The sequence below is a fragment of the Alnus glutinosa genome, chromosome 12, assembly GCF_958979055.1.
Source record: "Alnus glutinosa chromosome 12, dhAlnGlut1.1, whole genome shotgun sequence".
NCBI classification, from domain to species: domain Eukaryota; kingdom Viridiplantae; phylum Streptophyta; class Magnoliopsida; order Fagales; family Betulaceae; genus Alnus; species Alnus glutinosa.
This window is the reverse complement of record NC_084897.1, coordinates 10,910,528-10,982,616: the sequence shown is the minus strand read 5'-3', so window position 1 is coordinate 10,982,616 and position 72,089 is coordinate 10,910,528. Positions and strand designations below refer to the sequence as shown.

At 35.2% G+C, this 72,089-nt stretch overlaps 4 protein-coding genes and 1 long non-coding RNA gene across 5 annotated transcripts; 3 read left to right on the top strand and 2 right to left on the bottom strand.

Annotated features, from left to right (window-relative positions):
- Positions 1-4,550: 4,550 nt before the first annotated feature.
- LOC133883137 (uncharacterized) lies at positions 4,551-11,135 on the top strand. Its single transcript, XR_009902820.1, has 3 exons — positions 4,551-4,653; positions 4,831-4,943; positions 11,028-11,135. It is a non-coding gene; the product is annotated as an uncharacterized LOC133883137 (long non-coding RNA).
- Positions 9,130-18,214, bottom strand: LOC133883136 (chromatin assembly factor 1 subunit FAS1). The gene is made up of 12 exons (XM_062322358.1): positions 17,527-18,214; positions 16,350-16,449; positions 15,265-15,412; positions 15,063-15,186; positions 14,381-14,652; positions 13,976-14,296; positions 12,723-12,804; positions 12,468-12,608; positions 10,903-11,316; positions 10,573-10,710; positions 9,593-9,632; positions 9,130-9,503 (listed from the first exon to the last, which is right to left on the bottom strand). The coding sequence occupies exons 1-12, from the start codon at positions 17,980-17,982 to the stop codon at positions 9,349-9,351; spliced, it is 2,391 nt and encodes a 796-aa protein (XP_062178342.1). The 5' UTR covers positions 17,983-18,214; the 3' UTR covers positions 9,130-9,348.
- A 7,699-nt stretch (positions 18,215-25,913) lies between these two features.
- On the bottom strand, positions 25,914-27,246 carry LOC133852551 (zinc finger BED domain-containing protein RICESLEEPER 2-like). The gene is made up of 2 exons (XM_062289317.1): positions 27,067-27,246; positions 25,914-26,930 (listed from the first exon to the last, which is right to left on the bottom strand). Exons 1-2 carry the CDS (start codon positions 27,244-27,246, stop codon positions 25,914-25,916), a joined length of 1,197 nt encoding a protein of 398 aa, XP_062145301.1.
- An 8,848-nt stretch (positions 27,247-36,094) lies between these two features.
- LOC133851764 (stearoyl-[acyl-carrier-protein] 9-desaturase, chloroplastic-like) lies at positions 36,095-42,074 on the top strand. The gene is made up of 3 exons (XM_062288334.1): positions 36,095-36,396; positions 39,042-39,546; positions 41,118-42,074. The coding sequence occupies exons 1-3, from the start codon at positions 36,281-36,283 to the stop codon at positions 41,676-41,678; spliced, it is 1,182 nt and encodes a 393-aa protein (XP_062144318.1). The 5' UTR covers positions 36,095-36,280; the 3' UTR covers positions 41,679-42,074.
- Positions 42,075-43,939: 1,865 nt separating this feature from the next.
- Positions 43,940-44,566, top strand: LOC133852550 (uncharacterized). Its single transcript, XM_062289316.1, has one exon. It carries the CDS (start codon positions 43,940-43,942, stop codon positions 44,564-44,566), a length of 627 nt encoding a protein of 208 aa, XP_062145300.1.
- The last annotated feature ends 27,523 nt before the right edge of the window (positions 44,567-72,089 follow it).

The following is a 72,089-nucleotide window of genomic DNA, read 5'->3' as shown; positions in this document are numbered from 1 at the left end:
TTATCCACCGTGAGCCTGGCTTGATTAAACTGGACTACATAATCCTTCATAGATTCACCTTCCTTCTGACGCACGGCCATCAGCTAGCTGGAGGGCTTCTTCCGCTTGCACCCGACCAGAAACTGGGTTAGGAATTTTAGTCCAAGATCTTCAAAGCTATCGATGGATCTCGAAGGGAGCTTCAAGAACCATTCTCAGGCAAAGCCGAATAGAGTGAGTGGAAAGGCTCTGCTTGCCAATTCCTGCGGTGTCCCCTAAAGATCTACATGCATCTTGCAGCTGTCGAGATGCTCAATTGGATCCTCAATCCCAGTATAAAGCTGAACACTCGGGATTTTGAACTTTTCGGGGAGTTGAACCGACATGATACGCTCGATAAACGGGGAAGATCTGTTCAGGAGATTATCGACTCAGGAACTCCTCCCCTTACCCTTCTGTTGAATCTCCTGTTAGAGTCTGTTGTATTTTTATTCATACTTCTCGTCAAGAGTGGCCATAGCCTTGTTGAGCCTTCTTTCTGCGAACGGAGGATTCACAACACCCTCTAGGGCACAATCCTCGCCTCTACCGGCGAGATGGTTTTCGACACCTCCTGCCTGTCGAGATTGATTATCCGTCCAACTCCTTTCGAGTGCTCTCCAGCTCTCCCTGTCTTCCTCTTCTTGTGTGTTGCTCTCTTCTTCACCATGCCCTTTGGATGCCTCGGGAACTCGTTCATCCGTCAGTCGCCTTTGTAAACAGAGGTTCTGTTGAGTTAGAACCTCCATGTTCCTAGACATTTGAGCTATTCGAGCTTCCATCTCAGCTGCATTCTGATGGGATGGACCTCGTGTCGAGGATTGTTTGCTCCTGAAGCTGTGGCTCTTGTTCACACCATTTCGGATATTTTTTGCGTAGTAAACGAAGCACACTTGCTAGTCGTTTCCCATAGACGAAGCCAATCTATTAGAACAGATCCCGGTTTGGCAACTTGTTAAGCTGCAAGAGCCTGCCTCCTAACCTGTAAAAGAGAAAACTGCGTCGGGGGGGGTGGGACCCGACAATCCCACTCTGATGCTTAAGTCAATATTATCTCAAGTGTATATCTCTTTTGTATGACAGAGAGCAATCAAATTGTACCTGCGTAGTTGTGTGGTATTTATAGACAGAGTGTCGAGAGTAGTCCTGTCTATTCATTGGACCACGTGTCGGGTTTGGAGCATTGTCAACAATCCAGATTGTGGGATCGTGGTACATGCTCCACAATGATCATGCAATCGGTCTTTAACCAGCTGTAGATCGTGGGGCACCTTCCATGATAATTGCTATGGTGCAGGTCGTGGAGTCAGTTTTCAACCGATTCTAGATCGTGGTATGTGCTCCACAATTATCTCCAAGTCGGTTAAATCTGGGGCTCGGTATTATACCGATTCGGGGTAAGATGACCTTGGTAAAATATTATTATGAACTGTTGGGCTTTGCCACTGACGAGCCCAATGGGTCTGGTTCTGGTAATTTGTTGTTGGGCCTGGTTGAGCCAAAGCCCAGCCCATTCGGCAGGGTCAGGATAATTTCCCAACAGCAATGATATGATGACAGTTCTATATGCATAGTCTTATTTATTGGTGCCTTGAAACTTTAACTCGTGATACGGTCTTGATATTTATTGGTACTGTGAGACTCTAACTAATAATACAGTCTTGATATTTATTAGTGCCGTGAGACTCTAACTCGTAATACGGTCTTGATATTTATTGGTGTCGTGGGCCTCTAACCATCTCCGGTCTTGCTTTTATTAGTGTCGTGGCCCTCTAACCCTCGGTCTTGCTTTTTTTCAATTCATTAATCACAACAACATGCATAAAATGCAATGTTCCATTCACACACATACAAATAAATAAACCTGTAAACATGATATTATAGAAATCAGCATCACTCTCAATAAGTAATTTATACTTACAGTCTTTTCCTGCTTCAGAGAATATTCACACAAGTATTCACTGCAATACAGTTTTGTACATGTGATAGTGTGTTAGTACAAATCGCTAAGAATATTATTTTATCATCTTTGTTACTTTTGATTCCTAAACAACTTAACATAGCCTCCTAATATCACTTGGATATTATAACAACCAATAAATTTAGGCTGGTTGCATGACCACAGATTTTCATGTGGGCATTATTACGAGATTTAATTAATTAACGCCTAAAATACCTACAAAGTAAAACAAGCATCACAACAGCATTAGTATGCTAAAAATGTAATATTCTTTTTATGAAAATAAACATAACAATCCCATAAACAACGAGTATATTATTTTTAAAACACATAGGCGGCATAACGGCATAAATATAAATAATCCCTATTTTATCTCTTTATAAAATTTAGGAATAACGTCACAAAAGGGTATCGAATTATACGTCATTTTGAGATAAGGGTACTGAACTAATAAACGTCTCAAACTGGGGTATTCAAGTTTCCAAACGTCTCACTTAAGGGTACTCCGTTAGGATTTGCTGTTAAATCCTAACGGAGTACCCAAAATACCCCTATTTTTTTGAGAAAAAAAAATGCTAGGATCTAGGTGTTAGTCAGAATTTAACAGAATTTGCAAAAATACTCATGCCTGAATCTTTGAAAAAATTTATAATTTTTTTTTTTAAATAAACACATGGGTATTTTGGAAATTTTTGCAGGATTTAACAGCAAATCCTAACGGAGTGCCCTTAAGTGAGACGTTTGGAGACTTGGATACCCCAATTTGAGACGTTTGCTAGTTCAATACCCTTATCTCAAAACGGCGTATAATTCAATACCCTTTTGTAAAGTTATCCCTAAAATTTAATTTGACAAAACAACAACATTAGTGAACTAATACTTAAACATATTTTTATAATTTTGAGCAGCGTAACGGCGCTTTTATAAAATACTTAATTTTACTTGGGCATTATAACAACGTATTTATAAAATAAATACATTATTTTGAAAGTACCCTTTTTTAAGCACAATAAACTTTAAACCTTAAATAACTCAATAACTTTAAAATCATAATAACAAAAAACTAAGGCTTAAAATCGTACCCAAAATATCACCAACAAGGTTGGGATATTTTTAAACCAAGGTAGAGAGAGAGGGAGCTTGCTGAGAACCTTTATTTCTATTCCTCCTAGAGTTGGCCGAGAGAGAGAGAGAGAGAGAGAGAGAGAGAGAGAGAGAGAGAGTGCTGCTCTTTTCCTTTTTCTTTTCTGTCGTTCTGCTAACAAAGAACCGAGAGAAAGTGTTTATGTTTAAGTGAATCAAACTCACTACTACCCTTGAGAGAAATAGAGAGTTTTGAGAGGATTCTTGGCCATGGGTTTCACCACTGGCCGAGAAACACAATGAGGGTGAGAGAAGAGGGTTTCCTTTTTCTTTTTCTATTACAAGCCAAGACTAGAACAGAGAGAAAGAAGAGAGCTTTGCTGGACCTACTACTGCCGAGAGACAACAGAGAGAAGAGAGAGTTTTGGAGCTGCAATGATCGAAAGATAGAAAAAGGGAACTTTTCTTCTTCTTTTTCTTTGATGTGACCGAAATAGAAAAAAGAAGAAACAGAGAAGAGTTTTGAGAGGACTTCTCCTTTCTTGTTTCTTTCTTTGCTTTTGATGCTGCTTACAAAGAAGAGGATGGGCTGCTAGGAATTGAGAGCAACAGTGAAGAAGAAGGATACGTGAACTGAAGGGGGTGCACCCTTCTATTTATAGAAACCGCAAACGGTTTGGATCACTTTAGGAGGAATTTGATCAAGGGCTAGGGAAGCAGTAGCTGGTTGTTGAGTCACTTGTGTAATGAGCTGTTACGATGAGTCATTCATATAATCATGATTCTACAAAAATTAGAGGATAGCTATGCGGCAAAGCTCATCTTCTGCATAAATATGGTGATCGAGCGCCAGGCATTGGCGATCGAGCGTTAGGTAGATCGATCTTCGGGTATCGAGGATCGAGCATCGTGTAAATCGATCGCCCATTTATGAGGATCAATCGTCGTGTGGATCGATCGCCAATCTCCAGATTAATTATTTGTAATATTGTATCTTAAAGTTTAAGGCCCGTTAAACTTATTTAATCAATTTAGAACTATACATGTGCCTCAAATATTACTAAATATTCAATCCTATAAATATTCATATCAAATATCACTATCAAAAAAAAAAAAAAAACTATGAAATTAGTGACGTGTCAACAATAATGTACTTTGACACGTCACTAATTAGTGACGTGTTAAAAAGTAACACCTCACTAAAATAATTAGTGGCGTGTGGAATCTGACATGCCACTAAATTTTGTGACGTGTCTAATTGGCACGCCACAATTTAGTTGGCGTGTCACAAAGACACGCCACAGAAGCCACTATAATTAGGGTGAAGAAATTTCGGTCAATTTAAATGTCCCGCACTTTCTATAATTTTTATTTAAAAAGGCTTTTCATTTCTCTTTTAAGTCTTCTGTACCTTTTCATTTCTCTCTCTTTTAAGGTACAAGAGACATTTTCTTCCTTCTTCTTTTCATCTTTTCCATGGCCACCGATAGTTTTTTTTCTCTCTCTCTCTCTCTCTCTCTCTCTCTGCAGTGCAGTTTCTCTCTGGCCACCACAAGCATCGCCAATTTCCAAGCCCAGAAATGTGTGGGTAGGTAAGGTTCTAGTGATTTCTCTATGGTTATTTAAATTTCTCTGCTCGTTTCTATTTAGTGTCTTGATTGATTTTGGGGTTTGTGGAAGGAGAAGAAGTTCAATGTTCTTGAGGTTAAAGGCATCTACTTTTGCAAAGTTAAAATGTTTTACTTTGTAATTTTTGGTCTTAATTTCAGTGGGTATTGGGTGATTAGTCGAATGCATTTTTTCTCTGTACAAAATCGGTCAAGATGGAGATAGAGAGAATTGAGAGGTGGAGAAGCACATTTTTGGGGCTCACGCATAGCAGGTATAAGGTTTGTTTTCGGTTTGCTTTGTTTTTCATGGTATGGGTTTGATTCCTTGTGTTGGGTTTTCCTTGGGTTGGTTTAATTTCATGGATTTAGAAGACCAACAGATGTACAGCTTCAAGCACTGCCCATTGGAATTGCTTTTGCACTTTGAATCTTTCTTTTCTTTTTTTCTTTTTTGTGAACATGTTATATTTTCTGGGTAAATATAGTTGGTATATATATTTTGGGAATTTTTATTTTATTTTTTTAAATTCATTTAGCGGCACTAAATCCTAAATACTAACCGATTGATTAGTGACCTTCTAAGAAGGTCACTGATGGCAGGCCACTAATGTTTAGTGACCTTTCAACCATCTTGGAAGGCCACTAAAAATCAACCACAAAAAGTCCATATTTTTGTAGTGTATTAACAAATATTTATTCTTGTAAATATTCATATATTCTTTTGTATTATCATAGGTCTTAAATTTCAATTTAAGACGTAATATTTTATGTCTTAAAACCTGGAGCACTACATGATGTATTCACCTTTTGGTTCTGTATTCTTGGTTGATCCTCAAAGAGCTTTCAGGGAATGCTTTAAAATTGCTATTTCTTAGATCTCTCTCTTTTCTTTTTCTTTTCTTTTTCTTTTTCTTTTTTTTTTTTGGGATTTCTGCTCTTGGAAGTATTCCTATTTCTTCTTCTCTTGAATTTCCTGGTTTGTTGCATTTTAGATTGTATGCCTTTAGGAGAACCTGTTTTATGCTCCTATGTACCAATTATGTCAATGTCCCCCCTAAACAAGTAGAAAACTTGTTTCAAATTATCTTTAATAGCCTTGAATTATATTTTGGATGTACCTGTGGTGTTGAGGTTGCTGCAAAGATACATGTGGTGTTGAGGTTGAAGGCATATATTAGTATCTAATAAATTTCAGTTTTACTTTTTTCTTATTTGATAAGTTGTTTGAATTTTGTTTTTATAATTTGTAACATTGTCGTATTTGATAAATTGTTGATTATGTTTTTTTTTTTTTCCACTTAATGTAGACTCAAGTCGTGGATGGTAATTCAACTACGCCTAGTCTATTAGATAGTACTATGCCTCCCGATAGTACTATGCCTCACATTGGTAATGATAATGTTAAATGTGTTGGGGTTGGGTCTATAGCAACTGTTGGCACTCAAAATCCTAGTTCAGTTCTCCCACCAAAACCTTAAAAACCTGAGCAAACATCAAAGGTTTGGGAACATTTTACCAGGTTATAGAAGAGTGATCCCGAGGATCCTAAATCACAATGCAATCATTGTAAGAAATTGTTTAATTGTCACACTAAAAGGCTAGGTACTTCATCCATGCTATTCCATTTGAAGAACAGTTGCAAAAAAAATATTCTGATAGGTTTGATAAGTCTCAATCAAAGCTGAGTTTTGAGGCTAAGAGGGAAGGACAAGTGGCAGAGAGCAAAGGATCAATGGGTAATATTGTGATTGCGAAATATAATGCTAAAAAAATAAGGGTAGCAATTTCTAAGATGATAATTGTGAATGAGTTGCCATTTAGGTTTGTGGAAGGTGAAGGGTTTCAGGAGTTCATGAAGACAGTTGAACCTAGGTTTTCAATTCATTCTCGTTATACTGTGATGAAGGATTGTGTTAAGCTCTTTATGTCTGAGAATGAAAAGTTAAGGGCAATGTTCTTGACAACCGGTACTCGGGTTTGTCTTAATTACATGTGTATCACCACTCATTTTATTAATAGTGATTGGAACTTACACAAAAGAATTTTAAACTTTGTTTAATTCCTAATCACAAAAGTGAGACCATTGGGCAGAAGATTGAGTCATGTATACTTGAGTGGGGTATTGGTAGCATTTTTTCACTATCACAGTTGACAATGCTTCTTCCAATGATACTGCTTTGGATTACTTGAAGAGGAGAACTGCTCATAATATTAGAGAATCAGTTTATGCATGTGAAGTGTCATGCACACATACTAAATCTTATTGTGTCTGGGCGTTTAAAAGAGGTTGATGACTCCATTGTGAAGGTTAGAAGTGCGATGAAATATGTGAAGTATTCTCCTGCAAGATTTGAGAAGTTTAAGTTTTGTATGGAAAGAGAAAAACTTACTTTCAAGGGTTTGTTGTGTTTTGATGTTCCAACTAAATGAAACTCTACATTTAAGATGTTGGAAGGGCGTGTGTTGGATCCTTTTTTAAATTCATTGGCCCCAGGAGTGGTTGAAGCATTGGTATGTGCACAAAGTTGGTTAAGATTAAAATCCCTACTAGGTATTAGTTATGATACAGGAATGGTTAATGATGCTGAAAATTATAAGCTCGATTCATGTAAACTTTCTATTATTCACTTCTTAATTTATTTTGCTATTTACAAATTCTAATTATCGGTTTCAATTAAGATTGTAATTCTTTTTTTTTTCTTCATTCTTTGTAAAAATAACTTTGTAGAATATCAATATTTTATTTGAGGAGGATTAGGGACCTGAAGACGGAAGTTGCATTCTACTAGTATCTTTTATTTTTTTATGTAGCTTAAGTTTTATGTGTGCTACTAGGTTTGTTTGTGTTGTACTACTGGATTTGTTCATCTGTCTGGGTTTGCTTGTTTGGATGGGTTGCTGCACTAGGGGTGCAGGCTATGGAGCTTGCTAGTTGCTGCACTTGTTTTAGATTCCTACTCTCTCTCTCTCTCTCTCTCTCTCTCTCTCTCCTTTTGTTTTAATTTTTTCACACGTGTGTTGTGTTTTTGTATGTTTGATGGGTGCAAGAGTTTCTCTTTGATCATTTGCTTATGTATTTCCCTCTTTCTTCAATTGGTCTTGTATCAGTTACAGAAATGTGGACAATTTTTTAATATTCAGGTTGCATTTAGAGTGAAATACATGGTCTTATCAACATCTAGGGAAGTTGGTTTTGTATAAACTTGCAAATGATACTTATTTTACATGATTAGAGATTTTGGAGATTTCTTCATGCTTTCCATGTAACCTTTGTAATGATTTGTGTAGACTTGTTTATTCGATGATAAGACAATTTTTGTCTTTCAAGATTTTAGTCACTATTTTTAGTCACTAGGCAAGCCATTTTTGTTCTCTGAATACATTAAAATGACAATATATAGTTTTTGACATCTATATGGGGCTTTAAGTTATTGAAATGGTGCCATGATTTTAGCATTAATATTGAAATGGTGCATGATTTAGTTATTAAAATGGGGCTTTTAGTTTTTGACATCTAATCAGGTTTATTTTTACCAAAAAAAAAAAAGTAGTTTTTTTTTAAAAAAAAAAAAAAACAGTATCTTTTATTTTTTTACAAAACAATTCCAAAAAAATTACATAAATGCTATTCACAAAAATAAAAAAAGAAGCAAAAACAACCCACCCTGCCCCAAATCCTCCCCGATACAACACATTTTTAGCCGCCACAGGTAGGGTTTTCCAAACCCGCACCCTGTGGATTCGGGTGCCAAAAATGCAAAAATCCGCCCCGATCCAACCCGTGCACAGGAACAATAGGCATGGCACCTAGTGAGTGCTTAAACTCGCATTCACCCGTGTGAAAGGAGAAAATGTAACGTGTACTGTAACAAGGTAAGAGGGAGAAAATGCGTTGAGATTTGTAAAGAAGGGCGAAAGAGGAAAAAGATAATTGTTTAGGAGCTCACGTGTAAGAAAATAAGAGTGAAAGAATGAGGAAGAAATGGCCGAGCGGCCAAAGGGGGAGAGTGTATAAGGCCCACGATGAGGACCAGTCAATTTTTGCCAGTAGAAAAACCGACCCACCACCAGAGGGAAGGGAGGTCGGGAGGAAGAGAAAGGCAACGACAGTCGGGGAAGGTTCCGTAGTACTGAGAGGCCAAGTTGCGGAAATATGGTGAAGTAGAAGGGAAACCAGATAGGGGAATGAGGGGAAAAGAGAAGGAAGAGGGAAGATGAAGGAGGCCATCGAGCACAACACTTGAATGCTATCAAACAAGGTTCCAGCTTTCTAACCCGTTGAGAATGCGCTTATGATGAAGCATGCAATACTTCTTACAATACACTCTTCTTTTTTCCCTAAAAAAAAAAAAGCACTCTTGTATGCATCTGAGTTATATGTTTTCATGAATCAACTCTAATAGACACTTAAAAGCTTGGTTTTTCTTTTGGTGCAAACAATAGGGGATTCCAACAGTCTATTTTTGAATGAATGTTGATTTGTAAGAAAAAAACTTTTTACATTACAAAAAAAAAAAAAACTAATAACTAGTAATTCAATTCTCTCATCTGAAACAAAAATTGACTTTTAACAATTTAGTATCCAGGAGGATCAGGATGCCATGAAAATGAGCCAGGATGGGAGAGCATTGTGAGAGAAACCAGAGCACTAAACAAAAGCAAGGAGGCTACACATGATTATATGTGCAACTGTGATACCCCCTGGTCAGCAAAACCTGGCTTCAAAGATGGCTGAGGAGAGGTTTCATTGGGGTTGATACTTTTACCAGTAGGCGGCAAGCACCTTTTTGAAAAAAAGGCAGCAATATTTTTTGCCCTCCCGACACCCTTTTCTGGCAATTGAAAAAAGAAAGCTCAATTAGTATCAGAGAAATAAATCCTTCGGATGAAATCAAGGCGATCCAAATTAGTGCACAAGTACCTGGCGACAAGCCAAGCTTGTCCAAAATTTCTTTCTTGACCTGCATCACAAGATAAATCATACGTTCAGCAATTCATAACCAACTCTTTTATTTGAAAGCCGAGAAGCAGTATCTTATTGAATGCTGGTTTTCTCTTCATGGGATTCCTTGAGGACCAAAACTAAATAAGATTCAGGAGGCCTTTCGGGCCCTAGTGTGGGCGAAAACTGATGGAAGTGCTTTATTAGGTAATTGGGTTGCATGCGATTCAATCCTATTCAACCGCCTGCCTCTTTCCCTCTTTCATTTTGTTGGATCAGTTAATGCAACTTGCAAACCCTGACCAATGTCCAATGTGCCACAACAAACTATGCATAGACTGAGCTTAGTCGGAGTCAAAGATATGAAACAAATAATCATACACCAGCAATGCATGTGCATCACACATGCAACTTACATCAAGGGACAAAATCTCCATTATTCCAATGAGAAAAGGAAAGTCATTTTTTTAAGGGTAATTAGAATTATGGGACTTAAAATATCAAGGTGTTTTATCCATTAGTCAGAGATGTAAAAATCTTATAAACATATAATTTATCTTAACTTTGCATTAAAATACAATATCCCAATTTTTATTCATTTAGTAATTTTTGTCCTATAATGTGTTGTGGGAATTTGAAATTAACCAAAGATATTCAGCAGGTAGTAGATTGTTAACTGTCTGTGAGTTGGAAGAGATTTCCAAGGTCAATTTTCATATAAAAGAGAATTAATAAAGAACTCTTTCAGTCTCATGTTCTCTCAGTTTTTTTAGCTTGAGGTCAATTTGTCTTTTTACATGGTGGACACAAAAGTGGGGAATTCACTTTATAGTAGTATGGATATATCAATCCGATCCCTTCGCCAAAAATCTCTATTTTCATAATTATTTCCAGATGCTTGGAAAAATGCATGCACGAGGGTATCCTCGCCCTCACCATGCAGAAAAGGTATCACTGACCTGCCAGCGGTTATCCACAAAATCTGATATCTCACGAACTTTACTTCTTAACAGAGACTTTGAAGCAGCAGGGAACTTCTGCTGCAAAGATTCTACAACCTTACTGATGCCCTGTGGGGATGACTGAATTGCAGACACCTGAGAAATCCCAAGACTACTGTTAGTACCCAAGGATTGCACATCATCAAAATAAAATCAAGGGCAAGAACAAAATATCTAAAATTATCACTATTCCTTCCTGACATTTCTTAGTATCAGTAAGCTGCAGAAAAAATAACATTTTTCTCATCAATGTACGATTTTACATCTTGAATGAAGTGCAGAACTTACAATTGTTGGTAAGTCTGATTCTGTTATAGCATTCACAGTTGAGATTGGTGTGCTGCTGCCCTTGAAACCTGACAGGCAGGCTTCTTGATCCTCGTCTTGGATGTTTTCAATTGATATCTCTACAGGTGGGACATCAGGGAAAACACGCATGCTCAGAGCTTGCAAACACATCTGCTCCAGCTTAGGAGTACCACTAAGATCCTCAGCCATTAACAAAGCAGCCTTCTCATGCATCAAATTTAATATAATCAAGGGCTGGTTTTTCCGAAGAGCATGCTCTGTCAAATTGTTTAGATATTTTTGCTGTCGAAGCAATGAGCAGAACTCATCTCTCTTTGAGTTTTGTTTACAATTAGGTGAGCTTCTGGCCTCCTCAACTGCAACATCGGTTTCCATTCTGTCAACTTGTACTCCCTGCATGCACAAAACAAACAAGTTTTGAAGAAGTATTTTTAAATTGGCTTTGATATTGCAAGAAAGAACAGATCCTAGAGATAATGAGCATTTAGGTGTTCTCAAGGTGATTGAACTTATGGCTAGATCTTAGTCCCTTGGGGTCACATAAACAAACAGTGAATTTCAAGTGACAATCCCATTCTCTACATTCTTCAGTTCCAATTCGTATTTCAAAATTTTGAAGTTGTCACATCTTTATGTCTTTTATTATCCACAAGCATCACTGTGAATCTCAGTGAAGTTGCAGTAAAATAGAATTCAAACATGCAAAGAACTTTTGAGACCCTAACAGAGTAAACTAGACACATTTCAAATATTTCCATGAAGCTAATGCATAAATGTGCTTCAATGAGCTCCCACATTTCATGATTCAAGTATTGAACATCTCATTTCCCCTTCCCCTTCCTCTTCTCCTTGTACTTGCTTAGATAAAAAAAAAAGTATTGAACATCTCACACATTATAGTATCTTCTTGTTACCTCATACTTGATGAAATACCTTATATAGGGTGACTTTTATTTGCAATTTTAATTCATTTTCACTTCTTTCATAATTCTAGAAGGAAAATATTGTTATATTTGATATTATGATATAACAAGATGGATCAAATTTGAAATGCCCATGTAGTTAGAAATTCGAATAAATGTACAAGCAAGAGTTTTCTTAATGTGGTTTTAATCAATGCAAGTAGTCTAGAAACAAAAGTGGACTCCAATATTCAACTTCTCTGAGAAAAAGATAAAGAAAATGTAAAGAAGTAGAAGTTTGTAGCCACTTGATTTAATATCTTCTGCAAGATGTTTTCGCTTGTAGTTAGAACCAATGACACTATATTAACAATGGATAAGGGTAAGAATGACTCTAATAACTTCAAAAATAGCACATGAGGGCACTTTGGGAAATGTGGTTGTCATTCTGCACATCAAAGTACTTTTGCAACCTGGATACTATGTTAACAAAACCACCAAATCAGGGTATGGATCATCCATAAACATATTAACAGTGGACCAATACAAACACGATTCTTTAATCTTTTTTGGAAGGGGAAGTAGGATGAAGAGGAAGTATGTTGCACATTAAAATGCAGCATCTCAACTGTCAGCTCATACCTCATTTTCTGAGAGATACCCATCAGGTACAAAAAATCCATCTTCACTGTCGTCTTCTTCGTCAGCTCTTGAACATCCTTCCTCTAAACTTTCCTCTTCTTCATCTTTATCGCAATCTGAAAGACTTTCACCAGGATCCTCCTGGACAATTAGGATATCAGTTTTGCACATAATCTTTAGAATATTGATTAATTTAAATAACTTCATAGAAAGAAAGACAAGGATTTAATTCCATTAACAAAACTTTGACAGTACCTCTTCCCATTCCTCATCACTATCTTCATCATAATCCACATCTGGGTCCTTCTTAAAAGGATGGCGTGGGCCAACAACATGACTGAAAAGATAGATTAAAACACAGAAAATCAATCCCAAATTCAACCCCATAGCATTCTATGGGTCTAAGCAACACCCTAGGCGAGGCATCTCTGTTAAACCTTACAAGAGTACTTGTATATCAATTGTACCTTCTTGAGACAATACATTTTCAAAGACATGTCAAGAAAAGTGCAAGCTAGACTACAGGCACTCATATAATGTTAAAATTCAATTTCCAACTCTCACATCAAAGGCAGAAATAAAAAATCTAACTTTAAAATGACTCAGAAGAGCATATGCAATATGTTTCTAACAAAAATACACCAAATTTCAGAAGAGCATACATACATACGCTTATTCATCATCTTTTTCATTTATATGTTGTACCTGCATATACTGAAAACAAAGAATGGGAGGCTAGGACTTGAATGTCCCAACTGAATGATTAATTTAAGTCCCAACCACATCTTATATAACCACCAGAGGGATAGGCTTGGTGGTAAGGGACTCACTCCCATGTGGACATGGATTTGAGTCTCCATGATCCGTCTTGAAAGAGCACCTATGGATCCCCCACATTGTTGCCCCAGCGAGTAACGTGCTACTATGAATAGGAAGTTCAAGCTTCTGGTTACCCCCTTTTACCCTTTTGCTTAAAAAACACATGCACATATCTTATATATTCTCGTTTAATAGTTCAAAAGGCATACTTCAGAATTTATACAGTAAAAACTCATTGAAACATCTGTGATTGCTTTTTATAATCTTATTATTGAGCACCTCATCACTTTTTGGATATAATGTTGCAGAAGCTCCACATGTCCAATAGAAGTACAAAAGGACACCCACACAGACGACAAAAACATATAAAGCACTGAAGAGCAATTACTTTTCTGCTTCTCCTTGCTCATCATTACCCAGGGAATTCAAGCAGAGACATGCACACAAATAGATGAGAAATGCCCACCTATATTTACCTATCAAAACTTAACCCACTAATCAATTATTTGAAACAGAATACATTTGAAATTAAGCATGGCAAGCAGACAAGTAATCAGATTGTTAGATTCTACAAGAAAGCTTTTGTTAGAAAATTCTACTTTTATCCACACGATGTAAATATTCTACTAAGATCTATCTTAGTCTCACACAACAGAAGACAACGTCAAACTAATAGAACAGGAGCCTACCTTTTTTTACGCCAAATACCATAAAATGCAGGTCTATAGCTCTTATCAAACTGCAACAACTGCTTCCCCCGGTAACACTTATTGACATTGCAAAGAGAACTATCTGCATTAGCATGCAATGATCTTTCATCAGAAGTCTGTTCTCCCCATCCACATACAAGCTTATCTATGCCCAAGTCGTCATCATGAGCCAATCCTCTACTAGTTGAGAGCTTAAGCTCCTTAAATAGCTTAGTCTTAGGCTTCCAACGTATGCCCCAATGCTTCTTTCTGTTTGAACAGATAGAATGACCTAAGTGGCGCCAAGAAGACAAGTGTAACCTGCATAGTATATCAAACTTTAGTTCCAAGATTTTCAAGAATAACATGGCTCACAAAGTTAAATAGTATGATAAGGAAACACACTTGCGGATTTCGTCACCATTGATGACATCATTTGATGATAGGGCAGAGTCCATTGATAGAGTGACTGCATCAGGCATATTTCCACACTTTTTACTTGATGAATCAGATGTGATTGCTTTGGCAGAAGATTGGTCATTCTTGCATGATGGGCTAGTTTTGCTCCTTTTAAGAAAACGTTCCATGATTGAAGCCTGCTTTTGTATGGAAAGTTGCTTTTTCAGTTCAGCTTCTTCCTTTTCTCGACGCCTTTGATCCTTCTCAGCTTCCTCTTGCTGCTTCGAAGAAATACAAGTAAGACGCAGAAAAACAACTAAGCAGAAAGAGTTAGCAAAAGTTAAGTCAGCAATATATACCCTAATGGGCATGATACCAGTATATTAGGAATAGGATAAACTTCTCTATTTAGATCCATATCAAATATTTCAGCTCATTTTCATGACAGAACATTAATCCACAAGCTCTCTGCAAACAAATGAAAAGCTTGTTCTGTACAAAAAACATTTGCACCTATGGGAGACTTCTTTTTTTGTTTCTTTGTTTTTAACTATTGTAACCTTGCAGATAATTATGATCTACAAACTCAAGCAACATATCTTGTCACAGTAAAGATCTACAAAGAAAGCAGCTGACACCATAACTAAATCCCATAAAAAAAAAAAATAAAAAAAAAAACTGCACTTACAGTTTGCCCTTTCTCCTTTTGAAGTTCACGTTCCATTCTTTTCTTCTCTTTTTCAGCTTCTCTTTTATTTCTCTCCAATTCTTTAATTAGCAATTTCTCTTCTCGTTTTGCTTCCTTTTCAGCCCTACACAGCAAATTCAGGGAAAAATATTAAAAAATAAATTAAAGCACCAAAACTTATAGATCCACTGCAGATACATACATGTCTACCCCATTTTTCTGTAACAGCTTATCCATATATGAACGTATTTCTGCTTCATTATGCACCTTAACAAGCTTTTCCAATGCCTTTTCCAGGTTGTGCTCATAATTCTTATCAGTCTCTGACTTTTGTAATGCTGTCATCATTCCTGAAATATGCCACAAACTCTATTAGAGCGTAATACCTAAGTGTGGATAGAGAAGTAATCAACAGGAGTTTAAGGAATTACAAAAGTTTTACTATACACCTAAATATATAGATATAAAACTCTTGCTTTAACCACTCTATAAGCCCCTCTCTTCCATTTGTATGGAGATTTAAAACTGTTGCATTTACCTTTTGTCCAATAAATGAGGGATCACCATTTCTCTTGCTTGTGGCTTGTCAATTCCCAAAATGTTTGAAAATATACAAAACTTCAAATCTTCAACTATTGTGATGATCATCACATGCAAGAATCGAGCCTCCCAAAGAGGAAGCATTCTTAAGACTGTCCGAAAATCCAACCCCAATAATAAAAATATAGACCAAGTGCAGATGAAAGTTCAACATGGCAAGGCAGCAATTTTTTGTTCTCCAAAAATCTCTACACACTCTTTATATCATTATTCCATTCATTTTCTCTCTTGCCTCGTTTGAAGAACATGGAATGCTTTTCTCCATCCACAATCACCCCTCCCCCCTTTTTCTTGCACATTTCTTCCTTTAATTTTTCAAGAAAAAATATTCTATTCAATCAAAAAATTCTATTCAAGGTCACTCACTATAATACGCAACATATAAATGCCCCACAACCCAAGGCATATTACCAATCTCAAACCCCCTTTACTCTGCTTTAAAAATTCTACACCAATTTTCAACATAACTCGATTATAGTTTTTGACAAACAAGAGACTTTTACCATTGCACATAAGTACAAGCCAATCCTTCTTATGGCTACCACCTTCATAAACTTCAACCACAAGCAATGAATAAGAATAAACAGGACAAAAGATAACCTCACGTTTCTCCATTCTGAATATGTAATGTACTCAAAGCATATTGAATAAACAAATGAAGCCATATATTTAAGGACTCAGACTTACCAGAAACTGTGACAATCCTCTCATGGATCTTTTTGCGGCATGTGCGCCTAAAATTCAAGGTTACACGCATAGATTTTGGAACCAACTTCATATCCCTTGTCTATAAAATAATCAAAAAAATCAATTAGTGCACCAGCAGAGAGTAGATACACCAAATAAACACAAAGATTGGCAGTCAACAAAGTTACATGTGCTACATAGGCATTGAAAGCAGGTGAACAGTGAGCAATGCAATCTCCCATAAGATTTGCTAAAAGGTGACAACAAATAAGAATGGTGGAACACAAGAAATAATACTGAGTACACCCAACAAACTCAGGACATTGCAAAACAAGTAAATTCTAGTGTTATCCAATACTCTGCAAGTCAAAGGACAACAAAGATCAAAAGAGCTTGATAAACAGTAGAGTGAAAAAAGAAAAAGAAAAAGAAAAAAAAATTATATCAAATCTCCAATAGAAGCTACAGAACTTATTATTACCCATTTGACACTTTGATAAAGAACAAGAAAGACAAACACATACAAAGAATAAAAATAAATTAATGAAACTATTCACCTCCCAACCCAATTACATATATCCACATTTCAGGCATACCAATTAACAGGACAATCTCAAAAAGATTTACATAGACATCAAAATTAAAGCAGAGACGAAGTCGATTGCCTCCCTACACCAGATTATATCCGACCAATAAGCATACTACCCCGCGAACAAGCAAAGTTTGAGACTATCACAGACCCATAGTAAAGAAAAATGACGAGACATCCAGAAATAAACAAGAAAATTAACAGAAATTAAGGACACAGAACGAAAAATAACAAAAATTAAGCCGCGAGACACAGAATGAAAAATAAAACAAACCCGTTAAGACATAAGCAAGCAAGAAACTGTTCAGGCCATCATCTCCCAACAGAAAATTAAACATACCCAATTGCAAACCGCCAGAATCCAAAAAAAAAAAAAAAACCAGCAAGCAAAAATGTCAAAAATCCATAACCAAGCAAGAAAGTTCAAAAACCAACAATACATCAGACATGCAGAACAATCAACAAATCAACCAAGAAACTTCCATCCCAACACCAAATCAAACACAATGCACGGCATACACCCAAAGGGTGGAACAAACCCATTACGCAAAAACAAACGAAAAACGAAGAGAAGACCCAAACTATCACCTCCCAACACCAAAGGCACGCCTCGGACTCGTCCTCCAGCACATCCGCCTCCGCATTGGGCACCCCGTACATCACCCTCTGCCCCACAAATAGCACACTGCTCTTCACCGACGCCACCGTGACCCCACTCCCCTTCGCCTTCTCGTGAATCTCTTCCACGAGCTTTGACAATGGAAGCTCGCTCTCCTCCATCAACGCCACCACCACCGCATTGACCGAACTGCACAGACCCAGATCGAAAACCACTCTTTTTTCCTTCAATTCCTTGTAGTATCTGAACAACCCGTCGAGTTCTACGCGCAGAGCCTCGATCTGGGCCGCTTTGTCCTCAGGTTTTGGGGGCACTTGTGCCAAAGACGCTCTCTTTCGCTTCTGGGGCTTTCTGGGTCGATCCTGACCGTTCATTTCCTGGCCCTTTGGGTCCTCATCCACGTCGATTACCACGGACTCTACCATTTCCGACCCTAACGAAAAACCCTAGGCCCAGAAATCACTGCTTGAATCAAAACGCACAAAGAAACCAGGGATTGGTGCTCAAGAAAGAAGAAAACTGATTTGGGTTTCCCAGACTTTTGCTCTCACAGAGAAATGCTCTGGTTTTACTTTCTGAATTCTTTTTTTCTTTTTCTTTTCCTTTCTCCTTCTCTTCTGTTGGGTGTGAAAAGGATGAGAGACAATCGGTGAGGTGATATAAATAATTTGATGTGAACAAAATTTTAATTTTTATAAAACAAAAATATGGAAAACTTTTATTAAAAATAAAAGTAAAAAATCGGTGATTTTCCCGCCAAAGGAGATGGTGAAGAAAATTTGCCGGTTATATCAAACTTCGTTTGGCGCGCCTTTGTTTTGGCTTTTGCTATAATGCGCAAGACGGGGGCGAAGGACAAGGTTCGGGACACGTGTCAAGGAAGTGTGTTACCAGATACTCGGATAGCAGATGATCGTGCCACGTCCACTTCTTGATCAATTCCTGTTTCTATGGGATTGATCCAATTCTGTAATTTGCTTATGTGTAAAATGTATTTGGGGAGTGATTGTTGCACTCCCAAAGTGCACAACAATTGCATTTTTTCAAGGAAAAATGTTATATTTACAACACCAATATAACAACTGCACAACAACTCCTTACATGAGGGTGGGTTCCACACACTGAGATCCACTCTTATATGATAGGTTGTACAGTTGTTGTGATGGTGTAGTACAATAATCAAATCCCCTTTCTCAAGACACAATGGGGCGGGGCTCACACATACATTTTGGGGGAGTGTACATGTTGTATACTGGGAGTTTTTTTACCATTTCCAAATGTATTTTGTAAAATTTTTTGGCATTTTCTGATGTTTAGTGGGAGGCGAAAATAATTGTCAATGAAAATCGTTTTCAGTTTAACCATAAAAATCTCTGTAATTTTTGGAAAACAATTTACAGTTTTGATTTAAACTCTTCATTCTTGCACGCACGTATGTGGGAATCCGCCACCACTAGGCTCTAGAATTTATTGGTAACCCAATTCTACGGTCGAATATTCCCGAATTTTAGTATCCAATTGTTGAAATCTGCGCGACACTAGGCGGATTCCGGCAAAACAGGCCAGAATCCAATGACGTCGCCGGATTTCGACGGACCAGTTTCCGATCGTTTTGTCAAGATTCCTACTAGTTTGGTCGGAATTTGGAAATTTTTGCCGGAATCCGGCCAAGTTCCTTCCAAACTGGCTTGAATCTTACTAGTACAACCGGGATCTGAAAATTTCTATCGGACTCCAACAACTTTGCCAGATTCCGGCATACCAAATTATTCTGGATGTTTTGTCCGAATTCTGGCCAAAGTGGCTGGTCTGGACTGCCGAAATCCAACTATATTGGCTGGCTAGTTTCGTCGGAATCCGACGACGGCGGCCGGATGTCGCCAAATTTTCACGACAGTTGCCGAATTCTGTGTTTATGCCGGTAGTGAATTTTTTATAAGAGCCAAATGCCAAAAAAAAAAATCAAAGAAATCAAAGAAATAATTTTTTTTTCTAAAAATTGATTTCGACCAAATTATTTTACGACGAAAAATATTTTCCGTCGAAATAAATGGAGTATAAGTGTTCGAAGCAAACTGAAAAAAGAGAGTCAAGACAATGCATATAGAATTTGAAGGTTTTCCTTAATTATTGTTTTAAGTAAATTGAAAAAAGAAAAAAAAAATGAATTAGAATTTGTTTTGATTTGTTTTGATTTTATTTTATTTTTTATTTTTTTGAATATAATGATATCATATGGAAATACCTATACGAGGTTTAAAAAAAATAAAAAATAAAAAATAAATATATATATATATATATATATATATACCTATATGAGGATATAAGATAAATTTGCGTGGGTAAGTAATACTTTAGTAGGCAACAAAATATTAGAATAACCTTTCTGGTTGCGCTTCCTTTTTTTCTTTTTCTTTTTATAGAATAGAAAAATAAAATAAAAAAATAAAAAATCTTGTACGTTTTTCCAAAAAATGCAAATTGCGTAAAATGAGGAATGCTACATATCATCCCCTTATCCTCCCAAAATTGATGTGGCTCTTAAAATTACCATTGAATTTAGAGTAATACTACACATCATCCCCTTGTCCTCCTTTTGTCCCTCCAAAATTGATGTGGCTCTTAAAATTACCATTGGATTAAAATCTAAGAGTGATATATCAAAAATTCAATGGTGATTTTAAGAGCCACATTAATTTTGGGGGGACAAAAGGAGGACAATGGGATGATGTATAGTATTACTCTTGAATTTATAATAGATCATTGCTGGATTTTGATCCAATGGTGATTTTAAGAGCCACATCAATTTTAGGAGGATAAAAAAATAACAAGGGAATGATATGTAGCATTCATCGCGTAAAATTGTTTACAATGATGCAACTTCAGGGAAATGATATTCTAAAAACAAGATATTGTTAATCCTCGGACAGCTTGCCAAACTGTTCCAACTTCTAGATTCCATTGCTTGATTGCATATTTCTTATATTTTTTCTTGTCATATTTTAGATAGTTAAAACACGTTGTCTCAACTGATATAACATATATGTGAATTGTATCAAATACTCAATTGTATAAGATGTTTAGATGCATAAAAAGATAATGAAAATTACATTTACTCCTATAAAGTAACACCTATTTTCCAACTACTATTTGTGCCACTTAATTCTCTTCAACTATTTTATTAAATGCAAAAGCCCATCTTTCTCTCTCTCTCTCCCCTTATCCATGTTAGTTAATGATGTCAAATCAAATGGGAAAACAAAAATGTGACAAGTAGGTTTCAATTTTAATGCCTTATCAAGAATAGCGTTCAGACGGGAACACACATCGTCTGAACGGTTGCAGCTGTCTTCCTATATCTGTATTTTGGAAATAAATCTTTTGACTTGTTGAACACTGAAAGGCGTCCGGACATATTGCTGAGACGTCCGGACAGATGCAACCTGGAGCAGTTCGAAGCTTCTCGACATAGAGGAAGGTCCGGATGGAAAGTTCTCGTCGTCATGACGGATGATGCTTTGACAGTCGAGCGTTCAGACGGATGCACGGAATCCGATTGCTCTTACTTGGAATCTGTACAAAATCTTCTTGAAGTATAACTCCGAATAAGAAGACTCTAAAAGTAACTGAATTCCTGTTAAAAAGCATCATTACATATAAGTGATTTTGTCCAACAGAATGCAACCAATCACAGACTAACAATGACAACTTTGAATGACCTTCTTGTCTATGACATTTATTTTTGTTAAAACATCCTTTAAATTTGGTTTATTTTGGAACATCTTTGAGTTCGGTAATTATGATAATTTTGGGATAACTTGCGTTTGCATGAATGCTTGTTTAAATTTCGAATGCTTATTTCCTTACAAAATTTTGAGGATAAAATTTGTATAAGAATGAGAGAATGTAATGGCCTGTATAAAAATTAATATTTTTATAAAATATTACTCCAACAACACACCATCACAGAAATTTTTTTGACACAATCATAGACATTACAATAATGATTCAACCTTTCATATGTGAAATTTCACTATAGCAAAATTGATGTAAATGCTATATTTTGAAGCATATGTTGAAAAAGTAAAATGACTCATTATATATATAGGTTTGTCAATTCGGGTTGGCGGGTTGGAGCGCGACCCGATTAACAACCCGATTAATAATCGGGTTGGAACGGGGGTCAACCCGATTGTATTTTTTTAAAAAAATAAATAAATAAATTAAATTAAAAATGTCATAAACGAGTTATTGGGTCATGAACGGGTCGTATCCGTGTCATAAAATGGGTTGGTGGGTTGGAAAAAAAAAAACGGATCGCTGTCGAGTTGGCGGGTCAACCCACAAGTTGGCCCGCTAGGCACGATCATAATCGAGTTGACCCGATTAGCCCAAACACAAACCTTATATTTTCGTGTCGTGTTCATGCCAGGTTCGCAGGTAGTGTCAAAAATTGCCAACCCTATATATAGCAATTATGAGCCATACAAAACATCTACTGGAGATGCTCTAAGAAAGGTAAACTTTTCATATTGCGGTATTTTTTTTTTTTTTTTTTTGAGTAAGCAAAAGTTATCAATTCCTCATAATGATTGAATTCTTATTTCCACACAAATAACTATGCAAATGTTCACTTGAGCTTATGATTAGTACATTAAATTTTCCATAAATGTTAAAGTAAAACTTCATTTACTCTACTCGAGTAATGATATGAATTATCTTTTATCTTCCTAAAGTTTGTATGATTCTTAAAATCACTATTGAATTGAACATGTTAAGTGGGATGCAAATATAGCCGCTCATACCATAACCAAATAGGCTATTTTGTGTGTCATAGATAGAGTTTGAGTTGAATAAATTTTAAATTGTATCTACGGTGTTATATCTATGGAGTTTTAGCGCTTAGGTGATTGAAGTTTCTTTTAATAAAATCACCATCGAATCAAAATGCAACAGTGATTTATCCAAAATTCAATGATGATTTTAAGAGCCATATTAATTTATGAGGATAAAATTAGAATAAAAAGATGGTCACTAGCATTATTCTATATTAACGTCCCTTATGTCCAAAAAGAAAAAAAACGTAAGTCTCATTAACAGATAATAACAGGAGGAAAACTTGCAAGAGCAATGTACGTATTATACCTCGTATCATTGGAAGAATGTGAGCATACTTATAAGTCTTTATTAAAAAAAAGGGTCAAAATTTAATGATATTGTATCATTAGCCTAATAAAATAAATAAAAAATGCTAAGGGTACTAAATCTTTTATCAAGAGATGGATACTAAGATGATTTGGAAATTCTTCATTAGTACCTATATTATTTATTTTTATTAATTATTTTCATCGTCTTCAATGAACAAGCTCTAATATCTTTTATATATAATTTTTTATTTTTTTTTAATTCAACTATTAAATATGGAAGACACAAGACACACGTGTGACGGCTGAAAGCATAGTAAAAAGGCATCAATGTCCACTGAATTGCAGAGATGCGCAGGAAGATCCAAATCATGAGTTGAGTGGAGCTTAATCCATCCAGAAGATCAACTGAAGAAGCTCAAGAGTCAAGAACAATGCGATCATCAACGTGGAGCCAGGGGATCCAGGTGGAATATTATTCCTTCTTCTGGGCCCCATCAGTGATCACGTCACAATACAACTTGTATTTGCTCTCAGATTCTGGTGACGTAAAAAACAACTCTTTTTTTTTTCTTTTTTTTTTTTTATCAGTTATTTGCCCTTATTTCTAACCCCACTTCCAATATTAATTACAATATAAGGATTACTATTTTTATAAAAATAAAAAATAAAAAATTATGTTACCAAATAAAAAGTAAAAAAGACTTTTAAAAATCATGATCATTCATTTAATCCTTAATTAATATGATTTTCCAAGTAAGTAGGTGGTTAGAACAAAAAGCATAATTAATGTTAACAAAATAGCATATAATCCTATTGAGGCTAATTAATGTTAAGAGCATAATTAATTAAGCATTAATTACTTTGCTTAATTATATATATCCTCTTTGCACGGAACGGTTCAAGGTTAATTGTCAGCGTCCGTGGTTTGAAATTTGAATGTAATTATGAATCCAGAAGCACATACTTTATTTTCATCCAAAGAGAAAAAGGTCACTAAATCCGACTTTCCCTTTCTTTTTACTCTTTCCTTAATTCCAAATATGAACCGTCTTCCTTAAAAAAATACAAATCCCAGCACACCAAAAAATAAAAAAAAATTCATATATTTTTAAAAAGGACAAAAATTTCATAGTTTTTTTAAAAATTACCAAGGTAGAGACTTATTATTTGAGAAATATACTGGCCTTGTTATTTGTTTTATAATCCATGGTAGAGGCTTATTATTTGATTGTATATTTATCTTTTAATTTTCACAATTTGATTCGCAGTTTGTATAAAATGAAAATCTTTCAAATGTCTTCTGTACTCACAAATATCATTGTAGGCCACTACAAGGGGTGTAAACGAGCCGATCCTGAGCGGGTATTGCCTGTCCGGGATCGGCTCGTTTAAGTTATAGTCGAGCTCGAGCTCGAGCTCGACACGAGTTGGAAAATTCTGTGCGAGACCGGCTCGTGTAGAGAAAATGTTGTTCGAGCTCGAGTTCGGCCCATTTCATAATTCGAAATTATTGACTTTAGCTTAAAAAAAAAAAAATTAAATCACGAATTTACACTATCAGAAATCTAGGATTTTGCATTACGCAATTCACATAGTGTGCAAATTGCACTAACAGCAATACATGATTTTGCATTAAGCAATTGCCGGTGAATATAAAATCAAAATACACAATTACATAACTAAAGAAATAAAATAATATTACATTTAAACAAATACAAATAAAAATATAAGAAATTATAATTACAAGTGTAATTTGATAGGTATAATAAAAATAATGTTTAATTCCTTTGTATGCTCTCCAATAAAGCCTGTTGCAACACACTAAAAAAAAAGTTAGATTAAATTTAACTCCCTTACATTACTTACACGACTTCTATGTGCTTAGTAAAAATGTCAAGGGAGGTTAAATAATAACACAAATTAATGTGCATAAACCATTAAATAATAAATTAAACATTACCTTAAATCTGCTCCCAAATAAAATATGTAAGCTGCAACACACTAAAAAATAAGTTAAATTAAATTTAACTCCCTTGCATTACTTATACAAGTCTTATATACTTGGTAAAAATGCCAAGAGAGGTTAAATATATCACAAGTTAATGTGCATAAATCATTAAATAATAAATCACACATTACTCTCGGTCTTCATATCTTGATGAAAATAATATTATACAAGATCTTCAACAAAATAACATAGTCCAACTATCCCACATAGTCCTCAAACCAAAAATATAGTTATATAATTTATATCACAACACTTCCAAAAAAATAAAAAGAGGCGAAGAACACTACCAATCAAATTGTCTCGGGCAAAGTTATCTCCACTTCCCTTTCATTTTCCCCATCATTTTGATCCTCCTAAGATAAAAAAAAAAAATATATATATATATATATATATATATATATATATATATAAGTAATTAGTATTTAGTACAATATAAAAGTAAAATTATATTAATAAACACTATTAAAATATATAAAAATAAAATAAAAACATACCCCACACTTCTTTTTAAGTCTATTGATCTGACCCAATCAGCCCCACATAACAACTTCTGAACTGTCTCAGTTGATAATGACGCTCGATGTGGATCAATAACCCTTCCTCTGGCACTAAATGTAAACTCTGAAGTTACAGTTGTGATCGATGTCGACAAAATATATTTGGCCACTTTAGACAAAACATTATACTTAAGAGTATTCGCTTTCCACCAATCCAAGACATTAAATTCAATGTTCTTGTTAGGTATATATACACCCTCCTCAAGATACATTTCTAACTCTGATTTCACAGGTTGAAGCACCGTTTCAGCACTTTTGAGAAAAGACTCCCACATTTCCACACTACCCTCCTCATCATCAACTGCATAGATTGAACGACTACTTGAAGAGTTTTCTTGAACTTTGCTTGCAAGATCTTGTTCCTTGAGATTTAAATTATGTTCATGAAGATACACATCATATATCTCTTTCAAAATTTTTTGAACATATTCAATATTCTTCATAGCTTCAGCCTCTTGATAAATCTTCGGAAAACAGAAACGTATGAACACTAACTTAAACCTTGGATCCAAAATTGCTGCAATTGCCATCAATAAATTGCACTCGCTCCAGTATTTATCAAACTTGGTTTTCATTCGACATGCCATAGATCTAATGTAATCATTTTCATCATCACATTTCTTAATTAGAACCTCTTTTATTCGCTAAATTTCAGGAAGGAATAAATTTGATGTTGGATAGTCACTACCAGATACAATCTTGGTTACTCGATTAAAGACCCCCAAAAGTTCACAGACAGATTTGACTTTATCCCAATCTTCATGCGATGGCACCCAAGTAAATTGACGATCGTTGAATCTATACATAGAAAATACATCCTTAAACTCATATGCAGCTGACAACATCAAATATGTACTGTTCCAACGAGTAGGTACGTCCAAAAATAACTTCTTGGATGACAAATGCAAGTTCTTTGCAATTTCAGTAAATTGCTTTAATCTTCCCTCAGATGCTATCAAGAATTTTATTCCGTCCCTCACACAATCAACAATATCTCCAATCTCGCCAAGACCATCCTGAACCATCAAATTAGTTATGTGTGCACAACAACGCACATGAAACAACTTGCCCCCAACTACAAGCGATTTTCTCATATTAAAAACATCTCTCAAGTGCCTCAATGCTACATCATTTGCCTTGGCATTATCTACAGTTATTGAACAAAATTTACTCTCAATACCCCAGTCTCTAAAACATTTATGAAGTCCATCAGCAATAAGAAGTCCAGAGTGTGGAGGCGGAATATTACAAAAGTTCAACACACGCCTATTTAACTGCCAGTCAAAATCTATAAAATGACATGTCACAACCATATAAGAAACCTTCTGACAAGAAGTCCACATGTCAGTTGTGATGTTAACTTTAGGGACCCGATTCAATAAAGCTTTCAACTTTTTCTTCTCAAAATCATAAGTGGCAAAACAAAGACTCTTAGCGGTAGCTCGAGAAATTTTTTTCCAATGCGGGGTACAAGCTTTTATAAACTTATTAAACAACACATGCTCCACCATTCTACAAGGATATTCATGATACAAGATCATGTGAGCTAATAGTTCTTTCACCTTATTTTCATCAAACTGGAAATTTGAAATGATGCCCACATCACCATACGCATTACTCTCAACTGACAAAACCTTTTGCTTATTCTTTGAACCTACGTACTTCAAACACAACTCCAAGTGTCTACCTAAGGTAGATGTACAACTTAATTTTGATACGGTAAATTTACCCTTACACCATTTACATTGATTTTTTTTTTACACCACAAACCTCAACTTGCTCAAAATGATTCTATACAGTAGAAGTTTTCTTCCTAGGCTTTTTCTTATATACATTCTTTTCATTTGGATCCTCATTAATAGGAGTATCTTGAACCAACTCAATGGTTGCTTCAACAGTAGCCTTATCACTAATTTCAAGAGAATCCTCATTCTCATACGCTTCAATTGGCTCAAGTTCATGCGAATCACTCTCCATGCCCTTTAATTTTTAAATTCTATATTAGATATTGTTGTGAAAAAAGAAAAAACAAGTGTTCAAAACTTAAGAGTAGAATTTAAGTTTGCATATCATATGATTGTTCATTATTTTTTGTTAATTGCTAAAATAAAGAAATTCAAATCTGTACAATTTTTCATATTTAAGTTTCATTAATAGTTTTTAAGGATATTTTTGCCTAATTATTTTATTTTGTTAATTGTTTTTTTTAATTGTTCATTTTCATTTTTAATTGCCAAGAAATTTCAATTTTTTCATATTCAAGTTTTGTTATTAAAAGACTGTATAACTTTCAGAATTATAGTTTTCTGCCCCTATTTTTTTAAAAAACAGATTGTTCATTTTTTACAAATTGCCAAAGAATTTCAATTATTTTCATATTCAAGTTTGGTTATTAAAAAACTGTGAATTATAGTTTCTGCCCTATTATTTTTTTTAAAAAAATAAAGTTTGGTTATTAAAAAACTGTATAACTTCTAGAATTATAGTTTTCTGCCCCTATTTTTTTAAAAAACAGATTGTTCATTTTTTACAAATTGCCAAGGAATTTCAATTATTTTCATATTCAAGTTTGGTTATTAAAAAACTGTGAATTATAGTTTCTGTCCTATTCTTTTCTTTTTCTTTTTTAAATCAAGTTTGGTTATTAAAAAACTGTATAACTTCTAGAATTATAGTTTTCTGCCCCTATTTTTTTAAAAAAAAAAACAGATTGTTCATTTTTTACAAATTGCCAAGGAATTTCAATTATTTTCATATTCAAGTTTGGTTATTAAAAAACTGTATAACTTCTAGAATTATAGTTTTCTGCCCATATTTTTTAAAAAAACAGATTGTTCATTTTTTACAAATTGCCAAGGAATTTCAACTATTTTCATATTCAAGTTTGGTTATTAAAAAACTGTGAATTATAGTTTCTACCCTATTCTTTTTTTAAAAAAAAATCAAGTTTGGTTATTAAAAAACTGTATAACTTCTAGAATTATAGTTTTCTGCCCCTATTTTTTTAAAAAAACAGATTGTTCATTTTTTACAAATTGCCAAGGAATTTCAATTATTTTCATATTCAAGTTTGGTTATTAAAAAACTGTGAATTATAGTTTCTGCCCTATTCTTTTTTTTAAATCAAGTTTGGTTATTAAAAAACTGTATAACTTTTAGAATTATAGTTTTCTGCCCCTATTTTTTTTAAAAAAAAAACAGATTGTTCATTTTTTACAAATTGCCAAGGAATTTCAATTATTTTCATATTCAAGTTTGGTTATTAAAAAACTGTGAATTATAGTTTCTGCCCTATTCTTTTTTTTTAAAAAAAAAAAAAAACAGATTGTTCATTTTCTTTTTTAATTGCCAAGGAATTTCAATTTTTTTCATATTCAAGTTTGGTTATTAAACAACTGTGAATTATAGTTTTCTGTCCCTATTTTTTTTTTTAAAAAAAAAACAGATTCAGTTTTTACAAATTGCTAAAGAATTTTAAATTTTTTCATATTCAAGTTTTGTAATTAACAAACTGTCTAACTTTTAGGATTATAGTTTCTGCCCTAATTTTTTTTTAAAAAAAAACACTGTTCATTTTTTATAAAAAAAAAAAACTGTCTAACATAGAGCATACATTTCTAAATTTAGAAATAAAACAAAACTCAGCATTATATAATCAGAAGATTCAGAACATACATTTCTAAATTCTAAATATTGTGAAAATTTTATAAGCATTATGAACAGTTTTCAAACAGAGCATACATTACATAATCACAACAGAATTTGTAAAACATTACAGATTGTTCATAGAAGAATTTGCTAATTATAAATTTATAATCATTAATCATAACAAAAGAAAAAATAATAAATAATGTAAACAAAAAAAAAAGTGAAACCTGAGTTGTTATAACTTGCAAAATCAATGAGGACCTGAGACTGAGGTAGTAGCCTAGTAGAGGAGAACGGACGTCCCTGACTCCTGAACAATCATATGGAATATCAACATTAACATTAGAAATTTGGAACTTAAAAATATTGAAAGATTAGCTACTAAGTCTAAGTGAAAGAAAAAAAAAAATTGAATATCAGAACATGAAAATGAAATGATGAAAGAGAAGTAGAGATTATAGAGAACAAATGTTTGATACTTAACTAATTGAGAATTGAGTCTTGATTCTTGAGTTATGAGGAGTTGAGCGGCTGAGTCTTTTGACTCTCTTGCTCTCAAATTTATAATTGAAATTTGAGAGCAAGAGCATCACAATATTCACACGCATCTCACGTAAAGTCCAGTACTTGACTACTACCACTTCAGTCAGATCAAGAGTGTTCTTGGTCGCTGGACTTGCTGCCATCGATACATGTGACTATGTGAGAAGAAGAGAAAAAATTCACAAAAGTTGGGATTTGGCTGCGCAGCGGAAAGATGGAACATCAGATGATTTAGATAGATTAGTTTCTTTTGGTTCGATTTCGACTACAACTGTAAAGAAACTCCTAACAGATTTCAAAACTAAATCCTGTTGAAAGATCGAAGCCATTCAATCAAAAATTAAAAATAAATCTAAAGCTAAAAAACGAAGAAGAAGAACTGGATAGACGAAGCCACGAAGGTAGTTGAGAGAGGAAACTTCGTATTAAAAGCAAAGCATTAATTGTATTCTGAACCATCAGCAGCACAATAAATTCTTTGCAAGTTGCCTATGGAGCGTGAGAGACTGACAGAGTGAGAATTTAAAAATACAAACTAAATTTGATGTCAAAGGAAGAAAGGAATTTTCAAACAAATGAACGGTTTGAATAGAATTTGTCTTCTAATTTTTTGAACAATCAACGGCTTTGAATTTCATTCGGTCAGAGAAATTGAGGAACGAGGAAGACACTGTAGTTCTCACGGACGGAAAAAATCGGGTGGCCGGGGGGTTTTTTTTAAAAAAAAAAGAAAAAAAAACCGGTACATGTTTCAAAATCAAAATTTCAAAATTCAATTTTTTTTATTTTATTTTATCTATAATTATAATTAAACAAAAAAATCGTTTGGAAAATTATTCCCTACACCCGTATACAAATAAAACCGGATCCACTTCTAATCCTAACCGTTGAGTATTATAATCAATGTCAAGATCAAAACTGAAGTCGTTGGATCTCATCTAATGAGAGTTAACACGTGATAATCATAACACCAAATAATTTCTCAGAGTAATAGTTGAGTATTGCTGTAACCAATTATTTCAAAGTGAATGGTTGAGATTCATGCTTGATTTGGCTTGGACAATCGGATGATCCAGAAATTTCTCGAAGATTGAAACGTCACGTGTGCCGCGGTGTGCGTCTTGGCAACTGGAGCGTCAGCTCGTCAGCAACGTCAGGGACTCACAGGCGCCATGTCCAACTTTTATTTTTGTTTATCTTTAAATAAATAAATAAAAAAAAAATTGTATGAAAATTTATTCCCTACACATGCTTACAAATAAAATCGGATCTAATTCTAATCCTAACCGTTTATTATTATAATCAGTTTCAAGATCACAACTAAGTCGTTGGATCTTATCTAATGAGAAGTAACATGTGGTATTTGCAACACCATATAATTTTTCGTAGTAAATGGTTGAGTATAGCTATAGCCTATTATCTCAAAATGAACGGCTCAGATTTATGCTTGATTTGGTTTGGATGATCGGACGGTCTACAAATATCACGAAGATTGAAGTGTTACACGTGTCGGCGTCTTACGGTTGGCCTTGCAGCTTCGTCGAATCGTCACTCCTCCGGCGTCAGGTCAGGCGCGTCACGCGAGGAACGTTAGGTAATTATTACTTAGTTCCTAGTTACCTAGTTCATCATTATTACCAATTTCCCTTTTAATTTTTAACGCTTAATTCAGTATTTGGTGAAAATTGGCTACATATTGGGCAGACCTTCAGACTACAGTTTTGTTATTATAAACGGTCATGATGCAGTGTAGGCGTGTAGCTGAATCAGTATTGAAATCAGTTTTTGATGATTAAATTTTAGTCGTTGGTTCAGATGAATTTTCGAAAAAAATCGTGCGTGAGAAACACTGTATAAATTGTTAAATACCAAGAATTTCGTGTGAATCGTGATAAAGCCACAGAGCTTTAGCCTTTAACCCATTACCCACAATGTAAAAACGCATCGTTTCATGTCTATCAAATATTCAAATATGTACAAAATCAAATATGTACAAAACCATAATAACCATTGTTTCAATTTACTCATTTATTTATTTTATTTTATTCTTAAAAAAAAAAAACCAACGTTTCAACTTTAAAACACAATTTACACAACATTTTAAAAATTGTATATAATATAAAGTACTACTCAAGAATTTCACAATATATTAATTTAATTGTATATTTGTATATTTTATTCCTCAAGTAAAATAGATGAAATGACAGTAAAAGCTTTTCCATATAAAGTTAGCATAAAAAAATAAATTTAAGGAAAAACAATTTTTGTCTGTAATTTAATTTTTATTTATATATTAGTGATTGATAACAATTTTATAAAAATTACATCGTATGGAAAATAGGAAAACAGAAATTCATAAAATAAAAATTTTATTATTCTGAAAATATTGACGAATTATAAAATAAGGTAACTAATATATATATGAAAAATTCAAATTATACAATACCACTAAATACTAATGAATTATGAATATATATATTATCTAATGTGTTGTGAAAGTATGCGTTTGGTATGGATGGCAAAAGCTTGTAAAGCAATAAAAATAACAAGTTCAATTAATCTCGACTCTTTAGGGTAGCCGGGTAGGTGCTAGTGTGATACCATGGTATGTTGGTAACGCCCGTAATGGTGGAACCGGAAATTCATGCTTGAGGAGGTTGAAATGAAATATGAAATTTTCAAAATCTTTTATAAATTATAATTATAAGATTACAATACTTACATGTGATATGGATTTAGTCAATACTTATATAGTTACATACTTAATAAATTAATATATATAAATATAAATCATATAAATGATAATGATGGTTTCATATAATAATATAATCTAAGTACTATCATATGATCTCGAATAAAAAAGTATTATCATTTGATTTTTGGCATTAAAAAAATAAATTAATAGTCAATGTAAAAACTAACAAACTTATATTAAATTAAAACATTAACAATGTCTTATAATGATAATTATTATATTATCATATGATTCATATGGTCCTATATGATAATACTAATTAGATCATATCTAACAACTAACGGTTATATGGCAAAATGTTAAATTATATGATCTAAATTATAATGATAGTTCAAGACTTGTGAATTGTGATTATAAGTTATGAATTATCGTTATAATTAATATAATTCACAAATCACAAGTTATGAATTATCATTATAATTGATATATAAGTAATTCCAATCCTAATAACTTAATTTGGGATTGTATGAATTACATTATTATTATATATGAATAATATGATTAAGTTTCATAAGTGTCATTATATTATATGAATAATGTGAATTTATACTTACTGTAACTTACGTATAACGTATATAATCTATATATATAGTCATTGCATCTAAATATTACTAATAATTATTAAATACTTAAAATCATAAATCATACTTATTAAGTGTATGAGTGTATCTAACTAAGTGTCTAAATACTAAACCATTATATTAGTATGAATTTGTATACTATAGTCTATATCATATATGACACTATGTAGGCATGTAGCTATAATTATATATGTTACTAATATAGTAATATGTATATATATTAATGATTATGAATTATAGATCATATCACATCACTTGATTTATGAGATTATCTATGAATCTATAATAAGTAATTAAGTATGATTATTATAAATGTATGAGTCATAAATCATAATTATCAAATTTATCATAATTCATAATTACCTACTAATAATACTAATATTATATGATCTAAGTATTATCATATGATAGTATATTTAACATATTAACATGATCTAACAATCCGTATGTAATGATTATTAAATATTTAATGATAATACTCATAACATATAATAAAATGATTGCATATTTTATATTCACATGTGACATGTCATAATGTCATATGGTACTATTGTAGTATGGTACAATGTTATATTATTATATGATCATATAATCCTATAAATTATAATCTTATTATATTACATGAATAATTTAATTAAGTATTTGGATTGTCATTATATCATATGACTAATAATTAATTATTGATATTATTCATTTTTACTATTTTATATAAATATGACCAATTAATATATATTGACTATTGATTAATAGCTATTGTTATTTGTTACTTAATTTATGTTTACATAATACACATAGTATATTATTCATTAATATATATATACGAGTCGAGCCTTATATGAGCGGGTTCACGAGCTTTAGTTAAGTCGAGTTGAGTTTATACGAGTTTGCATCGTTTAATAATCGAGTTTGATTTTCGTGTTCACGAGTAACTCATTTAATAATCGATTCGAGCACGAGTCGAGTTTATTCGAGCCGATCTCAGGTAAGCTCACGAGTAGCTCAGCTCGTTTACACCCCTAGCCATTACCATCAGTACCTTTAGCAGTGACGAAGTTAGAGGGGGTTGGTGTGGTGTGGGTTATGCCCCCCTCCAACTCCCACCTAGCAGAACAAATTGTTAAAAAATGCATTTTTTAGCTTTCAAATTTGTTAAAAAAAAAAATACACATTTTAGGTCTAGTCTTTTATTTATTTATTTATTTATTTTTATTTTAGTGCTTCATATTTTTTTCTACAGTTGTCCACCTTAAAATTAACTCTATAGTTCCGTCCCCGGATCGTTGGTAGCTTTTTTTCGTTTTCTTCTTGCATCACGAGGATCCTCTCTAGGGTTGTTAAATCGATTGATGAAATAGATTGGGCTATTTTTTGGCCTTTATTTTGATTATCAGTAATATATATATATATATATACATTTGCTTTGTCTTGCACTTGTTATTGAAATTTTATTTTCACTCATCTATAAACAATAATAAAAAAAGTAATAGAGCCAAAAAGTTAGTAGGAGCCTCACACCCAGATAGTTGCCAAGGAAACTTTTATAGTGGACGACAACCATAGGAAAATAAAAGAAAAAGAGGGAGGAAAATGTTATGAGTACCAAATATTTTATTAAAATATGTGTATCAAACAGAAGTGAAGCTTATTTATTGAAGAAGATCAAAATAATTAAATAAGAAAAATGCAACGGGTACTAATGAATAAAGTCTACATCAATTTGATACCCATTAAAAGATTTGATACTGATGTCATTTCAAAAAAAAGGAAGGGGGTGGATGAAGGTGTTAATTATGGATCATGATTATTTCAAATTATTTGTCTGAATTTGAGAGAATTGGAACAAATAATCTTAAAGGATTATAATTCGTTAATCAATATCCTTTTTCAAGGTTGGAAAAAAAAAACAGAGAAAAAAGTTGACAAAAATAGAAATGAAGTTGTCCATTTTTTTAAAAAAAAAAACAAATTTATTGTTTTTATTATTATTTTTACAGATGATAAATTCAATCCTCACTTTATCGCTGATGTGAGTTAAATGTGCAAGCAACTGTTGCAATGAATTTCGTGAGCGATATGTTAGGGATTTCGGTTAGTTAGGTAAACAAAAAAATTTTAAATTGATTGGGGGACAAGGACAGAATTAAAAGCAACGAATTTATTGTTTGTAATTGTTTTATAGTAAGTGTAATATCACAAAGATAACTCAACTAAAAAGTAAAATATATGATGTAATGCAATATTATCAACTAAGCAGTCAATGTAATTATGAAAAAATTATCACCAGAAATAAAATTCACCTTTATCATATAAAGAACAATAATGTAGGTAAATAAAAAAACAAGGCAATTGACCCACTTAACCAAACAATTCAATTCACCATAAGGTTTTGGTACGCGGAGGAAAATGGATAAAATTCAATTAATTGCAATACAACATTTTATTTTAAAAAAAGTATTACTTGATACCTCTTAAGAGCATTTTTAGTAGCCTCATCAAAATAGTTAAGGTGAGCCAATTTAATGAAAACACTAAAAAATCACTCCCAGCAGCACTACCACTTTAACCAAAAAGTTTTGGTGAGTGAAAATACTTACAAATTTTAATGAGTAGTACGTATTCACTCACCAACTCTCTCACTAATTTTGTTTTTTCTTTATCTCTCACATGATCACAGCACATTTTTTTTTTCCTTTCTTCTCCCATCTCCCATCTCTCTCACACGATGATGTCTCTATTTCATGGACATAAATGTTTATTTGTCCCTAATATAAACTTTGTGGTTCTTTCATTTACCTTTTTTTTTTTTTTTTTTTTTTTTTTTTTTTCTTGAATTTGGTTGAGAAGTAAATAAAAACTTCTGTGAATTTCTTAACAATGTTCTAATTTCAAAATGAATATGTATTGTACTTTGTTGTATAAAAAAGATTAAATAGAGAAAGAATAAAAAAAAATTTAAAAAAGTATTATTTAAATAGAATAACGATGGTGAATAGTTAAAATAGTGAGGCTGAAGAAATTTTAAAAAAGTGGTTCACCGGAATGGAGAAAAGTAGTTTGTACTTTTTAACTACTTTGGTGAGTAAAATTTGGTGAGACTACTAGGAATGCTTTTATTTATAAGTATATAATTTTTTTGAAAATTTACTCGAAAAAAAATTATCACATATTCAAAAATACAGAAAATAGACGTGAATAGTACAAACAAACACGTGATAGTATTGTTGTAATTAAGTGGAAAATGAATGGCCGTTTCTAGAGCGTGCCTATTTTAATGGGGCTTCCCGTCTTTCTCTCGAGTACAACCTCTTTTCGGTGCGTCTGTACTTTCTCTCTGTGCCACTCTTCCTCTCTGCCCTTCCACTTTGCCTATTGTTTTAGATTTTTGTGGTTTGGGACAACCAAATACAAATACAAATACAAATACTATTAAGCAAAACCAATATCAAATCGTAAAGAAAATTTGTTTGTTGTGAAGAAAGAGGGGATGGCTCTGTGTTTGAATTCAATGCTTAGTTTCCCTTCACATAAGCTCCCTTCTAAACCCCTCAATCTCAGATCTTCCAGGGTCTTCATTGCCTCTACTCTGCATTCTCCGTCCAAGTAAGTAATTTATTTCTTACAATTTTATGCGTTTTGTAGGTAAATCATGGGCTCTTTGGTTGTTCCTTTCTAAATTAATATGCGAATGGTAATGATTGGAAATGAGTTTTTGGCAAATGGGTGGGATCAAGAATTAATTTTTAGTGATTGTTTGCAAATGGGTGAGATTTTAGTGATATTTTGATCTGGGTTTTTGGTTTGATGCTGATTGAGCTGGGTATTGTTGGGTTAAATCATGTTGGGGTGGTTTTGATGTCATGGATTTTCGTCTTTCAAATGTAGTCGTCTCTATCTTTTTCCTTAAAGCTCATTGAGATTGCATTGAATTTATTTGGGTAGGTGGATTCCGGTGCTTTTTTTTTTTTAAAAAAAAAAAAAAAAAAAAAAATAAAAATCCTTGATCCATGTTGCTTGAAAGTTGAAATAAATGCGACTCATTTCTGCTTGAAAGGTGTATCTCATGGCATTCTGTATCTAATATTCTGGTATAATTGTTTCAGGTATTTATCAATTTAACTTTTTAACTATCTTGTTGATTTTATGACGTGGGTTTGTATTCTGGGTTGATCTTTTATTGATTTTATTTATTTATTTATTTTTTTATGCACGATGGATTTCTTGTTCAATGTTTGTTGGAAAAACAAGAAAAATATTGGTGGAGATAAATGGCCATTTCTTTTACTTGATGTTATTATTTTTTCTTGAAGTCGTTTTTATGGGTTTTCTGATGTGATCTATACCATGCATGGTGGGTTTTCCCTTGTCCTTCTCAGTTTGAGTGTATGCGTGTATTGTTTAATTTATATAATTTGTTGAGAGTTAGGTCTGATTTTCTTGGTTAACCTTTTCTTTTGGAACTACATCCTGTTGGTTGACTGGTTTCATTTATTATACGTCGGAATATGATTTATTTAATGTCTTTGCTATATATTTATTTTTATCTCTTTGTTTTCTTCCTCTTTCCTAATGCATTCTGGTTTTCTTATTAAATGGCTGTTTCTTGTAATTTCTTCTTCTTCTTTTATTTATTTATTTATTTATTTTTTAATTTTTTAATTTTTTAATTTTTTAATTCTTTAATTATTTATTAATCTTCGATATAGAATCTTCTGTAACTGTGATTTTTCGAAGTCTTCTCTTTGTTTCTTTTAGTTGTTTTATTAAATAATTTCTTTGGTACTAACAAAGTTAATGTAATTCTGTTTTTCTTTTGTTGGATAAATATAATTGTAATTTTCCACGCCTTATTTTTCTTTCTCTTTGGTGGGTAATTAAAAGTTGTTTATTTCTATACCTGAAAGTTGTTCTTGTAAATTGATTTTTTTTTTTTTTTTTGGTGTGGTTTGTGATTTATGCTGGACCATTAATCATTTACTCTGAAAAGCATTCTTTTATTTTGGGTGGTCATTATATATGATTTGATATTTTCTCTTCCGTTGTTAAATCTGTTGACTTTTCCTATCTGCCAAAATGCTCAATTAGCGACAATACCTTTTGTCCTAAAATTTACCTTCGTCTTTGTTCTGAAGATTTTGAACTACTTGTGCTACTGTGAGCAATAACCGTACATGTATATATATATGTATATATATTTTTTTTCTCTAGAATATATAGTTTTCATGGTCTCAGAATTTGGTTGCTGAATCTTTGACTTGATTGTTCTCGATATGGTGGTGGTTGGTCAAGTTTGGCCCTGTTTTTCCTTTGATTGGCATACTTGGATACCGTTTTTCAATCATACAAATAATATGCTCTCTCTCTCTCTCTCTCTCTCTCTCTCGCTCAAGTTGCTTGGTCATCTATGCTTTTAAAATCAGTATTCTTTATTGCTTGAGTCATTGTAGACAAAGTCTTTCATTTTTAACGTACTTTAGATGATTCTCTCCAACTTCTGTGTATATAAAGCTTCTTTCTCTCTCTCTCTCTTTCTCAGCTGCTGGGTCCTTTACTTTCAGCTTTACGTTATTTTGTTTTATGTTGCTAAAAGCATATAGCAAGAAGTTTCATGAGGTATTTATGGTTATCAGGACTGAACCTGATTTTTAAACTCACCAATGCACTGGAGATTGTGGTCTTAGTAAAATGTATAACCAAGTGGTGCATATGGAACCATATCCAGGACGTACATCGGAGTTTGCTTAATGATCAGAGGACCAATGTATTGCATCATTTACTTTGAATATTCCTGATGAAGTGATTCCTAAAAATAAGCATGTCTTGGTTTGGCCTGTTTATCCACTGATTTATTAGAGTCTTTTCTTGCTACTGAAGTGTATCCAATAATTTTCAGTTGTTGCTAGAAATGAAAGTGTATAAGCCAGAGTATGTCTTTCCAAATTTGGTGGCAATTTGAAGTATTCCTTTGAGAAGTTCTCTTCAAACACACCCATTACTTTTTAATCAGTTTTTGAAGTTGCATATGTTTCTGTGTCCGTGTGTCCTCTCTGGTGTTGCTCAATATAATCCTTGGAAAGAAAGGAATATAAGAGATTCCATCTTTGGACTTTGCAAATACAATGTACCTGGGAAAATGGGAGGGGATTGTAATTTTGTAATCTTAGGGTATTAAAAGGCTCTATTTATGGTTGTCACGTAATTCGTCTGAAGTTTTTGTTTCTAATCACTGTTTCTTCTGTCTGCTATAGAGAGGCAGAGAATCTGAAAAAACCCTATTGTCCTCCACGGGAGGTACATGTTCAGGTGACTCATTCCATGGCACCTCAGAAGGTTGAGATCTTCAAATCACTGGAGGGTTGGGCTGAGCAGAACATCTTAGTGCACCTAAAGCCTGTTGAGAAGTGTTGGCAACCACAAGATTTTTTGCCAGACCCAGAATCGGAAGGATTCTATGAGCAAGTCAAGGAGTTGAGGGAAAAATCAAAGGAAATTCCTGATGACTATTTTGTGGTGTTGGTTGGAGATATGATCACAGAAGAAGCCCTTCCAACTTACCAAACAATGCTTAATACCCTGGATGGAGTTCGAGATGAGACTGGTGCAAGCCTTTCTTCTTGGGCAGTATGGACAAGGGCATGGACTGCTGAAGAGAATAGGCATGGTGACCTTCTCAACAAGTATCTTTATCTCTCTGGACGGGTAGACATGAAGCAAATTGAGAAGACAATTCAGTATTTGATAGGGTCAGGAATGGTGAGATCCTTGTTCCCACTTGGTCTGTTTGGTTATTAGTATTGTTATGGGTTAAATATATATTTGGTATCTGTAGTTTAAAAGTTTTATTTTTTGGTATCTTAGTTTCAATTCGCATTACAGATGGTACCTAAGTTTTGGGAAAAGACGGACTTGGTACTTCCGTCTATTTTTCCGTCCAATATTTAACGGTTTGCCAGGGGTTTACATGTGGCACAATATAAAAAAATTAAAAAATAGAAAATAAAAATATTTAAAAATTAAAATTAATAAACTTTTTTAAAAATAAAAATATGAAATAAAAAACAAAAAAAAGGGGTGGCCACCCCCATTTTGGCCAAGGGGGAGGCTCAACCAACCCCATGGGGTGGTCGCCATAGGGGTGGTTTTGGCCACCACCAAGGGCTAAAGCCCTCACAATTTTTTATTTTTTATTTTTTCTCTTTGGCCATAGGGGTGGTTAAGCCAACTTTTTTTTAATTTTTAATTTTTTTTAAGTTTTTAATATTTTTATTTTTTAAAAGTTTTATTAATTTTAATTAATTTTTAAAGATTTTTATTTTTATTTATTTATTTTTTATATTGTGCCATGTGTCAACCTTCAGGGGTTAACACGTGGCAGACCGTTAAATATTGGACAAAAAAATAGATGGAAGTACCAAGTCCATCTTTTTCCAAAACCCAGGTACCATCTGTGGTACGAATTGAAAATGAGGTATCAAAAAATAAAGTTTTTAAACCACAAGTACCAAATATATATTTAACCCTATTATTATTTCTAAAATCAAAATACAGTTCAGAAATAATTCCCAAAGGGAGGAACTTGGGGAAATTTTGCATGTGAGGAAAACTTTTAGAAATTATGTAAATCTGAAAATGGTGCAAACTTCCAGAATCAGCAATATTTTAGGCAAAGGTGGTTGTCGTTCTCAACTCATTCCAATTCCCTTTCAAACTTTTTAATATTTCTTTTCCTTACTAGACAGTATGTTAGGCTTACATTAATTTGGTAAATGGCATTCTGAAAAACGAAGTGTTACAAAATGTTGATTGGTCGTTTATGGCTGAAAGTTTCCTGCATCACTCCATTTTTTTGGGACTTTGCCATATATTTTCAGAGCTTTGTTAGTTAACAGATAGAGTGGTCAGGATTTTCAAAGAAATATTGTTTTGTTTAACTTTTCATGCTCTAGTCTTTCTTGTTCTGCCTTTTCTTCTTGGTTTTTGTTTTATGTTTTTCTGCCCAACTTACATGTGACAGTTGGCATGCAAAATTTAAATTATTCTTGAGCTCATCTTAGAGATAATCTGTTTTTGCTTATTCACTGGGTGAGCTACTTGATGGAGTGGTCACAGAAATATAAATCATTGCAAGTTTTTTTTTTTTTTTTTTTTTTTTTTTTAGTCAGTCTTGCCTGTGTGATTTATTATTTATTTATTTATTTATGTTTATGATCTCAAGTTGTTATTAGTTTGGTATGGTAATTCATATAATATTCGGCAGTTGTGTTTGGAAATAGACTCGTAACTCAATTTGATTCTCACTATTTTAATTTAACATGTTCTTCTAGGATCCTAAGACGGAAAACAACCCCTACCTTGGTTTCATCTACACTTCATTTCAAGAGAGGGCAACATTCATCTCCCATGGGAACACAGCCAGGCTAGCTAAGGAGCATGGGGACGTGAAATTGGCACAGATTTGCGGCACAATTGCCTCAGATGAAAAACGCCATGAAACTGCCTACACCAAGATTGTGGAGAAGCTCTTTGAGATCGACCCAGATGGCACTGTCTTGGCCTTAGCTGACATGATGAAGAAAAAGATCTCAATGCCAGCCCACTTGATGTATGATGGCCGGGATGATAACCTTTTCGAACACTTCTCAGCTGTTGCCCAGCGGCTTGGAGTGTACACTGCTAAGGACTATGCTGATATTTTGGAGTTTCTGGTTGGAAGATGGGATGTAGAGAAGTTGGCGGGTCTTTCTGCAGAAGGGCGTAGAGCTCAAGATTTCGTGTGTGGCTTGCCCCCAAGGATTAGAAGGTTGGAGGAGAGAGCCCAAGGAAAGGCCAAGCAAGCATGCGCGGTTCCATTCAGCTGGATGTTTGGCAGAGAAATAAAGGTGTAATGGAGAGAAATTTGCCCAGCTGTTCTTCTTCCTTTTGATGGCCGTTCTGTGTTAGATGGGGTACGTGGAAATGTTATTTGATCAAGGCTTTGTAGTTACACATGTTTTCTTGTGTTTGTCCTATATCCTTAGAAAAAGGACAACGATAGTGTGCTTCGTCTTTAGCAGCCCTTGCTTCTTTATTTTTATTTTTATTTTTTTTAAAAATTATTTATTTTAAGCTAGAAAGAAAGAGTTGGTGTTTATTTTATTATGACTGTCTGTGCTATCATGGAACGTTAAGTTGAAGGTTTAGTAGATGTTTTCAAAACTGCTAGAATAATGCGTGTCAATGAGATGTCATTCTGATCTATTATGGCCATCACTCTCTTTTATAACAATGTATTATTGCTACTAGTGCTTGTTTAGAAGGGCATTCCTCCTACCAAGAAGACGCCACTTGATTCAATTGGGTTCTATCTAATCTTTATATTATATTATATATATGTCAAAGATCTTGGCATCTTGCCTAGTTCGAAGTGGCAAACCAAATGAACCAATTGCGTTTCCCTAAAGGCTCTTGTTGAGAGCTTTGGCCTACAAGCAGAAGCTCCGTTGGTATAATCCCCACTTCGTACAATGCTTATCCCATGCATGGATTGCAGTGTGGTACCGTTCTAACATTGTGTTTCACCGCCAGCTCATTTTTTAATGGATACTTGATAGATACTTAATGTACGTACATATAAAATTACTCAGAAAATATTAGAGATTCGAAAGCTAAAGCACGTGAAACAACGTAGTGTTGGGACATAATACTGACTCCACCAAATGGGCCAAAGCTCCGGTCCACCAAAGCCCAACCACGGATCATCAAAATGAAACTCATTGGGCTCATCAACAAAAAGGCCATTTATGTCCTGATGGTATTTTACCGAGGCCATTTTATCTAGAGTCGATAAAATACCGAATGAGCATGCTTCCCAATGTTAATTAAAAACCGCACTTGCGGTGGCCACAGAGACCGACCCCATGATCTGCATGACAGAGACTATTACGGAAAGTGCCCCATGATCCAGAGCCGGTCGAAGACCGACTCCGCGATAATTGTGATGCATATGTCGCGATCCACGATCTGAGCGGTTGAAGGCCGACTTCACAATGATCATGGCACGTATACCACGATCCCATGATCCAGATGATAGAGAAATGCCCCGGACCAGACACGTGGCCTAGTAAAGCCACCGGATTACCCTCAACACTTTGTCTATAAATACCTCACAACCACACAAGTAAAGCTCGATTGCTCTCTATGATTAAAAGAGATATACACTTAAGATAATACTGATAAAAACATCGTTTTCTCTTTTACAGGATAGTGAAAATAGGCTCTTCTAGTTCAGCAAATACCAAACTGGAATCTTTTCTAATAGATTTGCGCCGTCTTTGGGATATGGTTAGCAAGTGTGCTTCGTTTACTATGCAAAAATATATCCGAAATGGTACGAACAAGAGCCATGGGTTCAAGAGCAAACAACCCCCGTCACAAGGTGGGGGGTACATCTCATCAGAATGCAGCTGAGATGGAGGCTCGAATAGCCCAAATGTCTAAGGACCTGGAGGTCTTAACTCAACAGAACCTCTGTTTGCAGAGGCGATTGGCGGATGAACGAGTTCCTGAAGTATCTGAAGGGCATGAAGAAGGAGAGAGCAACACCCACGAGGAAGAGGACAGGGAGAGCATAAGAGCCACCGAAAGAACTCAACCTGAAAACCGATCTTGGCGAGCTGAGGGATTCATAAACCCTCCTCCTAGTGAAGACGCAATGAATCCTCGTTATGAAGAAAGGAGGCTCAATGAAGCAATCGCCATGCTCGATGAAAAGTATGAAGAAAAATATAACCAGCTGCAACTTGAGATCCAGCAGAAGAGCATGGGGAGAATTTCTTGAGAGGACAGCCTCTTGAATAGATCTTCCCCATTCACTGAGTGTATCATGGCGATCCAACTTCCTGAGAAATTCGAAATCCCGACCATCCAAACTTATACCGGGGTTGAAGATCCCACCGAGCACCTGGACAACTACAGGACGCATATGGATCTGCAAGGGACTTAGCAGGAGCTGGCGTGCCGAGCCTTTCCACTTACCTGGTCTGGTTCTGCCCGGCACTGGTTCCAAAAACTCCCTCCGAGTTCCATCACAAGTTTTGAGGATCTCGGACGGAAATTCGTAACTCAATTCTTGGTTGGGTGCAAACGGAAGAAGCCTTCCGGTCAACTGATGGCGATGCGCCAAAAGGAGGACGAGTCTTTGAAGGATTATGTGGTCCGATTCAATCAAGCAAAGCTCACAGTTGATAACCCAACCAAGAAGATGGTTTATGCTGCCCTTTATCAAGGATTGTGGGTGGAGGGGCCCTTGATGTCCGAGATTGCTCTCAATCATCCTGAGAATTTGGCCGACCTCACGGATGTGATTGAGAAGTATGTAAACCAAGAGGAAACCCTAGCAGCTTTGAGGGAGTCCCAGAAGCAGAAGATTTCGGAGTCAAGCCATCTCGGGAAGAAAGAAAAGGCCCAGAAGGAGGAAAAACGGACCGAGACAAAAAAAACAATGGAGCCTGCGAAGTATTACCAATTCTCAATAGACGAGTGGACTCCCTTGAACTCTCCCATTAATGAGGTATTGATGGAAATCAAGAGAGATCCGCAGTACGAGAGGCCTTATCCCATTCACAATAAGTATGTGAAAGAAGAGAATAGAAACAAATTCTGCGCGTTTCATGATGCTCGAGGCCATGTCACCGAGGAGTGCAGAAATCTCAGAATCTTGATCGAGAAGTTCATCAAAAATGAAAAACTACTCCGTTTCATAGCAGACAACTGGGGCCAGCCTCGGCAGAATTAGGGGTCTTGGGAGAATCAAGACCGAGAGCCGAGACACAGAGATCGCTCCCCTCCGAAGCACCAAGAAGATCGTCGAGACAAAAGAAGGGAGGCGCCCCGTCGGGAGGAACCTCGACGAGACAGAAGCAGAAGAAAAAGCAGAGCTGCATGGGGTCATGATCCACGAAATGAACAGTCGTCGCCAACATCCGAACCATATTTGGAGGTTTTGGCAGAGGAGGAGAAACGAGCGAGGATAGGAAGGCCTATGCTCGGTACCAGAAGCATCAGGAGGTTATGACTATAGAAAGACCTCACAAGTCCCACCCACCGAAGGGAGTCCATGGTGGTGGGGTCTTCAGATGAAGATTATGTGGGAGTTTCGTTCCCTCATACCAACGCAATCGTGGTCATGCTGCAGGTAGCCAACCACTGAATCCACCGAATGTTCATCGATAACGGGAGCTCGGCCAATATCCTATATTGGTTGGCCTTTCAAAACATGGAGATTAGCCTAAAAAAGGTAATCTCGGCTACTTGCCCTTTAGTGGGGTTCACATGGGAGCAAGTCTAGCCGGTCAGTTCTATCGAACTCCCTGTAACAGCTGGGGATTATTCGACCACGAAAACTATTATGGTTAAATTTTTGTTGGTCGATAGACCCTTGGCCTACAATGCGATCCTTGGAAGGACAACCCTAAATGATCTAAAGGCAGTCACCTCCACTTCGCATTTGAAGATCAAATTCTCGACCGAGAGAGGAGTCGGGGAAGTAAGAGGAGAACAGGGCATAGCACGTCAGTGTTACAACGTGACGATGAAAGAAACCCCTTCTCAGAGTAATTGCAGGGAGAAAGGTGAGCAGTAGCAATTACAGCCGGGGGAGCCAGCCGAGGAGATAGAAGAATTTGAAGTGGGGGTAAAGAGAAAAGAGTTAGGGTCGGATCTCTGTTATCTCCGGAAATTAAAGAATCCTTGGTAGCTTTCCTTCGAAGTAATATTGACGTATTTGCCTGGTGCCATGACGATATGCCAGGGATTGATCCTTCGGTAATTTCGCACAAGCTGAACGTCGACCCAAACCACCGACCCAACAAGCAAAAGAGAAGGAATTTTGCTCTAGAAAGAAACCAAGCCATACATGAAGAAGTGGAGAAACTATTGCAAGCTGGTTTTATCCGAGAAGTGGACTACCCTGAATGGCTAGCCAATGTTGTCTTGGTGAAAAAATCAAGCGGAAAATGGAGAATGTGTGTGGATTTCACCGACCTCGACAGGGCGTGTCCAAAAGATAGTTTTCCTCTCCCCAGGCTGGATGTCCTAATCGACTCCACCTCAGGGCATAAGCTCCTAAGCTTTATGGACGCCTTCTTAGGTTACAACTAGATCCACATGAGCAAGCTCAATGAAGAAAAAACTTCCTTCATCATTAACCGAGGGTTATATTGCTACAATATGATGCCTTTCGGCTTAAAGAATTCAGGTGCAACCTATCAAAGGCTAGTCAACAAAATGTTTAGAGATCAGCTCGGGAGAAATGTGGAAGTATATGTGGATGACATGCTGGTGAAAAGCTGGAAAGCGGTCGGCCATTTGGCTAATCTCGTAGAAACTTTTAACACACTGAGGAGATGTCAGATGAAATTAAACTCGGAGAAATGCGCCTTCGGCTTATCATCAAGTGAATTCCTGGGGTTCATGGTCTCAAACAGAGGAATCGAAGCAAACCCAGAAAAAATTCGAGCTGTGCTGGAAATGCAAGCTCCCTGTACAACAAAACAACTACAGCAATTGACCGGGAGGATTGCGGCTCTAAATCGGTTCATCTCCCAATCATCGGATAAGTGCTTGCCCTTCTTCAAGATACTTCGAAAGATGTTTGTTTGGAGCGACGAATGTGAAGAGGCTTTTGGCCAGTTGAAAGAATACCTAGTCTACCCACCACTCCTAAGCTCACCAGAAGAAGGGGAAATTCTCTACCTATACCTAGAAGTATCACCATCAGCTGTCAGCTTGGTCTTAGTCTGAGAGGAATTCGGACTTGAAAAATCAGTGTATTTCACCAGCAGGGCGCTACAAGGAGCTGAAGGAAGGTATCCTCGGATTGAAAATGAAAATAATTATTGACTTCTAATTTAAACCAAGTATGTGTGTTTGTGTGCAAACAAATATCTTAAATGCGGAATTTAAATAAGACAAGATATTTGTTACGAAATGGAAACTCTGTGAAGAGAAAAACCACTACGGGGCAGCCAAACCCAGGAAATCCACTATCCAAAAACAAAGCTAGTTACAAGACACTCGTACTCACATAACCCTATGCAGTAGTCATACCTTTAACTTTGACACGAAGCCCATCGTGAACGCTCCCCAACCAGATCTTCCACTTGAAAGGGGTTTTTGATGGATTCCTTTACCTTAGGGCCAACCCCTAAGATAGACTTCACATGAACAGTTGAGCACACACCGGCAAAGGCTTGAGAGCTAGTAGATCTTCAATTCTCCCTAAACACCCTCTCTAAGCACTATGGAATTCACTGTCGAATTCTGTACAAAACACTAGCCTAGAGCCCCCTATTTATAGGCTTAAAGAGACCTCAAAAACTGCTGAGATTCGGACTCTGGTTGGCGAGCGTCTGGACGGAAGTTAGCCTCGTTCGGACGGTTTTCTGCAATATCCTTTCAGAAACAGCATAATTCTATCTTTATTAGGTTCACGTCCGGACGGCTTGACCGAGCGTCTGGACGGTCTTCGCTAAAATTCTTTCTGCGTTCGAACGAAACTTTGGAATATTCTGAAATACTGACATCGTCCAGACGTGTTGCCATGTCGTCCGGACGGCTTGCAGAGACTTCCCAAGTAGTGTCGACTTCTGAAATCCAACTCCTTGTTGAATACTGATTGAATTGGCGTTCGGACAGTGTTGCTCTGATGTCCGGACGTCTTCAATGTTTATTTGTAAGACACTACGGGGCGTCTGGACGCCTTCAAAGGCTCGTCCGGACGGTTGCACAGGATCTTGCTGTTTTGTCTTGGATTTTGCAAGGACTCTTTATGGACATCTTTTAGAAGCTTCTGATTAGTTATTGTCTTTGATTTGATCATTGTCTGAAAACACGAAGATTCTGAATTGAAAACCAACCATCCTATTGAAACGCAACCATTACATAAAGTGTTTTTGTTTTATCTAGAATGTAGCCAATAAAATAACTAACAGAAAAGTTGGCCTTCGCCCTCATCACTTCAGCTTGAAGGTTGAGACCATATTTCCAAGCACATGCTATAAGGTTTGTTAGTTTTTGTGTTGGCTGCATTTTGTTGGACAAAATCACTATCATGTACTGTTGCTGATTTCACAAGGATGCTGTATAAGTTCAGAGTCTTCAAATATTCAGAGCTTATTTCTCTGATATGGAAAAGGCCTTATTATGACAAGATCAGTGTCACAAGCGTCAAGAAGGAATTTTCGGACTTCAAGAAGACTCTGCAAAGTCTACAGCTCAGCAAAAGTCGGATCCCGAGTTTATTGTCCGAACGACCCAGTGAAACGCTTGGACACTCATCAGTAGTAACATAAACAATGATGCTTTTAATTAGGGGTTCAGTCAGTTTTCAGAAGTCTTCTTCAGAGATATGTTTCTAGAAGATTCTGCATAGATTCCAAGTTAAAGAAATTGGATCCCTTGCATTCGTCCAGATGACGTGATATTCCATCCGGACGCTCAACTGTCCAAGCATCATCTGTCCGGACGACGAGAACTTTCCGTCCGGACCTTCCTCTGTGTCGAGAAGCTTCGAACTGTTCCAACTTGAATCTGTCTGGACGTTTCAGCAGCACGTCCGGATGCCACTTAGTGTTCAATCAGCTATGGGATTTCTTTCCAAAACACAAATATGGGAAGACAGCTGCAACCGTCCGGACGTGCTCATCCATAAGGCAAGTCGTGCATTCAAAATCAAGACGTCCGGGCGCCAGTCTTCATGGTCCGGACGCGTGAGCTACATATATGGAAATTGTGTGCATCAAATCAATCGTTCGGACGCGTGAAGCCTTGATATGGAAATTTCGTGTAGCTAAGGTGCGACTGTCTGGACGACAGGGCAACATCGTCCGAACACGGCTCAATTCAGGAAAGAATTTCTGCGAAATTTGGAAAGTCGATCGCCCAGTTGTCCGTCCGGATGCCTTATGTCTACCGTCCGGACGGCACCTAGGTATTTCAAGCCAGACGCTCATTTGAACCTGCAGCTTATAAATAGAGGTCCCTAGGCTTGAGAATTGTAAGAATTCAGTATTGAATTCCGTAGTGCTTAGAGAGTTATATTTTAGAGTTACTGTGTTGATCTGCTCATTCTCAAGCCGTTGCCAAGTACTGTTGCTGTGCTGAAACTGAAGTCTATCTTAGGGGTTGGCCCTAAGGTAAAGGATTCCATTGAAGACCCCTTCAAGTAGGAGACTTGATTGGGAGGCGTTCGTGTTGGGTTACACGTTAGAGTTCAAGGTACGACCACTGCATAAGGGTATGTGAGTGCTACTGCTTTGTAACTAGCTTTGTCTTTTGAATAGTGGATATCCTGGGTTTGGCTGCTCCGGAGTGGTTTTTCTCTTAACTGAGTTTCCACTTCGTCAACAAAATATTTGTCTCCTTTAATTTCGCATTTTGATATTTTGTTGCACACTATTGTACACACTTGTTAATATTAGAAGTCATTTATTTTTCAATTGGTATCAGAGCGGGTATACTCTGTTTAAAAGATTTATTTCCTGAGTGTGATCCTTATCTTTTGTGACTTCTATTTTTTTGATTACACCTTTTATCATGAATTCTTCTCAATTATCTAATGAGGATTCTGATATTAAGCTCTTTAAGGTTTTTAATAAATTGAAGAATGCTCAACATTCTAAAGTTTCTCATAAAGAGCTTAAAAATGTAAAGCAAGAAAAAGAGTCTTTGATTGTTAATTATCTGAATCACATGCTTTGATTGACTCTTTGAAATTTGAGAATACCGTGCTATTTGACATTATTGATTCACTTGAGAAGAAATTGGAAAAATTCTCTAGTGATAATTTAAAGAGCATGCTTTGTATTCATTCAGATATTTCTAACAAGCCTGATTTAATTGTTGATAATTTGAGTGCACATGCTTCTAATTCTGAATTAGATTCTATTGTTATTAAGCCTGTGATAGTAGACACTGCTTGTTTGGATAATTCTGAAAATTTTTGCTTGAATAATTGTGTGAAGCCGACATTCAAAGATACAGGTACACAAGCTTATGGTAAGTTTGTCCCTACTTGTCATAATTGTGGGAAGGTTGGTCATATTATGCCAAATTGTTATTTGTTGAAATCCCACAGGCCTTGGATTAAGCAGGTTGCTCCTAAAAAGGGCAAAATTGAGAATACTTCTTCTGATAAATATGTCTCGCCTCATAGGAGGCATTTATCTCAAGAAGGTAAGAACTTTGTTTTGTGTAAGAATGCTAACCCTCAAATTGCAGAGCATGTCAATAAGCATTTCAGCAAACAAAGTCAGCCTTCCTGCCATCATTGTGGTGTCACAGGACACATCAGGCCACACTGTCATCAAATCCAGTATCAGAAGCCTCATATCAAGAAACAAGAGCCAAAGACAAGTAAGTCTAGCTCTAAATCTTCCAAGCCTCATCATGCTTCTCAGCAAAAGTGGCAATATCCTTAAAGGGGTTCTCCCTCATGTCGTCACAATGGCAAGAATGGCCACACCAAGGCCAAATACTTCAGAGAGAAGCCTCACAAGCCCAAGGAAATTCAGATCTATGAAGGGCTTGTCTATATGATGAAGAATGTCCTAGTTAGTTTGGACAAATTGGACATGGCTTACAACTCTACCTCTCAGGTAAAGAAGGTATGGGTAAGGAAGGATGAGGCCATTCACCCCTTGAGGGAGAGTGGACTCACCTAGTAGAGGTGCAATTTCACTATGCCTAGGATTTTGGTTCCTAAATCCTAGTGCATGTCAGTTACGTTTGCATTGCATTATTTATCATGTCATATCTTATTCATGCCTTGCATTTTGTTTGAGGAACCATTTATTCTATCCCCATATTTTCTTTTGTTGTCTTGAGAAACTTTTGTAGATATTTTTTTGGGGATGACAGATAAAGCAGATCGGGCGGTTACTTTTCTGTCTTGGTATTTCTAAACCTCTCTCTCTGAGGACAAGTTTGATTTTACCCCACAAGCTAGGACTAGATATTTTTTCTTTTTCTCATAGCATGTTTTTGTTGTTTTTTTGTCTATTTTTTTTCAACATAAAAATAAAAATAGGGGAGAAGATGTAGAATTTTTATTTTTCTCTTTTGATAACTTTTCAGATATTGTATGTATTTTTTCCTGATATCTCAGTTCATTGTGCATTGATTGAATATGCTTATATATGATTGAGACTTTATGCTTGGTATCTGTAAAGTTTTCCTGTTGCATCTTAGTGCTAGATAGTTGCTTTTCTCATGCGATGAAAAATTGTGCACTATCCAAAGCTCCCCTAAAGGTACATTTTTTTACTCTTTGATTTTTAGCTTCTGTAAATTCTGATAAGAGAGATTTTTTTTTTTGCTAAGATGGTCAAATTGACCAACTTGCTAGTTGAACCAAAAACCCATAAATTCTGGCATTGTTTCTAGATTGCAGCACCAAGTGATAAAAAAATTTAATTTCAGTAAATATGGATAAATAAAAAGATCCACTGTTTATTGTGCTATAAATCTGTTCTTAAACTTGTCCTTATAGAAACAGTCAGTGACCAAATCATTGCGAAAATAGACGGTCACTAAAAGACTAAGTAAAAGAAAAGTGCTGCATCTTAGGGGGAATGTATCAGATGAGGGTGGCTAGGCCCTAGTAAAATAAGGATTGACTTTTGATTGATCTAACATTGATTTTCTCTCTTGTTTAGAAAATTCAGTTGTTTTAAATCATATCAGCGAACTTCATACCTTATTGAAAAAGTTTTCACACACACACACGCATTGCATGAGTTGAGTAATCTATTTAAAATTTCTTTATGCAAGGAAATTTGTGCTTATTGAATACTTAACTCTCAATTATATCTTTGCATGTTTTTCAATTGCTATTTGACTGTCTTATCAATTATTTATACATGCGTGTTCTGAAGCTATCTTTAGGGAAAAATTATTTTCCTGCAAATTTTTCTCTAATTTTCAACTTTTCAATGTGAAGCGTCCAGACGGACTTGGCTTACAGTCCGAATGTAAGCGGCCCTGCCAATTGCTAATCTGGCAGTGGATCGTTCGGACGAGTTGGTACTACATCCAGACACGATCCTTACAGGTATTTTTCTGCCGCTTTCTTTCTCAGCCAGACGCACACCTCTGCATTTTTATTGATTTATCTTGTCATGTTGTGTGTTTCTCTCGCAAATTTCTCCCGAGATTTTGGCATTCTCTGCACATCTCTTGTCATTCCATGATATTCTGTGTCTTCCTTTGTTCTTTTGAGTTTTTGTGTTTTTTAGAATATTGGAATAATTGTTGATTGTAATATTTTCTTGAGATATTGTGCATGAAAATCCTACTCTGTTTGTGTGTTGGGTTGATATTGATATATCTGGGTTATTTGGATTGCTATCTTTGCTTATGTATTTTTTGGCATCCAAGTGACAACCTTTATAATACCACATTGTTTTTGGAACTAATAGGATCTAACCTTTCTTGGTGGTGGTATTTTTGAAAATATTTCTGTTTAAATCTTTTCAGGAATACGTCAGCCAGCGGCTCCCAGCACAATGTCAGACAGATAGATCATTTGGAAAACAGACTGTTGTTGAAGTCATATACTCAAATTCCAAGGGTCTCAGGATTTAGATGAGCATGTTCCCCTAACTCATGCAGAGCCTTCTGTAGCATCTTCCTTCAGATTTGCACCAGTTAGAGGTTCAGTGGTGAATATTCTCAATTATCTTGCAGACCAGTTGACTAGAGGATTTCAATCTGCGGATAATTAGTTTCAGGCTTTGCAAACTCAAGTGACTGAAGGTGTTCAGTTTTTGCATTCCCGGCTTTAGGAGCTAGAAGCCGATGTGGCACAAATCCAGATTAATCAATGGATTTCTCTCCGTCACTTGGTTCAGTGAATTAACAGGATTTAGTGCTTTGAGGATTTTTGTTCCTCCCTCTATCAGTTGTTTTACAAACTTTTGATTATTTGGGCTTTTTACAGTTCTCTATTTTCTTGTGTTTGGACTTTGAAAAAGTTTAACTGTGGTTTTTCTATACTATGTTTACCTTTTGTCCCTTTGAGAGAAAAATGGGGAGTACTTTTATTTTTGGATCGGGAATGTACTTTTAAACCGGTCAAGTGATTTTTGTCCTAGAATGGCCAAAGGGGGAGTTTGTTAGTTTTGTTGGCTTCATTCTATTGACAAAATCACTTTTATGTAATATTGTTTTAACAGGGATGCCGTATATTTTAGAATCTTAACAGTATTTAGAGTTTATTTCTCTAACACAAAAAGAGCCTTATTATGACAAGTATCAGTGTCACAAGCTGCAAGAAGGCTATTTCAGTGTTCAAGGAAGATTCTGTGCATATTTCAACTTAGAAAAGTCGGATCCTTTGTTTCCGTCGGTACGGCCCAGTCATGCGTCCCGACGCCCATCTGTGTCAAGAAGCCGAATAGTTCAAGGGTGCATCCATCCGGACGTCATGGCAACACATCTGGACTCTCTTCAAAGTTCGAGATGAATTAGGTTTTCCTTCACAGACATGTATATGGGAAGATAGTTGCATCCGTCCGGACGAAAGGGCATCACCATTTGAATGAGGTCCTTATTAAGGCAAGACGTGGAGAAGAATTGCAACCGTCCAAATGTCTGGGAAACACCGTCCAGACGCGGTCCTTATAATGAAAATTACGTACAATAGATTTGCAACCGTTTGGATGTTAGGGCAACACCATCTGGACACGGCCTTAATATGGAGAGCGTAAAGTGCGTTATGGAAAGGCGGTTGCACAGTTGTCTCTCCTGACGGCCTTAGCTTGCATCCGGACACGGCCTAGAGAAATTTGATTCAGAGTCTATTTAGGTCTTCTATAGCCTATAAATAGAGACCTCTAGGCATGTATTATTTACAGAATTCGGTATTGAATTCTCTATAGCTTAGAAATGGTGTTTAAGGAGATATTGTGAAGATTTGGTAGCTTTCAAGCTATTGCTGATGTGTTGTTCCTGTGCTCGTGTTGAAGTCTACACACACACACACACACACACACGTAATTGGTGTCTTTTAAATATGAAAAGCTCCCTATTTTCTGTTTCAATTGTGTTAGAATCCTTCATGATGCCCCGTTCGAATCACACACACACACATACACACACCGTAATTGGTGTCTTTTAAATATGAAAAGCTCCCTATGTTCTGTTTCAATTGTGTTAGAATCCTTCATGATGCCCCGTTCGAATCACAAGAAAGAAGAACCATCAGGATGGAACTTCGGCATGGGGCTCTTAGCTTCGAGCTGATGATTTCTCCAGAGGCCTTGAGCTTTCTGAGGGCCAACAGAGTGGAAAACCTTCCACCAATATGGAGGATGAGAATTGGATTCCGTCGATGGAAGTGCCCCCATTATTGCGGCTAGCAAACCAAAAGGAAAGGGAGCGACATTAGTGCCTTCAAGTCCGGATGTGTCGGATGCAAATTCAAGATCGTATCACTCTTTCCATTCCAGGGAAGAGAGAGGAAGGAAAATGAATGTTACAGAGGGTGACGGTTATGGATAAAAGGAGAGGATGCAGGTGGGCGGGAAAAGGAAGAATCTGGAGGCTTCGGGTCTTATTAAGGCACAAGATTCGAAGGCCAGCTGTTTAAATGAGAGATTTGTGAAGCCTTTTTCCTTTAAGGCCCAACTCGACAAGAGTAAACCAAGCTTGGTTTACAAGCCCAAACTTGAAGGACATTAAGTTGGGGGGATAAGGGGGAAGCAGAACAAGCTCAGCCCACGTGGTGAAATCACTTCACGCCCGCAAGCCAGTTGCTCAGTTCTAGAAGCTCCACAAACTGGAGAATGCACCAAATCTCCTAAACATGGAAGTGGGCACACCTCTGAGACTACACCGATGGACCACAACAAGAAGTTTTTGGATGGATCAAAGTCGGGTGGCAAGGTTAAGGTCTGGAAAAGGCTTGCTTGGGGGAGGATATGGAATGGAGAAAGAGACTGCACTCTCAGCTTGTAACTCCTCGCTTTTACAAAAAGCGTAAGTGAAATTTTTTCAATTTCCACGTGACATTACTAACTTGTCAGAGTTATAAATTAGTAGCGGAATATAATTTTTCTTTTACAATGACACATCAGAGCTGACTGAATAACCTTAAAAATAATAACATTTTGTTCTGATATAATAATTACATCCAGAATAATAGCATATGTGCCCCATGCGGCACTTAATAAATACGTAATTACTGTTTTATTCAAATAATTATTATATGCTAAGAGTCTCATCCTTAAGCTGCTTCCTTTATACCTGCAAAAACTCACATGTGATTGTGGTTAATACCACAATCTCATGCTGTGGTCAAGTCAACGGTCCTCAACCACAGTGATACACTGATTTATTTAACCATATGCAATGCAATCAAATGATGACAGTTATATCCACATACATTTAATCACATTCATTTATCTGCTTTAACTCTTTATTTACTTAAGTCATATACTTGCTTATTGGTTCTTAGGGCCTTGTGCCTGACTGTGAGCCTTGTGCTCGCCAGCCTGCTACGGAGCCTTGTGCTCCCACTGTGGGCCTTGTGCCCTCCAGCTTATCATCTTTATGGAGCCTTGTGCTCCCTCTGTGGCCTTGTGCCCGCCAGCTTATTCTCATTATTCCTTCATCCTTTGGTTTATCCGTCGGTCTTATCAGTGAATTGATGCCTTGGTACATAAACTTCGGTTTACACGTTGGTCTAGTCAATTGCTTGACGCCTTGGTACGGAAACCTCAGTTCATCCGTTGGTCTCCTCAATCATTGATGCCTTGGTACCTAAACCTCCAGTCTTTTTATTAACCCATTCATAACTCATAACTTTTCCATAGTATAATCAAGCAAACAACATCATATACATAATTCCAACCAAAGCATGTTAAACATATCAAATGCCAAACCATATGCATACAATTAAATAAAACAACAATCACTAGTCATTAAAGACTAAACCACACGTATCATCCTCAATGAGTAAGAAATACTCACAGTAGTTCTGGCTTCAGGAAAGTGTTCACAGATATAATCACTGCAATATACACATATATAATACAAGCAAATAATGAATTAATATAATTCACTAAAAATGCATCATCTTATAATTTCTGACCTTTAATCCTTAATATAATTTTCTATTTAAATATTATCTCCTATTTTCGCTTGAACATTACCACGACATATAAAATTGATCAAATTACATTTTATTGCTAATTTTTTACGCGGAATTTATCACGACATTTATTAAGATCCTTAAGTATAATATTTCTTTTTCCATTTTTGATCTTTAATCAATATAATGTCATTTGGACATTATAACGGCATATAAAATTGATTAATTATAATGCCACATATATTATGCGAGCATTATAATAACATTTATAAATAATAACCAAAAATACCAATTTTAGTTAAAATAGCATTATAAAAGCTTTAACATTAAAAATCATATATATTTATTTTTATATTAAATAAACATAATAATTTACTAAATATAAATAATGAGCTTTATGTTTCAAAACAAGTGAATATAATAATAACCTTATTTTATTTTTATAAAATCTGGGCAGCATAACGGCATTAATATTAATAACGCCTAAACTACTTTAGAAATATTTGGGCAGCGTAACGGCGCTTTTGTAAAATAATGACTTTTTACTTGGGGCATTATAACGACGTATTTTTATATTTCAATACTCTGCTTGAAATACCCTGTTAAAACACAACTTAAAAACATTAGATACTTAACATAATAAAAACTATAAAATCACCAAAATATTAAAATAGCACTTTATTTAAAACTAAATATTTTCTTCTTTTTCTTTTTCTTTCTTTCCTTCCTTTTTTCTTTTCTTCTTTCTCTTTTCTTCTTCTTCTTCTTCTTCCTCTTCCTTCACAGTGAACTGAGAGAGAAATAGAGAGGGAGAGAAAGAGTGATTACCTTCTAATCTTCCTCCTTTCTTTGCTCTGTGCTAGACCTAAACCAATGGAGAGACGATCGGAGATTGAGAGAGAATTGAATTTGAGAGAGATTGGGAGAGAAATTGAGAGAGTTTTGGGAGAATGAGTGATTGTGAAGGGGAAGAAATGGGCTCCTTATATAGTGGCTTGGACGGCCAAGATCGTCCAAAAACGATCGTATCCAACGGCCGGCTAGGAAGAAGATTTGAGGAGATTTGGTATTAAAAATCAGATTTTCGGAAATTTGGTGCATGAATCTGTTTCCTGTAGAAGTCGATTGATCGACTTTTTTGGTGGATCGATCAACACACTGTTCACTTCGATCGACAGTTTTGGTGGATCGATCGACATACTGTTCATCCAAATTTTCTTTTATTTAAATCTCTTTAATAAATTAGACCTATTATTATACTACTAGTAAATATTTAAATATTTATACTTAAAATTGATGAATAAAAAGATTGATGAATATTTATCTAATAAATATTCATATTTATATTATTAGGTCTTAAATCATATTTTAAGATATTTTATTTAATATCTTAAAATATGGGGTATTACACAGCCCTTCCTCTCAAACAGGCCCTTGAAGACTCTGACTTGGAGGTTCGGGCTCAGCATCAACGGCACAAGGAAAGGAGGTTTGACCTTAAAATTCCTTGTTCCTTATTTTTATCGGCGGTGGCTGTTGAACAACCCCACTGTCAACCATGAGTTGCTTGAGTTGGAACTGCCGAGGGCTTGTGAACCCTCATGCAGTTCTTGATCTTCACCAATTGGTGGAGAAGAAACCCAAGCTTTTGTTTCTTATGGAAACAAAGCTTCAGAATAAAAGGATGCAAAAATTGAAGCATAAATTTGGTTTTATAGGATTGTTCACTGTAGACCTAGTAGGTTTAAGTGGGGGATTAGCACTCTTCTGGCAGGATTCAGAGGAGGGAACTATACAAAATTTCCCTCTGAGGCATATTAATGCCACTGTTACTCTCAGGGGATCTGATTTTTCTTGGAAGTTTACTGGTTTTTATGGTAATCCAAATCGTGCTTTGTGAGAAGCATCGTGGAGATTATTATCCCATCTAAGTTAGTTGGTCCTTAAGGCTTGGCTTTGCTTGGGGGATTTCAACAAAATTGTTGACCCAAGTGAAAAAGTGGGAGGACTAGTTTGGAATGATGCACAATTGGGCCGGAATTGGTGGCCTTTCTGAATTCCCTATCAGAATGCTTCAGAATGCTTGTTGGGTGATTTGAGATACAAGGGCTATAAATTTACCTGGAGTAACAAAAGGGGAACTGGAGTGTTCATTAAAGAAAGACTGGATAGGCTCTTGCCACGGCGGGATGGTGTACTCACTTTCTTGAGTCTGTGGTGGAGGTCCTGGAGATGAGAAGCTTTGATCAAAGACCTCTTTGGCTGTTTCAAACCTCCTCCAAAAAGAAGCCCTAAACTTTTCAGATTTGAGGCCAGCTGGAATGTCAGTGAAGACTGTGCTGAAGTGATTAGAAGAGCTTGGCTTGATGAAGGGGCTGCCGGCTCATCAACGGTAGTAATACTCTAGAAGCTCAAACTATGCCAGGAGGCTCTATCTAGCTGGAGGTCCTCCAAATTTGGGTCCTTGACAAGGTCTCTGCAAGCCCTGACCAAGAGACTTGAGGGGTTACAAAACAGGGAACATCCGGGTAATCTGTAGGCAATTAAAAGGCTGCAACAGGAGATCCACCAATTACTGGAAATGGAAGACCTGCGTTGGAGACAGAGATCGAAGCGAAATTGGAACAAACGTGGCGACCAAAACACCCAGTTTTTTCATGCTTGGACGACATAGAGGAGGAAAGCCAATTTCATTGTTTCAGTCAAGGATCAAGATGGGGTGGTTTGGTCGGATCTCGCAGATATTGGGAGGGCCTTTATTCAACATTTCCAGACTCTGTATAGTTCAGAAAATCCAAATAGGATAGAGGAGGTAATTTCAGGAGTCCATTCTATGGTCACCCCTGAGATGAATGTCGAACTTACTCGGGTTTTTACATCGGAAGAGATTGATGCTGCCTTGTCTCAAATTCATCCTTTAAAAGCCTAGGACCGGATGGCTTCGGGATATGTTTTTATCAGCAACATTGGGATACCATAGACGAGGAGGTGAGGAAAGCAGCTCTAGATTTTTTGAACAAAGGTATTTTTGATACTTCTATCAATTCTACTTTTATTGTTCTAATTCCTAAATTGCAAGATTCTGCTTGTGTGGGTGACTATCGCCCAATTAGCCAGTGTAATGTGTTGTACAAGTTAGTGGCGAAGGTGCTGGCCAACCGTTTAAAACAGGTGCTGCTGGCTATCATATCCCTAAATCAAAGTGCTTTTATCCCTGGGTGCCTCATCATTGATAATATCATTGTGGCATATGAAGCCCTCCATACCATGAACACAAGGATGAAAGAGAAAAAAAGGGGTACATGGCAGTGAAGTTGGACATGAGTAAGATAGGGTGGAGTGGGTTTTCCTTGAGAAGATGATGCGAAAGTTGGTGTTCTCAGAGTTGTGGATCAGTTTGACTATGAAATGTGTCTCTACTATGTCTTACTCAGTTTTGATCAATGGCCATCGTATGGGAAAGATTTTTCCTTCACGTGGACTCAAGCAGGGCGACCCCCTTTTCCCATATCTTTTTATGTTATGTGCAGAGTGACTTAGTGCTCTCATCAGGACGGCAGAGAGGGAGGGCAGATTATCAGGGATTCCTATTGCATACCGGGGTTTTAGGTTGAGCCATCTTTTCTTTGAGGATGACAACCTCCTTTTCTACCAGGCTAACTTCACAGAATGGAGCTATATTCTGGGTGTGCTGAATTCTTATGAGCGTGCCTCAGGCCAAAGGTTGAATGTGGCCAAGACCTCAGTGTTCTTTAATAGAAATACAGGGATGGCATTCAGAGAATTTGTGAGTTCTTTTGTTGTCCTACCTGCTGTTCGGGGTTTTGAGAAGTACTTAGGGCTACCTGCTTTAGTGGGGAGATAAAAAAGCAATACTTTTGCCAACCTGTTGAGTCGTGTAAGGAAGAAGTTGGATGGGTGGAAGGAGAAATTCTTGTCTCAGGCAGGGAAGGAAGTCTTAATCAAGGCGGTGTTTTAGGCTATACCCACTTATTCTATGAGTGTGTTTAAATTGCCCACGAACTTGTGCAAGCAACTGAATTCTCTTATTAGCAATTTTTAGTGGAATCACAACAAGCAGTCCAAAGGGGTGACGTGGATGAGTTGGAAACGAATGGGAATGGATAAGCAACAAGGCAGTATGGGCTTTCGAGATTTAGAGGTTTTTAACCTTGCTTTGCTTGCGAAACAAGGATGGAGAATACACCAATATCCGGACTCCTTGGTGGCTAGAATTCTGAGGGAGAAATTTTTCCCTTCGGATTCCTTTTTGACGGCTAATGTGGGAAGTAGACATTCCTTTGCTTGGCGCAGCATTTGTCAAGCAAAGGAAGTTTTGAAAGGTGGACTTTGGTGGTGGGTTGGAAATAGGGAGAGCATTAAGGTATGGAAGGACAACTGGCTCCCTTCTTCCTCAAACCCCAAGATCTTTACCCCGATTAGAGTGTTGGATGTTGAAACTCGGGTCACTCAACTAATAGATCAAGCATCGAGTTGGTGGAATATGCCACTGATATGGTCTATCTTTTCTCCATGGAAGTCGATCTTCGTAGCATACCACTAAGCCCCCTCCACAACCCATATAAACTGACTTGGCAAGGGACTAGTCATGGATGTTTCATAGTTAAAAGTGCTTACCATGCGGAGAAGATGAGACGAAACTGAACTGGAGAGGAGTCATCTAGAGCGGAAGCAGACTGCTCTCTGTGGAGGAAAATATGGTCCATTCTTGGACCACCAGCGCTGAGGACTTTTATTTGGAAGCTAAGCCATAACATTCTCCCTACGAAAGCCAATCTATTTCAAAAGAAAATTGTGATAGATCCTCTTTGCCCTTTGTGCTCATTAGAAATGGAAACTAGCTGTCATATACTTTGGAGATGCCCATCAGCAGTGGCAGTTTGGCAAGATTCCAGTCGGAGATTGCAGAAACTTTCCTTGGATGCTGCAGAAGGATGGGACTTCGTGAAGGAGTTGTGGGACAAATTGATGGTGGCTGAGTTTGCAGAAGCCATGTTTGTTGCACGTCTACTGTGGATGCGAAGGAACAAGTGGGTTTTTGATGGTATTTTTTCATCCCCATCTCAGGTTCTCATACAAACTGATATTGAGGACTATGTTTCAGCCTATACCACTGTGAACCAGGATGCACGGGGAATAGCAGGGAGTCAGCCAAAGTGGACCAAACCTCTTCGTGGGGAGCTGAAATGTAACTGGGATGCAGCTTTAAACGCCTCGTAGAATAGAACTAGTGTGGGGTAATGGTCAGGGATGCAAATGGAAGGGTGGTCGCTGCTTTTGCACGGCAATATCGAGGTATTTTTCACCCAACTATGGTGGAATCTCTGGGTGCTTGGCAGACAGTGGTGTTGTGTTGTGAATTGGGATTCCCACACATGACTTTCGAAGGGGATTCAATGAATTATTGTTTCAGCGTTGAATGGACAAGATCCCTGTTGGAGTTCCTACGACCAACTAATTAAGGATACAAGCAATGGCGGAGCCAGGAATCTGTCTTAGTAGGGGCGAAATTAAGATGTGTAGATGAAGATTTGCTAGTACCGTAGTAGCATGTAGAGGAAGATTTGAGACTTGTCGATCATTCATGGTGTCATTTTGGTTTTGGGTTGGGTTTTCTTAGTTCAATATCAGCCCAAATTTGAGGGTAACTTCCATTTTTTAAGGGTGCTGCTACCACTGGGTTGGGGCTAGGGCTGGGCTAAATTGTCTTGAATTTTTTATTTTTTTATTTTTTTTTTCTTCTAAGCAAATACAGGGGAATGAATGTTTTGATTTAATTTGTAGGGACTTGTAGCCTTGTAGGGGCATTATTTTAGGGGCAGAATAGACTTTGGGTTAACAAATTACATTTTTTTTTTCTTTTGACATTTAGCACCCCTGCCCGCCCTCCTTTATCTCTGCCACTGATTTTAAATGTTCTAAACTATCATAAATATTTTCTCTATAAACTGTGGGATCTCCTATGAAATTTTTTGTAATTGCAAATATTGAAGTATTAACTGCATCTTCTATAGGTTGATTATGCTCATTTTTTATAATATTTCCAGTAATATCATTTTTATAAGCTGTTCTTAAAAATAATCTTTGTTCTTCTGTTAAAGTATTATCCCACCATCATTTTAATTGTCATGTAAAACCTATTATTAAACTACTTGCTACTTGATGATCTGATCTATGTAGACCTTTATAAACATTTGCTACCATCATCATTTCATGTAAGACATTCAAAATTTTATATTCTGATAAACCATCTATATTCCACTCATATAAAGCATCAGCTGTATAAGCAGTTCTTATTCCTAATTCACGTTCTTCAAATTGTATGTCTGGAGGTGTGGGTTTATGATACCAAATTCAGATTATGGAAGTATGCGTTGTATATTTTCCTTTATGATTATTCTTAGGCTTTCTTCCCTGGGAACTATTATTTGAAACCATTTTATTTATATCTAAATTTTTAAATTGAGACTGTAACTTATCTATATAAGATTATGTATCTTCTTCTACTTCTGTTTCTTCATGTGATTTATTTAAGGTCAGAATTTCTTTATTATGATTTAATATTTCTCTATTATGATTTGAGGTGGATGCATGGTTTTTTATTTTTAAAGTATCTAATCTTTTATATATTTCTTCTAATAGTTTCCATATTGTCTTTTTTAAAAGAAAATTGTAAATTTGGAGGGGTTTCATATGGTATAAATAAAGGTCTTTCAATTTCTTTTTCTTGATTTTTAAATGCTAATGGATTTATCGGATTTTTAATTCTTTCTAATTTTTCACCAAGAACTTTTATATATGTATTGGTAAAATTATTCTGTTGTATGATATTATCTAAATTTTTATTATCATCACTAAGACTTGCTTTTTTAAGAGGAGAGGCAACTACTTGCAATCCGTTGTGTGTAAGAGTTATAGATTCATATGGGGTGTATTCTTCATGGACAACTTCATTAGTTTGTAATTTTATCCAACTATTTTTAACTCTATTGATAGTATTAATTTCTCTAGTGTTAATTTGTTTATAATTATGTTCAAACCAAGGAAAGAAATATATATCTGTTCTCATTTCATTCATTTGATTATACCATTTAGTTCTTATATGATTTTGTTCTATTTCTGAAAATGTATTAAAAAACCATCTTCTCTTATGCTCATATTCAGGAGACAAAAAATCTTTTCGTAATTTTTCTTTATTTATTTTATATTCTCGAGTTATCATCATGATTTGCGAATCTTCTTTATTATAATTTAACTCCATCTAGGATTAAGGTTGGGAATTTGAATTATTTATCTCATTATTAAGAGGATTATTCATTTCACTAATACTGGTTGTTGAGGCTATAGAATAAAAGGGAGTACCTATAATTTTTCCATTATTAATTCCTTGTAAATTAGTTTCTAATTGACTCAGACTATGCCTAGGAGGGGAAACAGGTTTGTTGATTATATTTGTATATGATGTAGAAGCTTTAGAAAATGATCTTCTGTAAGGTTGAAAATTTAATCCTATTGTATCATCATTCATTTGGGTAACGTAATCTAAATTTATGGCATTATTCTCTACTTTTGGTAACAGAACTAAATTTTCTAGAGTTCACTTATTCGGTAAGACTACATCATCCCAACTAATTTGTTTTGGTGTGCATATTGTAAAATTTTGTGTATTACATTGCAATAATAAAGTTTGTCCTTTTGGGCTTTCTACTAATGCCTGGGGTATTAATGTTGTTTTCATAAGTTTATAATAAATTCTATAAACAATAGCTAAAGGTTGTGATCCTTTCATCATATTATAACCATGAGTTTAATATTTAATTCTAAAGCATGTAGAAGAGTAGGGTCAAATAAGGATAATGAAAAATTCAGATGACAATTAAAATATATAGGACCTTCATATATAGATGATTCTATTGATTCTAAAAATGAATCTCTAAAATTTAAATGTCTACCATCTCTTAAACATAATAAGACGCTATTATTTAATGCATGTCTTGTTAAGGGCTTAACAACTACTTGGACAAGTCCTATCTGTATAAATGAATATTTTTGCTTATGATTTTCAATATTATCTTTTGAAAATAATTTAATAGTTTCATATTCTTTATTTAAAGAAAATGCTCTTTCAACTTTTTGATGGTATAATCTGAAAGAAAAGATAAATTTGAAAAAGTTGATTACTTATAAATATTTGTTGTAGGGACTAAAGGTAAATTCCACTTGGAGATTTCGTTCTTGATTCATGATATTAATTTCTTCATTATTTATGACATTGTCACTATTATCAGAAGAAGGCATATGCGATCTAGAGGAAAAGCTCCTAAAGATTGAGCTCATTGTTTGCTCCAAGACTCTAAGTTTTCAATAATCAAGTTCAAACTCTATCAGGACCACTGCCGGGACCACCCTAAAACACGCTCTTGACAACAAAGGGCTGACCAACGGACTCATGCTGACCAACGCTAGCAGTTCGGACTGATTATCTAGAACTTGGAGTATTATTGCAAACACTGAATTCTCCCTAAGACGCTTGGCTCTGATACCATAAACCGACCCAGGTGATAATAAAGACAATGACAGAGCTATTGTTTTGGTGTGCATATTGTAGATTTTTGTGTATTACATTGTTATGATAAAGTTTGTCCTTTTTTTTTTTTGAGAAAAATGGTGAATATCGTTGATAAAGCTACACAATCCTGAATAAAGAAAGGGCATTCCTCTATCCAGATTTTATCTAGCATTTGTGACAAAGTAGCATTGGGCAAACAATGAGCCACATTATTAGCTTCCCTTGGTACATGTTTCACACTCATAGAAGAAAAAGATTGAAGCTTGACTCTTGTATCCAGTGGCGGAGATAACCCGCCACCCCTAAATGTCTAAAAAAAAAATGTAATTTTTTAACCCAAACTCTATTCTGCCCCTACAAAGCTACAAGCCCCTACAAATTAAATCAAAACATTCATTCCCCTGTATTTCCTCATAAGAAGGAAAAAAAAAAAAAAAAAAAAACTTACCCCAGCCCCAGCCCCAGCCCAGTGGCAGCAGCACCTTTAAAAAATGAAAGTTACCCTCAAATTTGGGCTGATATTGAATTAAGAAAACCCAACCCAAAACCAAAATGACACCATGAATGATTGACACGTCTTAAATCTTCCTCTACACGTCTTAATTTCGCACCTACTAAGACAGATTCCTAGCTCCGCCACTGTTTAAAATGCCATACTTTAACAGATTTTAGATGGTATAAGAATGTCTTTCTTTCAATAGTATTAGAAAGAACGGATAATAGAGCCCCTTATTGGAAAGAAAAATTTATAGGATGATTATTCAAATATTTTGCCCATTAGGTTAGAGAAAAATTAAATAATGATGGCCACAATAATTATATAAATCTTACATATGGAGAAATTATTAATACAATAAAAAAGATAGAATTAAATCTGTGTAATGATTTAAGACTAACACATTAACTAAAAAAGGATATGAAATTTGCCAAACAAGAATTAGGATCTTTTTGTGAAAAATATGGTTTTCCCCCTTTAATAGCATCATCCACTAAGCATAAACGTAAAAAGTATCATAATAAGAAAATAAAGTCATAAAAAACCTTATAAGAAATATTATAAATCAAAAAACTCGAAGAATTTTCAGCCAAATAAAACTAAGCATAATAGAAAACAACCTGTGTGTTATAAATGTGGACAAACGGGTCATTATAAAAATAATTACAAAGTAAAAGACAAAATTAAAGAACTTAATATTGATGATAAATTAAAATTTCAACTCTTAAATAAATTATCTGAATTGGATACAGAATCTGAAGAATTATTACAAATTGATGATATTGATACTACATCTCAAGAAGAATATTCTAACTCTAGTGAAGAAAATGGAATAGAATTTTGTCTCTGCAAAAATAAGAATATGTGTACCTGTAGAAAAGAAATAAATACTTTAATAAGAAAAGAAAGAATAATATTAAAACTTATAGATCAAATTGAAGATTCATGAACAAAAATAAAATATTTATCACAAATTAGTCAAAAAGATAAAACAGTTACTAATGACATAAATAATAATTTTTCTGATATATCTAATAGATTCAAAAAAGAAAAATGTCCTACTACAATTCAAGACTTACAATTTGAAATAAATAATATAAAACAAGAGATAAAAGAATTAAAACTTGATTTTAAAATCTCTAATGAACAATTGGTACATGAAATTATAACACTAAAAACAGTAAAACAACAAACAAATAATAATGAAATTAAAATCCAGGAAATTCAAGAAAATCATGAAAACACACAAAAATCAACAGAAACTAATTTATTCATTAATCTTATAGATAGAATAATCTTCCAAAAGTGGTATGTTGAAGTAACATTAATAATTAATGCTGAATTTCAAATTACAACTATAGTGTTATTAAACTTAGGAGTAAATACGAATTGTATCCAAGAAGGAATTACACCTACAAAATATTAGGAAAAGACAACTGAAAAAATTGCATCAAGCCAGTGGAACAAGAATAGATATAGAGTACAAAATACCTAATGCCCATATTTGTAATGATAGAATATGTTTTTTTTTTTTTTAGACAAATAGTCAAAAAATTGATCCAAGAACAAAAAGGATCTAGGGAGACACATGTTCCCTAAGTACAACATCACTGATACTATAGGGGTTTCCTCCAACCACACATGGTCTAGACAATGGAAGGAGGCTTCCTTTGCTAGAACATGGGCAGTTGAATTCAGCTCCCTTGGTACATGAACAAACTTTGCAGAATGAAAAGAAGATAATTCACGATTAATGCTATCAATGAAATGGCCAAAACAAGAGAGAGAAGGTGAACCCGAGTTGATCTCAAGGACAATCTGTAAAGCGTCCCTCTTAAGTATGATGTCAAAAAAGCCCACCTCTTTGCAAAAGAGACAAGCTTCCAATGCTGCCATCGCTTCAGCCATGGCCGGTTCCACAGAAATCTTCTTGTAAGCACTTTTAGCCCCTAGTACAGAACCGCAGTGATTAGGGGCCACAATCCCCCAACCAACACAACCTGTAGATTTATTGATTGAGGCATTCCAGTTTATTTTGATTGTACCTGGGTGAGGGGGCTGCCATCTTCTAGTAAACATTGCTGGGCTAGGCTCTACTTCATTGTTCAACTGAGAAGCATAGCTTTTCAAAAAGACCTCCAACCCCATTTTTGCCTCCTGCACTACAGTGGAAGGATGAAGGAGAACATCATCAAAGACCAATTTATTTCGCCTGAACCATATACGCTGAGACAAAATCGCCATTAATTTAAGATCATCCCGCCCCAGCCTATTAGAGAAAAAACTCAAAAGCTGCTGAAAAGAAATTCCAATGAAGCTGCTCTTTTGGAAAATCAAAGGGCCACTATCCCACACATTCTGGGCGGCTCGGCAGCTCCACATAGCATGAAGGACATCCTCCTCCTCCACAAGACAACAAGGGCAAAGTTTAGAGTCCACCACATTACGGTTGAACAAATTGGTTTTTGTGGGAAGTATGTTCTTACATGCTCTCCAGAGGAAGTGTTTTACAGAATTTGGGATCTTCAAAGACCAAATGAGTTGCCAAACATCCTTCTCCTTGTCCACATGAGAACAGTCTCCCACCATACGCTGTTGAATTTCCTTTCCAAGGTGATAGGCACTTTTGACTAAGAACACACCATTCTTGGTTCCCTGCCATATAAGTTTGTCAGGTGGAAGGGAAGGACTAAGGGGGATATTCAGGACCACTTGTACTTCCTCTGCATTCAGGACAGCTTTCACTAGATTAGCCTTCCACTCCTTCACATTCGAATTAATGAGACTTGCTACTGTAGCATCCGCAGCAAGCAGTTGTTTGGGAGATAGGACAGAATATGAAACTGGAACAGGAAGCCATCGGTCCCCCCAGACCTGAATATTCTGGCCATTTCCAACCCTCCAAATTAAACCCTGTTGGAGTAGATCCTTTGCTGAAAAGATACTCCTCCACGCAAAAGACGGGCGGCTCCCAAGAGAAGACTCCATAAAAGAGGAGTGGGGGAAATATTTAGCTTTGAAGATCCTGGCCATGAGGGTGTTTGGTTGCATGATAGAATATGTTTTAAGACTACATTTATTTTAGCAAAAAATATCACCTCTAAGATAATATTAGGAAATCCATTTTTCGCTTTACTTGATCATTTTATAAAAATAGAAGACGTTATTAGTACTGAAATTATGGGAAATAAAATTTTATTCAAATTTATCTTACCACCAATGACTAAAGATACTAATATGTTAAAAGATATTTCCATATTCCAAGAAATTAATGTCATTTCCAAACAAATAAGAAATAGAAAAGAAAACAAATTATGTTCTTAAAATAAGACTTAAAACATAATTAGAAGAACAATTGAAAGAGCCACTGTTACAACAAAAAATAAAAATAAAAAAATTCAAGAAAAAATAGAATCAGAAATTTGTGCTAATATTCCAAATGCCTTTTGGCATAGAAAAAAATCATATTGTCCAATTGCCTTATGAACCAAATTTTAATGAGAAAAATATACCCACAAAAGCCAGACCTATTCAAATGAATCAAGAATTATTAGAATATTGCAAAAATGAGATACAAGATCTATTACGAAAAGGACTAATAAGGAAGAGTAAATCCCTTTGGAGTTGCTTAGCCTTTTATGTTCAGAAAAATGCTGAATTAGAAAGAGGAGCCCCAAGATTAATCATAAATTATAAACCTTTGAATGAAGCATTTAAGTGGATTAGATACCTAATCTCTAATAAAAAAGATTTACTTTCAAGATTATACAATGCTACAATATTTTCAAAATTTGATATGAAAAACGGATTTTGGCAAATTCAAATTGATGAGAAAGATAGATATAAAACTACTTTTACAATACCTCTTGGACATTATGAATGGAATGTTATGCCATTTGGATTAAAAAAATGCTCCCAGTGAATTTGAAAATATTATAAATGAAATTTTTACTCATTTCACTAGTTTTTCTATTGTATACATTGGTGAAGCTTTAATTTTCTCAAAATCCATTAAACAACATTGGAAACATTTTCAAACATTTGTTCAAATTATAAAAAATAATGGATTAGTGGTCTCACCTACTAAAATAAATTTATTCCAAAATAATATGCAGTTTCTTGGCCATAATATATTCAAAATACCATTACTCCTATAAATAGATCTATTTAGTTTGCAGATCAGTTTCCTGATGAAATAAAAGATAAAAATCAATTACAAAGATTTTTAGGAAGTTTAAATTATATTTCTGATTATTATGAAAATCTTAGAATAACATGTAAACCTCTTTATCAAAGATTACAAAAGAATCCCCCTCCATAGTTTACTCATCATACATAAATAGTTAGACAAATTAAAAAACATGTCAAAGTTTTTCCATGTCTAGGTCTTCCATCTCCTGATACTTTCAAGATAGTTGAAACAGATGTCTCAGAGAATGGGTATGGAGGTATTCTTAAACAAAAAACCTCTAATTCAAAAGAACAATTAGTTCATTATCATTCTGGTGTATGGGATACTACACAGCAAAATTATAGTACAATCAAAAAGGAAATTTTAGCTATTGTATTATGTATTCAAAAGTTTCAAAATGATCTTTTAAATCAAGAATTTTTAGTTCGTGTTGATTGCAAAAGTGAAAAAGATGTTTTACAAAAAGATGTTAAAAACATTGCTTCCAAACAAATATTTGCCAGATGGAAAGCAATTTTAAGTTCTTTTGATTTTAAAATTGAGTATATAAAAGGAGAATTAAATAGTGTTCATGATTTCTTAACCCGTGACTTTTTACAGGGAAAATGAATAAACCAGATAGGTCCAAAATTCAGAATCCCAATAATTACGCCATGGATAAGCAATTGTCTCAGAATAATCATTTTTTCACTTCTCCTTCCATGAATAATGTTCCTACCCAAAATAAGTTTACTGTTCTAGGGAATTATCCTCCCTTACCTTCTAAATTACCCACATTTGCCCAAGCTGCATCCTCCCCCTCAAAGAATCATTCAAAAGAACATTCCTCTTCAAATTCAGAAAGCATGAGTTCTATTTCCCCCAATCCAACTATACCTACTTTCTCCCAGCCTTCACAAATTTTGCATAAGTACAAATCATATCAACCAAAACTATTTCCTCTAGAACTTGAATAGCAGCATATGAAAAATGTTAGAGAATTAGTAACAAAAATTTTTCCACCTGGATGGGATTTTTTGCTAGAAGATCAAAATAAAAATAAAAATTCTAAGAATTTATTCTTGTTTTCACTAGATCAGTCCTTCTGTCTCACACCCCTTGCAAATATGACGTAGAGCATAAAAGAATTGCTTTTTCTAAATGCACAATTAAAAATGTTCTTTATCTGGCCTAGTGGAAGCATAACCCTTGGCAAGGGAGACAATTCTTTCATCCCTTCGTTCCTCAGACTTACAATTATTTTGATTATCAGAAAGCTTGGAATAACACCTTCTTCCTTCAGAATAATCGCTACCAGTATTCTTGGTTCTTTACTTTTGATAAAATTCATACGGTTCAATCATTGCCTTTGTGGTTTGATCAATGGTGGCAGCTTTTCAGAGCTAAAACTAGTATTTTGCCTTGTCCCCTTTGCAATAAATTACTAGAATATTCAAAGAATTTTCTCTCTCCTTCTCCATTCAATCTCTTTCTCCAGAATTATATTTCTTTCTTCATTTTAATATCCCTTGGATCATGTCTTGGGATTATAACTTTGTTTCCCCAGATGATAATATCTATATATATATATATATATATATATATATATATATATATATATATATATATATATATATATATATATATATATTCCCCATTCTCCTGATCATAACATTAAAAATATATTGTCCGCACTATCTCAATCAAATGGTGGGATAAGTATGAATATAATATTACAAAAATTACCGGATTGTCTACGAATCAATTTCTAGCTTCAAAACAGAATAAGTTTCTCTTAAAGAAAAGCATCAATTAGGCCAAATTAGCTTCATCCAGTTCTAAGCAAAAATTCCAAAAGCACCTGTTAGAAATTGTCCTAATTATCAGATGATGAAAGGGTGCGTTTGGAATTGTAGTTTCAATAAGTGCAATTTTAAAAAATAACGATTTCAAAACGCAATTTTTAAAATCGTTATTAGCGTTTGGTAATATTGATTAAAAAGTGCTTTTTCTGTCAATTGAGTGTTTGGATAACATTAATATAAAAGTGCAATTTTATAAACAAATTACCAATAAGGACATTTGTTTATACAGTAAAATAATTAATATTGTTTAAGCCTCCATTTCAACTCCTCTGCAAAACAAAGTATGACTTATTAAATACTATTTTTGTGTACAAACTATCACAAAATATCATTTTATTAAAAAAAAATAAAAAAGATATTCATTTCTCATTTAGATTGAATTATTATATACATAATTGTACATCTTTTGAACTTGGTGAAAGGAACTCTTATACTATTAATATTCTATAATGTTTCTCTATGCTTTATATATATATACTTTTTCTTGAGATAAAGATTTCAAACAGGCATAGAATGAAAAATAGAAGAACAAACCATCAAAGTAAACCAATAATGTCTATCAAATTTAACTTGTACATAATCCACCAATAATTTAAACTAGTAGTTGATAAGAACAATAAAAACTTAAAGTACATTAAAAATTAGCCTAAAACATAAATAATAAAGTATTGTTTACAGCCCACAAATTGACCGAGTTATGTTGTCACGAACCACTTTAATCTCCTCATCATGTATATTGCCAATGTTTTCCTGACCTTTACTCCTTGTTTCATCATCATTGCTCTCTAGATTATCGAAGTTACTTTCATCTCACTTAAATCCCTTATCTTTCCTATCATATATTCTAATATAATTAAGAAGGACTGCGGTAGCAACTACAATGAGCATTTGGTCATAACATTTTGAGTTATTGTTCCCTTTCTTCCAATGTATGGAATTTTCTTATCCTCTCTAATAACCGCTGGGATATGTGTTCCATCAATGGCACCAACGCAATCCTAAAATGCAAATTTTTTTAAATTTATATACTTACTAAATTACTTTAA

Excerpts from the sequence above, each read along its gene's own strand:
- LOC133883136 (XM_062322358.1), bottom strand. The coding sequence starts at position 17,982 with ATGGTAGAGTCCGTGGTAATCGACGTGGATGAGGACCCAAAGGGCCAG. Across the intron at positions 16,450-17,526 it reads CGTGCCTTTGGTGTTGGGAG|ACAAGGGATATGAAGTTGGT; the intron begins GTGATAGTTTGG and ends ATTATTTTATAG. Across the intron at positions 15,187-15,264 it reads CAGAAAAATGGGGTAGACAT|GGCTGAAAAGGAAGCAAAAC; the intron begins GTATGTATCTGC and ends TTTGCTGTGTAG.
- LOC133852550 (XM_062289316.1), top strand. The coding sequence starts at position 43,940 with ATGGCGATGCGCCAAAAGGAGGACGAGTCTTTGAAGGATTATGTGGTC.
- LOC133851764 (XM_062288334.1), top strand. The coding sequence starts at position 36,281 with ATGGCTCTGTGTTTGAATTCAATGCTTAGTTTCCCTTCACATAAGCTC. Across the intron at positions 36,397-39,041 it reads ACTCTGCATTCTCCGTCCAA|AGAGGCAGAGAATCTGAAAA; the intron begins GTAAGTAATTTA and ends TGTCTGCTATAG. Across the intron at positions 39,547-41,117 it reads ATTTGATAGGGTCAGGAATG|GATCCTAAGACGGAAAACAA; the intron begins GTGAGATCCTTG and ends ATGTTCTTCTAG.
- LOC133852551 (XM_062289317.1), bottom strand. The coding sequence starts at position 27,246 with ATGGAGAGTGATTCGCATGAACTTGAGCCAATTGAAGCGTATGAGAAT. Across the intron at positions 26,931-27,066 it reads CTAGGAAGAAAACTTCTACT|TACGTAGGTTCAAAGAATAA; the intron begins GTATAGAATCAT and ends TTGTGTTTGAAG.